Source organism: Ornithodoros turicata, chromosome 1, assembly GCF_037126465.1.
Source record: "Ornithodoros turicata isolate Travis chromosome 1, ASM3712646v1, whole genome shotgun sequence".
Taxonomy (NCBI): domain Eukaryota; kingdom Metazoa; phylum Arthropoda; class Arachnida; order Ixodida; family Argasidae; genus Ornithodoros; species Ornithodoros turicata.
This window is the reverse complement of record NC_088201.1, coordinates 41874211-41927942: the sequence shown is the minus strand read 5'-3', so window position 1 is coordinate 41927942 and position 53732 is coordinate 41874211. Positions and strand designations below refer to the sequence as shown.

The 53732-nt window shown below is 42.8% G+C and overlaps 1 protein-coding gene across 5 annotated transcripts; it reads right to left on the bottom strand.

Moving 5' to 3' along the window:
* Window positions 1–2473: 2473 nt before the first annotated feature.
* LOC135378094 (septin-7-like) lies at window positions 2474–47576 on the bottom strand. Of its 5 annotated transcripts, none has more exons than XM_064610961.1 (13): window positions 33881–34299; window positions 27100–27427; window positions 21482–21689; window positions 21252–21386; window positions 19381–19498; window positions 19213–19305; window positions 17715–17811; window positions 17428–17479; window positions 17228–17344; window positions 16439–16480; window positions 14375–14510; window positions 14144–14307; window positions 2474–3851 (listed from the first exon to the last, which is right to left on the bottom strand). In XM_064610961.1, the coding sequence occupies exons 1-13, from the start codon at window positions 34151–34153 to the stop codon at window positions 3800–3802; spliced, it is 1815 nt and encodes a 604-aa protein (XP_064467031.1). In that variant the 5' UTR covers window positions 34154–34299; the 3' UTR covers window positions 2474–3799. The 5 variants fall into 5 exon arrangements, with proteins under 5 accessions (XP_064467031.1, XP_064467034.1, XP_064467030.1 ...); XM_064610964.1 differs by lacking the exons at window positions 2474–3851; window positions 33881–34299 and adding exons at window positions 7057–9080; window positions 47410–47576; XM_064610960.1 differs by lacking the exon at window positions 2474–3851 and adding an exon at window positions 7057–9080 and having other exon boundaries at window positions 33881–34308.
* Between the last annotated feature and the right edge of the window lie 6156 nt (window positions 47577–53732).

Genomic DNA, 53732 nt, shown 5'->3' with positions numbered 1-53732 from the left:
GACTATACTCGGGACAGGACCGCCGGTCTCTGTACTTGTTTCGCTCGCTCCCGGCTCCTTTTAGTGCTCTTCCCTTTGCGTAAACTGCAGAATGATTGAAGAACGAAGAGCTTTATCGTTTAATTATGTGCAAACTGTGCGTAAGTGTTTTGTTAGGCCCTGACATGGATGACTTGCATGAGAGCAGGTTTGACCCGAGCACCCGGGATGTACGCTAAAATCTCACTCTCAAATTTCTCAATCCGAGAAAGGCGATAAAAGATAAAAACTGCGTCGCGGTTCCTGCAGGTACTGCCCTCATGTCCACTTTCCTGCTGTCACACTGTCCTCGTGCCTCCCTGTACCCACTGTTCACTTTCGAAGACTGAAGTTGTACAAAACAAAAACAATAAAAAGAACATTGTTCACTTTCAGAGGCTTGGAGTTATAGAAAAACAAAAAGAACAACACTGTTCACTTTCGGAGACTTGGAGAAGAAGCAAACAAAAAGAAGAAGCAAACAAAAAGAAGAACACTGTTCACCTTCGGAGACTTATTGTGCAAACGCACACTTAAAAGCTGCTAAGAACTGAGTGACAGAAAGCTCTAGAGTTTCAGTACTTTGCGTGACAGTGGTTTTCTCGCGAACATGTTCGCGATGGAATTTTAACAAACAAATCAGGATAACAACGATGTATCATTATTCGGGTCGAATATAAGCACCATTTCGAATACCAGCACGAGTTGTGGAACCAGTCTACAATGGCTAGAAAAATCTTCTGCGCGTGAGCAACCGAACGCGCCGCACGCGTACTTCCAATTCACGTGCCCCTCCTCCATAGACAGAAGAACGCTGTTGTTTCCGAAACAAATCCGTGACGAAAACAGCAGGCACCCGAAATGGAGCACCATAGGCCATTCCCTGCATTCAGCATGTTCATTTTACTTTTTTTAAATTTTAACTGCCAAAGTGGAGCAAAAAAGAATTCCTATGAAGATCATCACGAAGATCGCAATTCAAAGTGCCGCGCATTCGCACGTTCTAAGGACACGGCAGTCAGCGCCACGCGCGGCGAGCGCACGTGGAAGCGAGAGGGCAACGGCAACGGGGGAGGGCCTGCAGCGGCGAAAGAAGCTCATCTGACAGGCATTGCCTCGTACTTACTGGATACACGTGGCAATGGGTTGGCTTGAAAGGCATGTTGGTGAATGCTCGAGGTCTATAGAAGCAATGGGAGTGGACCGGTATTTCATAGTCACAACGAGCGAGGGCGTCTAAAAACGTTAATAGTACTTCAAAGCAACAGGTGTAGTGTAAGGTGGCTTGCTCGCTCATGGTCATTTCGTGTAGCTCATTCTTCTCCTCTAAGCATACCATCTGGTCTACCTATCCGCGCGACAGACATCATCTTGAGAGATGTCCGCGGGTAAGAGCGAGGAGGGGAGCATGCACCACGAAAATATCGCCCAAAAAACAAGAGTATCCGAACTAGTCCGCGATTTATCTTCACTCTGTTCGTATTTGTTGGAGAGCGAATTTAACGAATTGTAACTTGGTAGCATCTCGAAAGTAACGAGTTACTTCTGTATCTAGTGTTCTACTCGCATACTTTTCGAGGATAGGTATTTCAAGCAGGGGTGGGCAGTAATACACATTTTCTGTATTATAATACTAATACTCCATAGAAATCGGTATTGTAATACTAATGCATAACTTAGGAAGAATGAAAGTAAAAGAAAAGCAGAAATATATACAATATGTGCATTACTTATCGAGACAGTCATTCTTCACCCACGTTTTATTTCAGGTGCTTACATGTTTGGCATGTTCTCAACGGGGTAGCCCTTTATAATGCACGGCCTTTCCGGATTTGACGCAGATATTTGATATGGTGGCAGAGTCTGGATTTCGTTCAGTCTGGACGATAAAATGTGGGCCATTCAAAAGTATGTGACTGTCCATAGTGACTGAGAGGTGACTGGTCTGGACACACCGTTTCATACGACAAAGGCCTTGCAATGGGATGACTCATCCTTACGGATGCTGAACAGGAAGGAATGCGGGGAAGCCTCCAGTGGAGGATGGCCCCAAGTATTTGGTACTCTACTCAGGAACTTTTTTGCCTGCCTCGCTAACTACAAGCCTGCTGTACAGTTGAAACCCTGCTACATTCATCAAGCACCATTCACAATATTTTTGCCTGCAGCGTCTAATCACTGCGCAATTAAACTTACAAAACCGCTCAGAAAAGGCAGCCATGCGACCCAGGAGGCCAACCGGATATCCTGGCGTGACGTCCTGCGACATACTCTAAACGCTATCTCATGTGGAACAATCCAAACCCAGATTGACGTCCTTGCACAATACGCCGCAGCCAAAAATGATAAATTTATGGAAGGGGCTCTCACCGCTCTAGTGGCATACGACTTGCCGCAATTCTAGCACAGAAATCCGACAAAGACAGCCCCCAAACATTTCAAAACTACACACGCATAAAGCTGAGAGAATGTTTATTGGTATTTAATTTGTACAAACACAAAGCAGGTTGGTACACTTAAAATTACTTGTATATTGTAAGGTGGTTCAGATGTGCAGAAACACCACTTATAAATACTTGAAAAACAAGGGACTAATACAAATTTGTGAAGCAAGCAAGGAATCTTTGGCAACAAGGAGCACAGTGGGAGGAAGAAAAACGTAATCCATTCTGCTCAGCTGTCATAGTACACAGCCAGATTGCTGTAATAAGTAACAAAAGGAATGTTCATTCACAATAATAGCAGTGTAACATTACAATCTTGGCAGCTTTCCAATGGTTGCTTTATGGCACACTGTCTGTACAAGCTCAAAATTACTGGATTCCAATTATTACAGCTTCTTCGACTTTTTCTTCATAAGCACAATTACAATTGGGCAATGTGATACACCTTCCTAGTGCTGGCCTGAGCTTGACTAGAACAGAGACCTAACTACAGCAAAGCAGCTCGTAAATCTGTTGTTATTGAATGATGAAACCTCCAAATCCCGTCTAGATGCTAAATGCAGCGCACACATGATTCCTCTCGTATAAAACACTGTACTTCAGACAGCAAATCAGAAGGTCCAGGGCAAGATATTACGAATGCACTCTGTCTTTCACCAAAAGAAAATAGAAGACGAGAAAAAAGAAAAAGGAAGATGGAATGGCACAATAGCTGTACAAGAAAGCGATAAAAACTTTTAAGCACACTGCCTGTTGTGAACCTTCTGATCATGTGCACACCTGTAAGTTCTGTCATGTTATAAAGTTTAGAACAGACCCAAAGTTGACAGCATTGAATTTTATCAAGCATGAGCTGCAGAGCTTTGGAAACGGTGAATTACTGCGCAAGACATTTCTCTATAAATAGCTTTAAAAAGAAATAAAAGGATGTTTGTTCAGCTCCTCACGTTTCCACACTAAAGGGCATTCTGCAAAAGCTGGACCTTGGTGCCATTCTAGACTCCAGTCCTTTTGTTTTAGGTGTAGCATTCATATCCGCTTTAGCAAAAGTGGCCTCATGCTTGCAAGTTCATAATGCTGAACATGACACGAGGCTTTGCACTTTATCCTTCCCTTCAGGAAGGCATTCACAAGATGTTTTTGTTAATGTTTCACGATGACAAATACATCAACACCACTTGAAGACGTGCATGTATACAGGTTTCTTTGCTTGTTAAGGACTGGTGGGGGAGATTTTTTTCATATCTGGAAGACAGGAGACCTGGGGCGAGTACATGAAACAGGAGGGAGAAAGTATGCACCAGTTTGCTCTCCCAGTCTTTTTGTAGGTGTCTCTTTCAGAACAGACCCTTCTTCTTTTCTTTGCGTTTTTCCTTTCCATCAAGTTGTCTGCAAAGAAAGGTTAGAGTTTCTGAGATGTAAAACTATACTGACACAGGTACTCTTTGCCATCAACCACAGTAAGCTCCAGAAGCCTCTATTCCCAATTAACACTTTGCCAATATTTTCGACCAATAGGAGAAGGGGGTGGGATCTTCAACCCCAAATGTCTATGTGTATGCTTCTGTGAACGACAGGGAAGTCCACTGCACTGGAAATGGAGAAGGCTTGTGTAAAAATAATCCACCATCACTGGTAGCATATGAAGTACTAGCAAGCTTTTGTGTAGAGCTTGATAGTTTGCTTTAGTACAGAATAATGTCATTCTTATTAGACCACTGAAAAAATAACCAAAAGGAACAATTCAGTGCACAACAAGCCAAACATCTCCTCTACCATCACAATATGGTCAATGATATTATAGCACACTTCTTGATGGTTCAGAATCATTGCCTTGACATCTCCCTTTCTTTTACAGTACAATTGCTGGTACAAATTTGCATACGTCATGCACCAAGAAAATGGCTAGTACATTTGACGTTTGTCATTGTGATGAATGCATGAAGAGGAACTTGAAACTAAAATTGTTAAATTTAAGAGAGACCTAAGAGTATGCAAGAAGGACCACGTCAATATTTTTAGTACCAAGGAAGGATTCCAAACTGTTTTGATTTCTCCTCCCACGCCCCACTGTCCACGAGGTGTAGAGGTCAGCGAAAGCGAAACGTGAAGGACTGTTCTCCCTTCCTCATGACAGTAATCCCCCAGGATGCAACGCGTGCGCAAGCAGCACTGGGATTTTCTGAAATCGTCTATTGGCATAACATTATAATGAAGTAGTGCCCCACAATAACAATCTCAAATTTACTAGCTATTTTTGGTACATCACATCAGCAAATTAAAAAAGAAAAATGAAAAGATACGAACGTCGATGAACAGTACTGGGCCAGCCAGGTTCGAAGCACAATAATCAAAACACACAGAAAAGAGGATACAGGCACAGAACGCAAGTTTTGTACACCTTTTACTACTGCTGAATAACTACAATAGTTATAGGCTGCTTATTATCATAACTAATTAAACACAGTTAAATTATCAGATAGATTAAATCGACAACAATATACCCTGACAAGATGCTTTTCTACATTTCTGTCTGTCAGAATAAAACTATGGTAACAGGGCTAGTAACTCAACAACAACAATGGCCACAGAAGTAGATCCAACATAAAAAAGAGCAAATATGATAGACTGTTTTTAAATAAGTGTGCAACAAACTATGAAATAAAATACTGGAAGTATGGTAAAGATACAGAAGCAAAGAGCGAGGGAAGGTTCAAGGAGCGCTTCTAGCTTGCCCTTGATAGATGCTACATACAGGCATCAAGTTAGAACATGACAGAAACAACCCTGAAGGATTAGCCATCTGTCATTTACCTAAAATTTGGCAGTATTTTGTGTTGTTGACAGTGACAACAGACACCATAGAACCATACCAAAAGGCTACTACAGGATATCAGAGTTCCAGAACGGCTGAGTTTTTGAGAGTCATTCCTGTTGCCTCCTAGTCCTCATGTACATGTGGTACAAATACCCTGTCCCATGTATAGTATTTGCATTTGGCAAGTTGGTTGGGCATACTGAGTGGAAAGCAACACAGCACATCAGGGAACAGGACACAGTGTGTCTGGTCCCTTTGTCCTGTCCTTGTTCCTGGTATGTTGTATTGCCTTCAAGTGAGCCTGTGTCACAACTTGGGTATAAGTGGCAGCAAGGCAAAGCCCCATAATAGAAAACAGAAGGAAAAATGGAACAGAAGAAAAATAAAGCAGAACAGCCAGTTTGTAAACCAGCTGTAACAAGGGCTCTATAAAAATCACTATCTGACACAAATTAATTGGTGCTATGTACACATGGACATTAGTTCTTATCTTTAAAAAAATCCTCTAATTAACAACACTCAGAATGAGTTTCAGGAAGATGTCAACATTTGAATAATAAATATTCTATTCTAATTCTAATACTGAATATTCTAATTTAAATTTTACTAAATGGAAAAAAAAAAAAATTTCCAGACTTCGAATAGGCCATTGATGCAAGCAACTGTTCAGGACACAAATTTTTGTTGTACGAATTCTCACATCTGTATATTTGTTAGGCAGATATGTAAAAAGAACCACACTAGCCACGTGTAACACTGGGTATGGATTTTTTTACAAGATGTAGAACTTAGTTATTACATATCTTCAAACTAGTTAGATTGAACAAATTAGCCAGTGCATCCACTCCGTACAGTAGTCACTGACATGTTTCACTAACGGAAACCTTCAAGATGCTTCTTGAGTACACAAGGATAATGCAAGCTGAACATTCTACAACCAAGTAAACTCTTATCACTAGCACCAAGCTACAGCTGCAGACAAGACGTCCTTCTTTCCCTCTATAGTATCACATGTTTGTTAACTAAGCAGGCATCTCCTGGATGTGCATAAAGGGAACTGTGTACTTCTAACAGCGAGACCAACACAAAACAGGGGAGAATCATTCTGGGCCTGCTTATACGAACATCGAGGAAACTCCTCAGCGGTGCCCTCAGTAGCTGCAGTATTGCCGCAGGGTAATGCTACTGTCCTCAACGCTCATGCAAGCATGCCCTGGTGTATCAATATTCTAAGTGAAGTTAAGCACATAAATATTATATTTTCATGTGTGTATGTACAGTTCCATGTACTGCCCCATATCTGACTAATGACAATAAAAAACACGATTCCTAATTTCAATTACTTCATGGTTGTGGGCTAGCTGTAGATCACATTCTACCTGAAATACTGCTGGCCATGGTCCAAGGAATGTTAAAACTGATGGACACCACTGTCACAAAATTCTAAAGGAAAAACAGAGTACCCCAACAGATCCTGAATGTCTGCACCATAATATGTAGCTTAGCATGTAAGGTGCATATGGTGTGCGTAACTGCACTTGTGGAATGCAAAATTGGAATCTTTTTTAAAATGATAGATTCATAATCCATTTTAGTGCATGTACATGAGAGAAATGCCCAAAAGCTGCAGGATAGTGTGCCTACATAAAATCTTGAAATTGATTAATACATGCAAATACACATCCATTTATGTCATTCCACAGGGGTAAAAAAAGTGGGTGCTAGAAGTTAAAAGTGAAAGAGGACAGTCATGGGAATAATGGATGACAGCAAAAGTTGACAGGCAAGAACACTTCCTGATCTTTAAATAGTTTTTTAAGTACAGGGTGTCTAGAGAAAAACTTTACAGTATCTTCTGTACTTCCTGTAACCTTTGTGCACACTGTGATGATGAAAGTTCGTAAAAACACGTTTTCTGTTTGGCTTGAGGAGTAAGAAGCTGGTTATGTCATAAGACAACTAGGATGAGTATAATTTTTGAGCTATGTGTATTTCTATGGGCAATACCATTCAAGAACCATCAGCTATTGCTTCAGCTAGACGCATTTCCATTAGGCCGCGCTCAAGGCTCAGTCAAATTCGCTTTACCTCTGCTGTTGTTACAGTTAAAAAATAACCAGAAATTGGTTGCATCTCTACTGGGAGCTAATGAGAGTGTACTCAGCCAACGCCAAGGCCAGTGGCTTTCGAATTATACTGCCAACAGAGATAGACTTAGCCGAAAAATTATACTTTCTATTCCGTTTATGAGATAGCTCCACCCGGATTTGAGTGCATAAATAAAGCAAAAGACAAAACTCTTCACCATTGCAAGATATGGAAACACTGAAGGAGGTGCAGAAACAAATGTAAACGTTAGAATGCCCTGTACTACGTCCTAGAAAAACACGGGATCAAGAACGTAGGAGTAAGGCACGATGTTGATTACACTGATTCTAAACGGGCTACATTTAAGCATATTACAAACATATGACTGGAAAGTATGCTCGACAAAAGATAGTGTTGTTTTTTAAGAAAACAGATTGTAACGACAGTAAACATTTGGAATAGGGTATCATTTACTCCTTCCTATGTTTCCACACTGTGCACTTCCATCTATTTGTGACATTTTTGAAAAATGCACACTGGTACCATATAAAATGAGGACATAGAAATGCAAACAAACTTTTTTGTAAAAAACAAATAAAAAAATAACAATTTACAATACCAAGAAGAAAAAAAATCTGCTTTTTAAATGACAGTGTGGAGCACGGCTATGAACATGTTTGCTGTTAAGACGCTGTGGACTTCTATCTGTAGTATTAACTAGATGTGAAATCTTTTACAAGTGCTTCCTAGTATAGAACTCTAAAATTCTATGTATTTTTTCTTTTTTCAACAAGATTAGGCAACAATCAGTCTGTGGTTATGACTAGGCTTCCACATTATTGGTGTTTATTATGCGTCGATTTTGGTGCATGTTTTTCAGTGCTTAATTTTCTTTGAGAAGACAGTGTTTTTCAGTTAACGCTGCTGTATATAATTTGTTTACCCACTGAGAAAGAGCTCGCAGCTAACAGGAGGGTGGACAGCTTTCACGATACGCAAGTGGTACAAACCAAATTTAGTGGCAACTGAATCAAGTGTGCCAAACTCACGGGATGAGGGAACAAGGTCAATCCTGCACGTTCCCAGCTATTAGGGTACTGAGGATAAAGTAATCTTTGTTTCATATACGTGTACATTAGATGGTCACTTCTGATTCATTGGATAGTCAAAAAATTTATCAGCTCGTATTTATTGACTTTTTTTTGTTTAAATCAAAAAGGTGGAGCCCTACTTATGACATAGCCTCATTACAGCTATGGTTGAAACCCCTATTGATCTTTCTCCTCAAGGCATTCATCCTGTTTCCTCCTTGACTGTGATAATAAACACTTACAATACGCTCATAGTACAAATAAGCAGTGATGTCACAAATAGTTTTCGGCTGGCGATAACACTTCCAGAGCATGTTTTCATGTGAATTGTCCAAATGAGAATAAAATCATAAAAGGAGAGTTTCACTCAAAGAAAGGAAAACTGGCATAAACAAAAACAAGAAAAACAAAGCAAAGAAACTTGCAAAGGCAACAGAAGAGGTTGTAAACAAAATTCTTCAAGGAAGATGCTGACTAGGTAGGTTGGCTCATTTGAAGTGCAAAAGAAGAAGCAGAGACCAAAGGGCATGCTACATCTGTCTGCAGTTCTTTCTGACTGGCATGGTGTACTGCGTGCATTTGTGCCTAGTGAAGCGGTCGTCGGACACGCACCTGCGTAATCTGAAAGGACGCAAGGCGGCCATAGTAGCAGCACTGCAGATGGATTCAAGAAAAGGAGGTAGGGAAAGACAAGGCACCATGCATTAAAGCTAGACTGCACTCAGAGTTAAATCTTCCACAGTACAGCAGTACCCACCAGTAGCCCCTTTGTCCAAATCCAGCAGACATAAAATCCTCCATATTGTTTGAAACTTAGACAAACCCCAAATTGACCATCAAGGCACAGCGTCAACTGTCCATTTAGCATCGCTTTGATGCAACTTGCAGAGGGGAAAAAAAAAGCCTATTAGATCAGGATGTAACAATTTGAACTTAACATTAACTTCTATTTTTCAAAAAGAATGAAGGTAATAGATTTAGTTCTAGTATAACACAAAAGTGAGCTCATATGCCCCAATGTTTTTTGCAGGAGGACCAACAAACCATGAGCTATGTGTATAAATGTGAATTAAAAGTGGTAAGTATTACACAACGCAATCTTCGCGCTGTAACAGCGAGAAGTGCAGCCTAGCTTTTGAGTGTAAGTTAAATATAGCTGCCAAAGTCTAGTCAGTTCCTAGCTTTCATGCTGGTAATGATCACCAGAATCCACAACTTTGAGAAGGTAGAACTGAAAAAATGGTGGTGAGCTGGGTAACATCGATACTAGAATAGGAACTCAGAGCTTAAGGGATACAAAAAGGATGACACAACACCAAGGCTCAAAACCAGCAAACGGCTAGCAGCGATCTGCTGGTTTAAAGCCTTGGTGTCGTGCCGTGCTTTCCGCTTCCCTCAAGGTTCCTATTCCAGTATGAGCTTTCAAAGGGTCAAAATTTAAAAAATACCGACTTGCTTACCCATATCTCTTGAACTTGCCGATAAAAGCCGACAATTTATAGCCTCCTACTTAGTCATAATAAACTTTTTCTATAATTGTCACGCTAAAGCAGGGAGAACTAACATTGCCAGGGGGTCTGCTAGGAGTCAGTATTTGAAATAAAATGCTGCTAGTTGATAAAACATGGCTGCTTTCACATTCCATCGCTAGCTGTCCTAAGCAGTGTTACTTTATTATACGGAAGTGCTGACTGGTAATTCTTTTAACCTTGTTTGTGACAATCAAATCTGTCGCATTACTGCCACAAGCAGATCAAGAAAATTGTGCGCCTAACCATTTTATGCCATTCACCTTGTCCTGAATAATGATAGAACACCAAAGAAACGAGTGCTGTCAGTGTAGATCCACTGAGAAAGGACTAAGTTTTTGAGCACAGCTGTAAAATACTTTACTGAAAACTACAGGACAAGTGGCAAGGCGAGGGAGTCCTGTGGCATTTCTGCATTACAAAGACTCCCTTCATGGACCTTGTTTTGTGTGCTGAAAAATTGGAAGGGACCAACACCCTTCTAGCGCCTATACATTTGTATTCACACTAAAAGCAGAACTGAGGATGGTGCACAAAATATTTTTTGGACAGGAAAAAGAACTAAGCTAATGAGCAGAAAGGACAGAATAAAATAGGAGTTCTGTTGCACACAGCGCGAGATTTATGTACTAGTTTATACCATTATACTTGGTTGCCATTATACTTGGCACATATGGTTGCATAATGAGGTGGGATAGCAGTTAGAAATACAGTAAGCAGTATATACATTTCATGCTTCCATTGAGATTAATTTAAGATTGAGGTAGAGCAGGATAAAATTGTAGTGCATGCAACAACAGCAAGCAATGTCACACACATGCAAGTGATACAGAACAAAAGCTGATAAAACAGTAATTTTGAAAGAGGGGTTGAAAGCATGCAAGCCTACAGTATGTTTTTTTAAATGTATCCAACATTAGACATGAATGTAGATATGGAATCCACCAGCAGGCCCATCAAGAAAGACCATGTGCAAGAAAACCTTACTTTTGAAAGCTCTGTGTGTGTATTTATGCACCAACATGTTTAAAGTAGGCTTGAAGTTGTAGTAGGAATTACATTTGCAAAAAAGGTGAGTGTGGCAGTGTTCCAGAGAGCATGGAGCTTCAACAGAGATCATATCAGCCACAGGAGCTATAGGAACCTATTATCCCTCTGGATTATATTTTCATGGTTACACATCAGATATGACATTTTTGTCACAGCATGTGATTTCTTTTAAAAGCAGAGTCCCATGGCACTACTCAGCTCTCACTTGGTACAAGATTGGCGTTTACATTCCTACTCACATGTGAGGCACAAAAAACAAGCTTGAAATAAAAGCATCAGCACATCCATGCCAATGATGATACCTTGCGACGAAACCATCTTCAAGCCTAGCGTGAGAGGATAATGTCGCCCTCTGAGGGCTAGCCTCCCTAAATATGTGCCTTACAAAAAAAAAAAAAAAAAAAAAAAAAAAAGAATCTCATCAGCTGCTGCTGCTGACAATCAATGCTGAATGCAAAAACCACTGCCCCACATGTTGCTAACATATGGGGTGTTTCATATAACACGTTAAAAAATTGTATTCAGAAACCTACTTGTCAGAAAAATTATGGAGTCAACACAATATATATATATATCTCAGGGGAGTTTTTGCCATGACTTCTGAGTGCTTCTATCAATTTTTAATTCTATTAATGTTATCTATTTTGCAATTCCAAAAACCGTCGCTTCGAGGGTGCAGTTTGTCAGCAGGGCACGGTTCGGCGTCAACTTAATGCAAGATGGGGCGGAAGAATGCGGCGACTCGCCTCTTCCTGTTTCCTTCTCACTGTAATTTCAGATAACTGTGCTGTTATCAACAGAAGCATTGAAAAATAAAAGCGCAAGGGCATTTCCATGGCCTGCTCACAACGCTTCTTTCAGTGATCTGAGAGTGGTCTACAATTTGGTGGCCTTGAAACAACATTTTTTGCATTTTTTAAAATTATGTTTATTTTTATTACCATTGTAGTAGGGACTGTATTTTGCATGAAATGGGGTAAATCCAACATGTGCTTTCTGTTTCTGGCAAAAAAAACATGAAGTTGGCTTTGCAAGTTTTGGAGTTCAATTCAGAAAATTAACTTTCTCACAACTTAAATTTGATAAAAAGGCTCAGAAGCCATGACAAAAGCTCCCCTGAGATACTGTATGAGTAGTAATTTTTGCAAGGACTCAATTTTTGCGATTTTCGTGAATGCTACTTTTCCGTGAAATTAAAGTCCCGCAACGTAAGTGACAACCTTAAAAACGCTGTCATACAGGATCAACGTACCGCAAAATTAAGGTGCCGCGAAATATTACCCAAACTTGCCTCCATCCAAATTATTAAGACCGCGAAATTAACCACTTACACAGTAAATAGTGTTGACCCCATAATTTTTGTGACAAGTAGATTTATTAATACAATATTTTAACAGGTTAGGTGAAGTACCCTGTATAAGTCAAACTTCAACACATATAACCTATCAGAAATACCTGGCAGAATGCCGGGTAGTTCTACTCTGGAAACATGCCCACTGTGATGAACTCCATAACAATATTGACTGTAGGATAGTGTGTATGTGCACAACATCAAAGTTACATTTCTTCTTCAAAACTGTGCCATAGTCAGCAACACTTCAGAATTAAACTATGTTGTGTGTTTCTTTAATGAAGGCAGCATTGTTTTGTGTAGGCATCATATTGCACAGAGAAAAGTTGGCTTGCCTTTGGGAAAAGCTAGTCTGTCACCACTATTTAAGCTCCCCCATGCTTGGACGGCAAACAGCTTTTAGCAGCACAGCATTGTATTCTTGTTCTGACTGCATGATTTTGTTTTTAGGAGTGTATTTAATAAAACATCGAATGAGATGGTTTTTCACAGTGAAAACAGAAAGGGTGGCAGACACCTGAAAACCCAATGCTATGCAAGGTGCAGTATTGACACTGACTCACCTTAGGTGTTAAACTACTCCATATTATATTATATTAATATTATTCTGACAAACACTTGACTGGGTTGTTATGTTACATCATTGAGCTTTCAGAAAAACAATTTTTGTTGCAATACTTTGTATTAAAAGCAAACTGACTTCTTGTCACCTAGTCTGAACTAGAGGGAGGGGATCACTGTAGAAAAATAAGAATTACACCCTCATAGCAAATGAAATGTCATTTCCAATATATTGTACTATGCCTTGCTGTACATGCATGAAGAAATAGAGGATGGAAGCAAAGTGTCAGCTTCATCATAAAAGGGAACCAAAATAATGTCACTTTACAAAAGTAATACTAGCTCAATTCAATATTAACGCCTAGCAAATAACATAATAATAATAATAAACAACATAATTCCTCATCCACCACTTCGCCATGTCCAACAAGCCGAGCAGTTCACAGCAAGCGGCTGCTACTTCAATTCCTCCACTTTCCAGAGCTGTACATCACAAAAGTGCTCCAACAATGTGGTGCTTAAGCGTAAGCTGCATTTCATTCCGGCTTCAACCCCACTGCCACACATTCATCTCACGCACTATTTCAGCTAGAGATTTTGGTACATAAAGCTGTTGTCAACCCCAACTGCAATAGCTTACTTGGATTATGGGGTCTTGTTCGCAAATTTTTCATTGGTCGACACAAAATTCTACTGCTGACTGTATTCTTTATAACTTTTACTCCACTATAAGTGCATCCACTGAGAAGAGCCACACAATTAACAGATCTCGCACCACATTTAAAAATCGAGTCCATCTCTGCCTTTCCAAGATTTGCTATCAATATGCCAATATTAAAGCAGTCTTTCTCAGTATTACGACTTACACCCCCTCCTTGAGTAGATTACTACAAGAAATAAGAGCAACCAAAATGCTTCAGGACTTCTCACCTGTATCAACTCTTATTTTGGAAAAGCTACCATTGGTACATCACTGGTTAGCAGTGAATGGTCTGAGAATGCTGTTCACAAAATCTTAAGAAAAAGGCACTGATGTTATAAGACATCATATTATTCATACGAAAGCTTCTGTCAAATGTAATGAGTACAAATGCCCCTTTCTTCTTCCTTGCACATCACAAATGTCACTTTACCTGTGATGAGGTGTTTTGTAGCCAACCTACTCATTTACTGAATGCAAAATGTAAACTTACTCTTTGGAGTTGGTATCTGCAGACATTTTGCGCAAGACATCATCAAAGTCCTTGTGTGTGAGCTCAAAGGATGCCTTTTCTTTGTCAAAATTGCGCCTCTTTTCCTCCAATTCCTGTCTTTGCTGTTCTAGACTTTTTTTCATCTGTTCATGTCTCCTTTGTAGCTGCATTGTGCAAAACCCATCAGTGTGCCACACAGAAATATCCACATGGGGGCATGAGGATGCTTACGTCTGCCTCAGACTCCTTGAGCTTCTGCATTTTCTCCCTCACTTTCATTTCGAATACTTGCTCCATCTCCTTCTCCATCCGCTGCATCTTGGCATCATGGTCCTTCTTCTCTTCTTCCATTTGGGCCAAGGGGTTCCTTTATAAAGTGCACAAATTAATAAGATACAAAGCATGTGCCCACAAGCATGCATAGTGACATGAAACAACGTACAACACAATGGTCTTCACTAGGTAACACTTAAGACTCCATTATTCTCCAAATAAGCATAGTATGTTTCAGGAAACACACTATCGTGTATGAGACAATGTGAAAACATGTTTATGAATGTAGCAAAGACAGAGAACAATAATGTCCATACTTGCATCATATTTATTACCTTTTGTTCAGGGTAGCAAGCTAAAAACTGTTATCAGCATCAACAGAAAAGCAAAAAAGAGCTAGGATATTTACTAAAAAGTTTGTGCACCACAGCAAAATAATAGATTGGATCCACCAAATACGTGACAGTGCTTTTAAAGATGATCCACAAGCAAATATGCCACTTATATTAATTATGCACTTGATACCAGAGATTTTTTTTTTTTTTTCAAAATAGACAAAGGTATATGTGAGAAGTCAAGGCAACCATTTTTATCACTGAAGTCTAAGCTGTGTTCAAAGCAATTGCTAACTCAAGCATCATGTCCAACAGGCAAGATGAGAATCACATCAGAGAAATGCAATTTAGTGCGTGCCTGTTGAGGCTGGATAGATGAAAGCTTTGGCAGGGATACGTGAAAATCTTGGAGCTTTTTGGAAGAGATGGACAAGTGCAATACTTCACCGAGCTACAAAATTTTTCAAATAAAAAGAGTCAAGACTGCAGATAGATGAATTGGTGATGCTGAGACAGGACAACACAGGACAACCGCAAATATGTCCTGAGGTTTGTAGAGAGGCCATTGGTGAGAAATGATGTTGAAATGCATGGATGTCGACAATAAATCTCTGTTTGGGGCAGAAGTGGACATGAAAAAAAAAAGTCTTATGATCCAGCAACAACAGGTGGAGGAAAAAGCCTCAGGTTAGGAGCCATTTATATTGTGCACAGAAGGCTGCTCTTTCACTATACCCATGTCCAACCTGTGAATGGCATGAAATATGTCAACACTAATTGAGTTACTCCGCCCAAGAAATTTTACTGCACTGCCTCCAGGTGCCACCTACAGGGCTCCATATCATCAGCATCCGGGCACTACTTGCCGCGATGCCACTAGCTATTGCAGCCAACAGGAATAAGCATAGGTATACAAGGTGCTTTTTTTTTTATGCTATGCTACACTGCCAAAGGTGAACATTTTCTAAAAATTATTGGAGGAAGAAAGTACATATTGCCTCCAAACAGAATATCCTCATTTTATTACTGGTACAGCTCCGGTCAACCTTAATAATAACACTGGAAAAAATTCGGTCTCATTTCCCAGCGCGATAACAGCCACCCTTGGGCACTGGGGGAATGTTACAAAATCCTTGCGTTAAACTAACAGAATAATTTCGTTCAATTAAGATTTCCTCATGGCCACAAGGGTTGCTGTAATCGCGCTCGGGAACAAGACCACATTTTTTCCAGTGTTATTATTAAGGTTGACCGGAGCTGTACCATCATACTAGACATCTTTACACTATATTTTCTTGTCACGAAACAAAAATATACACAATAGTGAACAGAGTTTCATGTGACGATATACACTGCGTGCAAACAAGAATTGAACAGCATATTGATGTTGTTCTGCCTTATTATAGTATCCAGAAAAGAAAGTGATACTATACTCTGTCTTGTACTGTGACACTTTTTTTTTTTTGCCGAGTCTCACAACTATGCAAACTGGAACACAAGGCTCATAATTTTTGTCAGGTGTTTTATGTTATAAAAATTATGAATATGAAAATGACTCAATCTCACATGCAAATAAGTACTGCAACAAAGTTATGACCACAACCGGATAATCCCTTTGATACCTATATCTGGGGGTGAGCAAACAGACGTTTGCAAGGAAACGTGAAAGTCAAAAGATGAAACTTACCAGAACACCATTTGGGTGTTCAGTATCCTTTGAGAGCAAGAACTAGCAAATAACCAGTGCCTCAATTAAAACCACACATTACATGTCAACAGCACAGTGTTACTATTGACTAAAAATAGAACCGAGAAAGTACAGTAAAATTTTGTAGCGAATGCACAAAAATGCACTTGCTCACTGTAAGGAAACAAGTGCAACCTGAAGATGGATTGAAAAGTAAAATGTAAAATAAATATTTGAACATGCCAAAACTGATTAGCAGCTATTAAGCAGGCAGGATGTTCCCGCAGTGTAGTTGTAAAGACACATCATATCGAAGCTTTCCTCCTTTTTAAATACAGCATGTGCAATGCTGCGTCTGATGTATCCATGGTATCCAGCAAACAGATTTTCTTACGGTGTGACCGTAATGACTTCAGTCATAAGATCATGAGCAAACCGAATCTTTTTGTGCCAATGAAGCACACAACACAAGAGGAAATAGAAGTAACAGGCCCACGATCCAAATAAACCAATCGGCCACAGCATGGCACACCGATAACAGTAATAAAAAAAAAACGAAAACTCATTGTGTGCTTCAGGTTTACAAATGCACATTAAGCACATATAGGCCACCCTTTTAAATGGGAACACTAGACTACACCTAGCTTATTCCCAAACCTAGGGGAGCCCCGATAAAAAGGTACCACCCACCCCAAAATCGAGACCCGTAAGCAAGTCATAATTCTTATCGTAATTTCATGAAAACAATTCAAATGGCGCAAGGATAATCGACAGCAACAATGTACTTACTTATTAGATCGTGCAGAACCTCCATCCCCACCTCCACCAACACCTGCCAACTTTCTGCAGCGGAAATTCTCATAATGGACATTGTTGGTAATATCTTTGAGGTCTTGCATGTGTGTCCTTTGAAGTTCATAAAAAGCATAATTTACTATGTTGCCCGCTACTACTCTCGGCATTACGATGCAACGAGTACACTGACTCACCTTATGAGCATATTTCGCAAGGCAATGAAGTCACAATGTTCCATGTTTTCCACTGAAATGAAATTGTCAACTGATGAGTAAAGGTGATACTTGCTGAGTGGTAGTATTAGGTATTCATACTAACAAAAGAATGGTGACCTGATGGAAGTTAATGCAAAGATCAGTACAGTGACTGGCATTCACAAAATAATGTGTCGATCATCTAGTGGTAGCTTGTCCTATGCAGGTTCAAGGTATGTCCGATAATTCTTATCACCCTATCGAATAGTCATCCTTATGTGGCATACCTTCTGCAACGCCCCAAGGGTACTTCCGACCCCTGACTCGTTTCCCATTGACCTCCACAATTGTGTTGCTGCCCACAACAGCAAATGGCACCCGTTCCTAAACCAGAGAGAAAAACACAACCTTATAAATGATACAGAAACGCTAAATTTTGAAGGCACTTAAAGAGACGGCTGCATCCGTTCCAGTCGATTTCAAAACTATAGTGCCTTTTTGTTCCTCATAGATCACAGCATCGAAAATCCCACGCGAAATAAATGTATTGGCGTAGTTCGACTGTTATTCGATGGAATACATGATAAGATCAGATGACGGATGTCGAGAGCATGCCAGAATTCCCTTTGGAAAAACCAGAAAACGTCACTCCCTAAGAACAAATCAGAACACTGCCTTGAGAAAAGGAATGCCACGACAGTGCGAGCGTGTGGACGACGCCTTTTCCCTGAGCACCGCCCTCACGTCAGCGGAGCCCCTGCAGCTCTTTAAAATTCGTTTATTTAATATCTAAGCACTTTTCAGACGAAAAAATTACCCAAGTAGATTGTCTGCCAATACCATAGCCATACCAAACATAGCGGTACTGGATTCATAGATGGGTTTCCGGATGCGACCGCCCCTTTAAGGAAGGCAAAGCGATATCCGTTGTTCCAATAATTGGCCACCAGACTTAAGTGAAATACCACACCTAGAACACTTTCACGACCAGTCCCTCCTGCTGAAAATTAAATGTGAGCACAAGGGGGTGCGATGGGGACAGCTAGATAAAGAATACGCTTAAAAGAGTACACCAGCTCCAGTTGTTGTGTGTGTTTTTCATACCGAAATGTAGTATTAGTCTCGCGCTGCCACGCTTGGGTGAACTTCGACGTTCTCTGTGCATGCAAGCCTAAAATTAAACCCAAAGTACCACATATAGCAAACACAGAAGCCTTAAGAAGAGAGGAAGCAATATAACGGGGTTATTTTTATTTCACTTGTGCTCCCATATCTAAATACAACTCACACAACAAAGGAGCACTACTATGGAGCTATACCGTGAAGGTTTCAAGAGTAGTCGATATAGTACTATAACAAATTTTGATATGAATGCTTCCATGTCCAAAGGGCTTAGCTCAATCCTCTTGGATGCTCATGAAAAAACGGAATTCACTTACAGCATGAAAGTATACAGTAAACACATTTTCTTTCGCACAACTTTTCATGAAAGTGGCTTGCGAAAAACTTAATTGTGTGACAGAAGACTAAGAAGTAGCGCTCCTCGTAAGTACTGGCCAGAAATGCGTAAATAGCTGATTTTCTTTGTGTCATGGCAAAAATTGCAGCACAGCACTAGCATGCATTAAAATTCTAGCACTTTAAAGCTACATACGGTATAAAAATCCATTTACCGTATATCATGCATATGCATACATATTTTACCACATCCGATAACACTCTGACACACTCGCTTTCTTTTGCAGCCTGTCAATGATTGAAGTTATAAAGTTACACAGCACTTACCTTGAGCCCCTTAAGATGCTTGTTTTCATCATCATCATCACATTCAGGAAATTCATAAAGACGTATCTTGTTTTGAGCAATTTCATTCAAAATCTAGCGGAAAGCATGGGAAAGTGAGATCATTTGTACAGCTCCTAATGCATGGCAAAATATAGGGACAGAGCTTACTGTTCTTTTAAAAAGGCTACACTCTTCGGGGGTCATGGTGTCTGCTTTGGCAATGATAGGAATGATGTTAACCTTGTCATGAAGCCGTTTCATAAATTCAATATTAAGTGGCTTCAAGCTGTAGAAGAAAAAGTGTAAGATTGCCATTAGCCCACTGACACAAGACAAATATGGGGGCACAGATGCATGCAAAGCAAAGATGCAACAACATGATAGCTAAGTAGTCAATTAAGTGTACTCTTCTTTTCAAAACCCTTTTTAGCAAATTTGAAAAGTAATACCCTTGTCAGACGGACTAATTTAGTGTCACTTTCAGCGAGTGACACTTGCACTTAGTGTCATTCGTGTGATGTTACACGCCACCTTTTAGTGACACTAGGCAGAAAGTGCACTAACGACTTAGTGAGCTCCTCAAACTCACTTCACCTCCCTTCGACGGCCAAAGTGTGTAGCCTCGACGGTGGGCTTTGTGGCGCAGGCAAAAATATTGAGAAAAAGCCAGGGGTCCCGACACCACAACATTTTTAAACAAGTATTTTCAGCAGCATGTCTATTTTATTTAAGTACAGTGTGAGATTGTGCCAAAAACCATGTCATTACTCTCGTTAACAGCCTGTGACAACTTCGTGGTCTCAGCGATCCGGCGGCGGCCATTTTGGTTGTGGCACATGTTTGAGGCCAATTTGTTAATGTTGGAAGAAGGTTAAGAGGAAGCGTTTCTAAAGCAAAGAAAAACATTCTGAGGAAGGTATTGTGGCACACGCCTTAAAATTTTGCCGCCGTTTATTCCTATCTATCGTAACTGCCATCACTACATAAGTGAGACTTCTTTAAGCCGTGTAGCAAGCATGTAGTGTAAGTGACATTTGCTGGTTGTAGTGCACTGCACGAAAATGACACTATATCAACCCATGTGACAGGGGTATAAGTTGCCTCACTGCCTGGGTTCTTGTGGAAAATGAGAGAAAAGCAACAAAAATAATTTCATTTCCATTGACCACAGAAGCTGATGCTGTGCAGCATCAGCTTCTGTGGTCAGTAGACAATTTTTAAAATTCAAATTTTAATTTGTTCCTTTGTCTATAGGCTGGAGTTCACCAGCACTACTGTACAACTGCTCTGAAAGAAGAAACATAAGCACAAACACAAGTGGAAATGACATGGTGAATGGGTGGAATGTGCCAAGCAAGATGCGTAAAATGCAGTGGAGGAACTGGCATGTGCTAAATTTCTTGCATGATGCTCTGTCACAGGTACTATTGTACTCTGTTACTATTGTGCAGTGATTCTGAGAACTCTCAATGTCCCGCTGAAAGAACACGCCCCCTTCAGGGATGTCCTTTGTTCTCCGAGAAGAGGTTAATTTTGGCAGAGTAATGGATCTTAGAGTGGCCAGCTGCTATGCAAATGGGTAAACTAACAAGCTGGACAACATTGTGGCAGTGACTAGGTGGAACATCGTTTAGTGTAGGACAGTGCACAACACATGCCTTTCTACTGTCATACAGACTAACGTATCAGCACATAACTTTGTACTACTTAAGAGAAGAGCCTGTAACCTTCAAGTTTAACCAAAGTAGTAGTAACCTAAGTAAAAATGCAATGTGTGAAGTGCACCTCTAACAACACACACATTAAATTTTATAATGCTGAGAGCTCCACTTTCCCAACAACTGTTTTTCAGAAGTGAAGGGGTATTCTTAGAATTGGGGAACTAGCCATCAAGGCAAATGCATCCCTACTCAAACAGAAACAATGCCCTCAACATCACCTCACACAGCCATCCAAACATGGTGGAGTCTGCACATTCACATGCTAGCTTTTCCTTAGAGACATGCTCTCGAATGGAGAAAGAATGCCATTAGGCTCACCCGTGTCCTGATGGCATGATGAAATAGAGGCAACAGTGAACCCTATTATCAGGAACTGTAGACCGGTGAACTCGTGACTCTGCATCGAGGTACTCAGCATACTTGGCCTCCACATAGTCAATTATAGGCTGCCAGCTGCAATAAAGTAATCAGAAGATACATTACTGCTATGCTATACTAACTTCAAGCTTACACTGACGCCGGAAGTCTCAGACATTTTAGTCACTTACCACTGTGTGTTGTCTACAGCATCCCCAAAACCAGGCGTGTCTACAATGGTGAGCGTGAGATTAACACCGCCTTCCCTGAGCACTACACGAGTCGTTTCAACTTCAACGGTCTTTTTCACCCGATGAGATGGTCCAGGGTACTCATTTGAGTAAATGTCCGTGAGAAACATGGAATTGATGAGGGTTGATTTACCGAGGCCCGATTCACCTGCAGAGGGATTAGAGGAACTAGGTGTTTACGTAATGGCTTGCTACTTGGCTGGTAGAAATAACGATAAAATTTTCCTTTCTATTGTTTAATGAATATTAGTAGAGAAATGCACATTGTTCATGACTTATCACAATCCCTGCCATGATAGATCTTTTATTACTACTGCTAGGAATTACGTGACATTTCACGACTATAGTCATGATTCCAGCTATGACTGGGCTTTTTATGGCTATACTACTGCTACAAACACCATAATGGGGCAATTTATGACTACTTCTGGGAATTCGACATTTGCTCCTCCGAGCACTACAACAATCATTTATAGTTTGTCATGAATGGACTTATGACTATTGCAGAACAACATGATATGGTAACATTTATGACTTCAGTGGGGAATGACATTCATAGGCGTCGACAGCGGGGGGCGCAGGGCCCTTGCCCCCCGGAACATGAACTGGGGGGGGGGCCTCCTCCCCCGGGAAGTCCCGCTAAGAGACTGACACCAACCTTTGGGGCTCGGCACGACCGAGTCAAAAGAGCGAAGAGGCACCAACCCCAAAAATGCATCTTGCAATTTGTAAAATATGTATCCGCCCACCATACTCATTACCACAGTAGAAGGTGAGGCGAAGAAACACAGAGGATGACACAACACATAGCCTGAATTTCGCCCAAAGCAATCAGATCAATGAAACGAAGCAGTCGAAAAGGTACCAGCAGCTGCCAGTGAGGCGTAACGGTAGGATCTTCGGAACACATGTCCGTTGGGAGCGGGTTCAACTCCCCGTGCTCCATTTCATTGACCATATTCATTATATTGCGCGCGTTTCGGGTCAAACACTGAGGATTCAATGCATTTTGTTCCTTTTGCACTCAGTTTTCAAAGGCGTAATGCCTTCAGTTGTGCACATGTTCACTGTTTACGTTCTCTCGTTTTTTTTTTTTTTGCTTTCTTCCTTCCTCTTATTTCTATATCAGTTCTGCATACATCATAGGATCCCGCCAGGGTGTGTAATTCTTCAGCTTTAGTTTTGTGTTCTTCATTTCTCTTTTCCTTTTCTTTCCTTCTTTTGCGTTCTTTTCTTTGCCTTTTTTGTCTTCCCCCTTTCACTTTTTTTTTTTTTTTTAATAGCAAGCAGACATCCATCTGGCTTACCTTTCCTTTCTTTTTTGTTTCTTAATAAACATATCAGCAGCCTTTGAATTGCTGGGGAAATCTGCTTATTACTTAGCATAAACATTAGAATATTAAAGAATACTAATATACAGGGTATTTATTTTTATTCCTTACAGAATTTATTAAAAAACTGGCCATTAACCCTTTAATTAGGGGATTTCGGGCAAAAGCGGGAGATAAGAATGAGAGACCACCCCAGTTGAAAGCCATTCCACGTTTAAAAAATCCTGAAACATACACGTGAGTGAAGATATCCACCCCCGAATTTTGACATGCAAATGAGCCGGAGCCGAAACTGCGGCGACCTGGAACGCAAGGGGTACAGTCCCCATTTGACGTCAGAGGGCCACATGATTTGGAGCGATGGAGATGATTGGAGATAAAGCGCTTTCCTGCCAAGATAAGCCTCCAGTGACCAGCGGCATGGCCGAGCGGGTTAAGGTGTCCCGCTTGTTGGTGGTAGCCAAGGTCGTGCTGAAGACTGGGAGGTGATGGGTTCGAATCCTAGCACCGGCTGTGCTGTCTGAGGTTTTCCCTGGGTTTTCCGAAGACTTTCCAGACGAATGTCGGCACAGTTCCTCCTGAAGTTGGCCCAGGACGCATACTAACCCCTCTGTCCCCCACTTCTTCCTGCTGTCCTCTCTCCATCTGCCCACATCTGTACGCCACTAATAGCCACAGTTGCTTCGTGGCGCTAACACAGAATTAAAAAAAAAAAAAGCCTCCAGCAAAGGTGACGCACTTCTCAGGCGCCCTTTTTCAGTTTCGGCTCATTTGCATGTCAAAATTCGGGGGTGGACATCTTCACGTGAGTGATTTTTGAATTTGGTGACTTTTTTTACGTGAATTTTTTAAACCTGGAATGGCTTTCAACTAGGATGGTCTCCCATTCTGATCTCCCGCTTTTGCCCAAAATTCCCTAATTAAAGTGTTAATTATTGAATTTTAGGTAATTAGTCATCTTGTAGTTGCAGACTTTCTTTGAGAGGATGTCAGCCTGGCCGTAGAACTCAACTGGAAAAACGGCATCTATTTTGCTCTGCTAGTTTTTAATAAGAATTATGTAACAAATAAAAATAAGCACCCTGTATAATTAATAATAAAGAATACAAAAGAATATTAAATAAAGATACTTGGGACATTGGCCACGAACTGAGTAGTGAGCGGCTCATTTGCATACGCTCACTAAGTAAATAAACATCCTAACTTTTAAATTTTACTTCGCACGCTTTCGGAACCACTGTTTTACATATCGGGGCCTTCAGCAAAAAATATTCCATAAAAACAAAAAAGTGTCGACACTTCGTGATTTTTTCGTAATGGTATTGCCAACTGTAGGATGGGACAAGCGAAAGCTTCAGTTTCGGCTTACGTATTTCTTGCACGGAGCAGTGCACCCAGTGGTTTATCCAGAATCCCTAGCATGGAAGGGTGTTGGAAAAAATTGGGGGGGGAGGGGTCATTATTATAGTTATGTCATTACAGCTTAAAATATCATTACCGACATGTGCTAAAGCTGAAATCGCAAGGGCACCCCCTGTACGGGGTACACAGGTGAAAAAGTTAGGGAGGTGTCACTAAACATTTGGCGGGGGGGGGGGGGGGGGGTCTGAGTGCACCAATGCGCTCGTTGGATCAGCTATCCCGCTGTCAATTTCGTCTTCACCCGCCTGTATGGCACACAAGGGTGTTGGTGACGGGAGATAAGGAACACTCGCAAGACACGCTTTGGTGTTCCTCCTCCTCTACCCGACTAGTACACAGCGCTCGCTGTGCATTCGTCATCATCCATGATAAGAGCACGCTATCTCACGGAGCGACAGAACCGGCAGCGCTGTTTACCAGACGCGTTGAGAAGGAATACGTTAGGAATTAGGAAGGAATACGTTTAAGGAATACAAAGCGTCTCCTGCGGCTGTTTTTAATCTTCCGTCGCCCCCGTGCGTGAACCATGCGGATGAACACGAAATTGACAGCTGATCCAAAGAGCGCATTGGTGCACTGCTCCGCGCAAGAAATAAGTGAACAGAAACAGATCAATTACTCGAAAAAATCACTTAAGTGTCGACATGGTTTTTTTTTTCCTTTTAATATTTTTCGCTGAATGTCCAGATACATAAAACAGAGGTTCCGTAAGCGTGCGAAGTAAAATTTAAAACTTAGGATGTTTAATTAGCGAGCTTATACAAATGAGCCGCTCACTACTCACTTCATGACCGATGTCCCAAGAATCTTTACCAAAGAGAAAGTTCTTGGATGGCGCCACCTGTTTACGAATTATTGAGACCTGCAGCTGCAGCTCTCATTGCATTTTTAAAATATGTAATTGCAGATCGTTTAACTTGTCACATGGATACGGTCTGTCTTGAACCTGGGGCGTGCGATAGAACCTGTGGCGAGATCCTTGTGCAACATTTGCTCACTACCTTCTTTGTTGGTAGCGACTTCAACCAACCATACGCTGATGATGAATGTCAACAAACACGCCTAAGGATTATTCCGGCTTTGACTGTTGTGTACTCGCGTTGCAGGCGCAGCCACGATAATCTTGTCTTCCGAATCTTTTGTGTAAGAGTAAAAATCGCGAACATTGTGAACAGATTCAACATTTGAAATTAGGTTGTATCTTAAATCCGATCCCAATGGTGATCCCGATGTATCTCAAATGTAATTGTGTGCGTACTACAAATTACTGGCAAAAGTAATTCAATCAGTGATTAATTACAGTACTTGAATTACTTTTAATTAATTAGTTTACAGGTCTGGACCATCGCATATGACATGTCGTGTGCCATATATTGTTTTACAAAGCAGTAATCGTGAAAAATGCAGCTGTGGCTGTAAATGTGAAAACAATCATGAAATGTCACGATTCCCTGAAGTTGTTACATATCATGGTGGCATTATAGTACCCAGAACAGCAGTATTTGCAAGACACCTGGAATCCTAGAAACTGAATTTCGGTCACGACACATTACATTATGAATATCAGAGTTTGGATAAAACTGGGCGGTGCTTGCATTCGATGGAGCAACCGATCTATAAAAAAGAGCGAGAAATCCAGTAGTTGCAGCTGAAGGAATTTTCGTGGGAAGTAACTAGTTACTTTCCAAGGATCGGCCTTGAGCACGTACGGCTCTGCTGGTACTCACGGCGTCATGCATCCTCTCCAATTTCCTCCTCTCATCATGGTTGTCAAGTGGCCGAAGTCCCATCGACAACCGACCCGACAGCTGCCAGCTTTGGGCCCCCGCGGTTGATCGAAATCTCGTTTCAATGCTCGACTCAACCCGAGTTTACCTCTGCGCTCTGTAAAACAGACGTCAACGATGCGAGCAACGAGACACGGGCCACGCGTGCGTGGGCGGATGTCAGACCGCGTAACAACACATGGGCCCCGCTATTCTGCCAAATATAGCAATTATTCCGGGAGAGACCCAAGGGACCGTCTACTATTTCGAGGACTCCATTATCTAAGGGCAGAGCCGACGCAATAACGCCCTTCCGTCTACCCTGCTTCAAAAGCAACAGCTGGGCGCCTTTTCCTCTCTCTCTCTTCTTTGTTTTTTTTTTTTTTTATATGTTTTTTCGTACATTATACGCTCGCTCGTGCACATATGGGATCGACAATACGGATACAGCCAATGCTCACGCGTCGCAGAAGGTTGCAAGACTCGGTGAAATGCAGCTGCGGAAACGCGTCTGTGCGCAAGATACGTGCAGGCTTGTAGACAGCTGTACTCGGGCGAACCCTTCCTTTCAGCCCCCAAATTCAACTGTTTGCGAAAAAGAAAGTTGGAGATCTAAACAGAGTGAACCGACACTTCAAATGTACTACGTAAAAACTACTGGGATCCTACATGGTATAGTTTGCTGCTAGAGGATCACCAGAGATGATTTGCCCCACGGTGCCAAAATAGTTTGTCAAAACTTTCAGGCGACATAAGCCCACTGAGGGTGCAGGAAGGAGATATTACGTCATCGTCTGGTTTACGACGCACGATTATCTCTCGTTAAGGTCGACTGATAACGGCTTGCTGGCTGAACGTCTGTTGGGAACCACGTTACCAATCCACGCCGATACCAGTGAACAAAACCTGAGGCCATTTAAGAACCATCGAAAGCTAAATTTAAATCAGAAAAGTTTCCTCCTCCCATGCGAAGTGGATTTCAGCAGGAACACAAGTACATACGGCTATAAGGGCACGCATTTACGTGCGCAATACTCACCCACAACCATGAGAGTAAACTCGAAGCCCTTTTTGACGGCCTTTCGATACACCTGGTCAGGTAGACTGGCAAATCCCACGTAGCTTCCTTCCACGTCCTTGCTTCCCACGGAAGAGGAACCCGTAGTGGTAAGACTTCCCGTATCCCCATAGCCGCCCGAGGAGGTCAGCTCCTTCTGGCTCTTGGAAGTGTTGGTGTTACTGAGAGAGGCCACGTTGGTGGACGTGAGAGCAGCCCCAGAACCCAGGAGGCTGGCCGCCCCCGTCGTGCCACCAGTAGACACTGCTGAGGGCCCGTCGCGGAAAAACAACTCCCTCTTCGACGACAGCTGAAAACAAGAAACATACACTCACTATAGCCGCTTTATATTCCGTCTCGCGAACGGCGTAACCACTGCCGAACAGTGTCATAAAGTCGATCCAGACTTATAACTTGCGAAACTTGCTCGCAGTGAAGAACTCATCCAGAACGCAAGTCCACGAAATCGTATCATACTAGCATTGCCATGCGATTTGCTGGCACAGCACATACCAAGAATGTGCATACAGGCTACCGTTTGAACTGCACTCAGGGCCGGCGAGAAGGGGGGATCAGCCGGGGATGGAGCCCCGGTGCCCGGATCTCTTCAGGGGCCTGCCCGACCCAAGGCCCCAGGGTTGCTAGCACCAGAGACTAAGCCGATACGCGCGGCTTACTCTGACTCGATGGAGCAGCGTTCGCCGCCAGCCTTACCTCTACCACTTCATTTGCACTATGCACGAGGTCATATAAACAAAAACATACTTAGACTACGTTACCGAGACGTGAGGAGGGCCCCCCGTCATTTCTCTCGCCGGCTCTGACTGTGCTGTACGGAGCGCACGGCTGTCCAACGCCTTCAACAACGCTCGGAGTTTTCACTGTCTTATCGCATATTAGCCTGCAGCTTCCGCACCACCAGTCGTAACCAACATCAGTCACGAACTTCCAGTAAATGTCTCATGTCAACCAACAGGCCCGTCTGACGTCTTCAATTTTCATACCAGCGCTCTCTCCCATGCGTTTTCTATGGGTCATAATTATGTTTTTTCAAGCGGAAACCAAAGATTAAAGTTCATTCCGAATGTGTGTGTCTTTTTCCTCTTTTTGCAAAGCGGGCACACTGCTCCCTCTCAAAACACTTTTGAAACACCGTAAAACCCTTAACGCTCGCGAGGTCCTAATTTTTGCAATTTTAAGGGCACACGAAAATTTCCAGCAAGAACTCAGACAAGATGGCAAAGTAGCTGGCGAGCTCATGACTTGGAAAACTATGCAGCAATCGCAAACATCTTTTTGCAGTTGGTTGTACAGGTTACTCGTAAGCATGCGAACTACTATGCAGTACCATGTATGTGCAATACCGCTCTTATTGAAAAGCGGTATCATGAATTAAGCCAGTCAAAATACGAATTTTAGCACCCAGAGTTCGCGAAACGCGCCACCGAAGATTGATCTGGGGAGCCAGAATTCGTAAGGCAGCGTTCACACGGGGCAACTTTTTGCAGCAACTATGAGCAACTTTGGAGTTGCTGTCAGCCGGCAACCTCCAGCAACTCGAGTTGCTCCGAGTTGCTGCGAATCGCTCCCGGACCGAAAACTTGAGAAGTTGCTCGTGCATCGGCCAATCAGAGAGGGAAGCATTGCCACGTGACTCCCGATGGCGTTGTGGATTTCGTTCGTGGGTTCATAGGTTCAAATCCTGGAGGTGCAGCTAAAAAATAACTTTTTCTTTTTTACGAACTTCACGGAAACATATCAGTTGCCACTTCTGGACGGCAATAATGATCTATTGGAGCAATAAAACTGACTGAAATTTGATAAACAGCAGCTAAAGAAAAGATTCCACCAGTTCGATTGGAACCCACATTGTCCGGTCGCCATAAGGTTGCTTGTGGGTGGAGCTACAGAGTTGCTGCGTGTGAACGCGGACTCGAAATTGCTCAAAAGACGTTGGTTTGAGTTGCTTCGAGTTGCTGGGAAAAGTTGCCCCGTGTGAACGCCGGCTAAGAGCTCGCCGCAACCCAGTTTCTGAAACGTATGGGAGTCGCAGACCTGACACTTACTAAAAAGGAAACGACATTGAAGAAAGCAGAGACAACGTGTGACTGTTCATCGCGTCAGGTATTTATCGCAGATTGAAAGGAGAGCGATTTGCGCATAATGCTAGGATACGTATATATACATATATACAGGGTGTTTGCTCTAACGTGTCCAGAGATTTTATTAAAGCGAGCGATAAGAGAGAAACGATCGCTACTTTTCAGCTACTTAACTAAGAAACAGGTGCTACTAGTGAAGCAGTCTCTGTTTCTTACTCAAGTAGCAGAAAAGTGCCCCTTGCTTTTCTTTAATCGCTCGCTTTAAATATAATTTCTGGACACGTTAGAGCAAACACCCTGTATATATAAGCTCCACCTTCCCTGCGTGCCTCAGTGCAAGTCTCGATTCCTACCAGGTGAAAGACATCTGTGGAAAGTATGAAACGCGACATTCAGGCGAAGAAAATGAGAGCTTACATCTGGCAGAACATCTGATGAGACAGTCGAGTGAATTGACGCACTGTCGCTTTCACGTTCCATTGCCGTCCGCGCTTACTGATCGCTGCTTACTCGGCTCGCTCGCGAACGCTGGTGACGCCTCGATCGCTACGAGGCTTCCACAAAATGGAAAGTAGAGACAGCACCAGTCGAAAAACGAGTGGCAAACGCATAATGACGTTAGGTGCGCACACCTTACGAGCTAAAAAAAAATAAAAAAAAATAGACACACAAACTAGAAAGCTCAAGTGGGCGGCCACCGGAAATGCGCCTGAATAAAAAGGCACCGACAGATAGAACTTGCATGTCACACAGCATAGCGAGGACTGTTCGAAAAGTTATCGGCCTCTTTTTTTTTATTACATTTTAGGTTGTTACATAATTCCCACGAAGGCACACTGTCCAACTATGCTTCCACGTTTTACTCGCGTTTGTCGCCTCGTAAAGGTTGCCGAAAAATGCTTCCTACCACCGGCTCTGCTGTCTGAGGTTTTCCCTGGGTTTTCCGGCAGACTTTCCAGACGAATGTCGGCACACTACCCCCTGAAGTCGGCACAGGACGCATACTAACCCCCCTGTCCCCCACTCCTTCCTGCTGTCCTCTCTCCATCTGTCCCCGTGTGTACGCCGCTCATAGTCACAGTTGCTTCGTGGCGCTAACACGAAGTCATAAGAATAAGGACCGCTCTGGGTTCCCGTTGCTTTGATTGTGACTTCGGCTCTAGGTGGTGCGTTCACGAGAAATATATTTTTTTGTAAATCTGCGTTAGCGCCGCGAAGCAACTGTGACTATGAGCGGCGTACTGACGTGGACAGATGGAGAGAGGACAGCAGGTAGGAGTTGGGGACAAAGGGGGGGGGTAGTATGCGTCCTGGGCCGACATTCGTCTGAAAAGTCTAACGGAAAGACCAGGGAAAACAGCACAGTCGGGATTCGAACGCGCATCACCTCCGAATCTCGGCGTGGAAAGCGATCGCCCTAACCGCTACGCCACGTAAACTGGCTTAAATAATGAAACGCGCCCCTCACGCTGTGCTCATGATGCGCTTTGAAGGGTCTGGACACAGGCACACTATGGGGTTTTATATGGATGACATTTTCCAAAACTTTCTCTCGTAACCAAGCCTACCAGAGGCGGATATCCTCACGAGGGCAGACGAGGGTGAGAACATCCTCACCTTCACCTCACAAACGTTGAGGTGAGCCTGGTGAGGTGAGAAATTTTCACACAAAAGATCGAGGTGGGGAAAATTGCCAGAAAGAGGATAGAGGTGAATAAAACTTCCACATAAAAACATGAGGCGAGGTGAGGTGTGGTAAACTCTTCGAAACGAACTGTCTACCAAACTGTCGCCTTCAAAATTCCCCGACTCTTCCAGGATTTCACTGACTATTTCGAGCAAATTCCCTGGCCAAAACAAAAGGGAACAATTGGTGTCTACTCTAACGTTTTGATAGAGATCACTCGTGAAACAGATCATTTACTGAATTCAAACAAACAGAATACAAATACATGTTTCTCCTTACAGTTTAAGAGAACTATTTTCTTTTCTGCCGTAGGGACAGCTTATACTGTGTCTCATTCATTACCCTTGCCTTTTTTTTTAATATCACTTATTAGTGAGGCTGCCCTACTTTTCTGCCTTTAAACTTGTATTGGCGAACTGTTAGTCGTTGCTTCGGCTTCGTTGTTTCGGCGTAGCCTCTCAACTGCACTGATCGGCGCTCGCGATTCGCTGCATATCGTCATGGCACTGTCTGCGGCTTTCGCTCACTTCAGCGGCTTTTTGGCAACTAGCGTGGCCTCACCAATGCCCTGGAGCAATAATCTGACAGACCGACGCTGCCAAAGTCGTCAACTGCTGTCTTTCAGATATAGACGTAAAAGAAGAACTCTCGACAGGAGATGCTACATGCACTTAATACTATTACTAAATACACGTCGATCGGCAGATGGTGTACCAATGTGTCTAGAATATACGGCGTGGTATATGAAACCACTTTCAGGACGAAACAATAGGTGCCTACTAGAAGCACGCACAACGGTCACGATTGGTGCTTCCTCCACTCTCGTGTAATTCTCAAAACGTCCATGGGAGATATGCCTCACATCCACAAGGGTCGTAAGACGTTCCAGATGGCGCCCCAGCCCTGGCTTACTTGGTCTATTTTTCTCTCGCCCGTTTTTTTTTTCTTTTTCTTTTTTTACGTGAAAGACGCGATCCCGTTGCGACAAAACAGCCGACTGTGAGCAGATGTGGCTCGACAGACTGAGTTTTGTAGTAGGAAAGCTCCGCTCAGTGTCGTATCTTCCACATGCTCCTAGAATATTGCTCCTTTTTATCCGGACCGTTAGTGCAATTCCTGGGACGACTCGACTGGAATGCGGAAGGACCAATATTAACCTCTACCTTTTGCTCGCGTACACGCACGACATTCGAACATAAGTTTTCGACTGTCAAATTAATGATAAGGCAAAGACTACCGCAAGGAAGGACACGTAAGGATTGATTGACTTAAATTAGTTTGCGTTACCAAACTTGGTTACATGATCCCCCGGAATACGACCTGCCGTACACAAACGCCGCCATTTGAGTTTCGTAACTTTGTCTGTAGTCCCGCGAGGGTCCAGATTAGTTGAAAAGCGCGCATATATTGTCGATAAAATCGAAACACTGACCGCAAAATGTTTCACGGCGACGTAGTTGCGCTGACAACGCCACACGGCTGATTCGTCCTGCATCACTGAGGCAATGAGAAACGGAACTGAATCAGATTCTCCACATGGCGTTGCCAATCGTATGGAAAGAGAAGGAAACTTTTCTTTGGACGCGTGTGGGAGCTTGAACGGGGGTATCCCGAAATGCCACCGTTTAGAATCCCATATGTTCAAAATCCCAAACGGCGCTAGCGTAGCGTTGCGTGCGTTCCCAACTGTGGGGAGCCCCCCAACAGCGTGGTGAACTGTCAAAAAACACCTGAACTAACCTAACCAAATTCTAACAATTTTTGCTGCTCTGATGTGGCCGCCATGCTAAGCCTAACGGTCGCCAAAAACCTGGTTTTTATTCACGACAATGACTTCTACTGACGTCAAAATCACGCAATACTGCGAGGTTTATCAGTAATATGTATTATTCAACACTATCATTCCGCCATTCTTCATATTAAAGCTTTAATTTAGAAATCTGGGATTTTGAACATCTTGGATTTTAAACGGTGGATTCTTAACGGTGGAATATCGAGGCATCCCCGCTTGGACGGGGGGTTATTCCACTCGCTATCATGCCCGGCACAAAGATGCGGTCGCCAGAAATGCTGAAACACGAGACGGTGTTCATAGCCTCGCCCCAAATGCGTGCAGTCTAGCGAAATGACTTGCCATAAAGATACGACACCGCATCCGATACCAGACTTTCTTCTTTTTTTTTTTTTTTGACGACGGCATTGGACTGGATATTGGATAACTTAGGATACAGTGAAAAAGAGACGCGAATGTGGTAATGAATGAATGGCATTGGCTGGCTGTTTATTCAGCTCATTCACCGAACTCGTAAGAACTTTGTTTTTCTATTACAGTAGCATCACCAAAGCTGCACGTAACAAATTATGAGCCCATTTCCCGCTCTATGAACTTCTAGTGCGATCGGAGAGTGGGTCGTTTTGACACCGCAGGACTTCAACCCGGTGTCATGAAGTCACCTAGAGGATTCTGTAGCGTTCAGAAATTTCATTTGCACAAAACTATTTTCTTCGAATTGCCAGCCTCACGTAAAATGCTGTCACATTTAGTGCTTGATATAGTACAGCAAAAAAATACTTGTTTTAGATTTACACGCTCTATTCATGATTTCTCGCGACCGATTTTTCACGCTTTTGCCGAGTGGCTCGCCAATTTGGGATTTCAAGCTTTTATTTTTATGAGGCGTCTACTAACACTTGAATACTTGAGCGATTAAAAATCTTACGTTTGCGAACTTCGTGCAGAGCCAGAGATTAACTTAAAGGCAGACAGGGGCAAAATTTCCTTGAGTCTGAAAAACACAACAGGAAATGATGCTCCTGTCTACAGCACAGCAGTTCGTTTGCGCGCATTTAATTTGCTCTTGGAAATTAAAGGCCATCGTATATGATCTATGATCATCAAACAACAAACCTTCGCAGTGCAGAGATTGGCATTGTACAACAAAAGGATCGAGCATGTTCCACAGTGATTACTCACAGTCGGCTGTGGCGATACGTCATTCTGAACCACATCCGTCAATGATTCATAGACGCGAGGTCTGTTGACAAATCTATCCAAACCGGCATAACGGTAACCCAGGCCACTGGACGAAAGCAAGGGGCGACGAACAGCAGACTCTGTTGATCCCGAACCCAAAGCACACATGGTTGCGCGGGCATCTTCCGTTGGAGGGGTCACTGAAGACGCGCTCCTCTTGAGAAGCGACCCGCTTCTCACCGAGTACAAAGCGCCGTTCGAGTCCATCTCCATTCACGAAATGACCACTCCTTATCATCACACGTTAAGATGATTGAAAATCCATAGCCGTACTATCTGAACGATTATTTTCGTCGCAAAGATCTCACGACAAGCAGACGATACGATGTCGCTCAAAGCTGATGATTAATGCTAACGAAACCTAATTCCTCCCACGCATGGCAGGAAAAAGCGTGGTATATGTTATGGGGGGGTCACGCGGTGTGACGTGCCGGAGCGCGTACAGACCCTTTGTGCGTGGGCGCTGCCATCTTACGGTAGGAGCGCCATCTAGTATTGGCGAGAGGAATGCATCAAGAAGCGGCGCGCAGTTTAAATTCATCAACAGTGGTCAGTTCTTTTCTTTTGCCTTCCGACAACGTAGATTGCTACAAAGACACGGGGGACTCGGCAAGCTTCTCCGATGAGACCGATGCCTCCAGCGTGCGGTTTTTGCGAGAGAATCCAGTGTAGGAAAAGAAAGCACCAACAAACGGAAGCCTGGCAACAGAAGCCTGCTGCTGTTGTTCTCAGGATGGCATTCAACAACCTTCCCACCGATAACTTTGTTCGACCAGATAAGCACAACGAGTATATCCATTGGTGATTCAATGCGACAGTAGAGGCTGCACTTGTCGAAAAGCGTCTCACGGTGGATTATCCTCGCTCCCAATGGATTATCAGGTGCAAAAGTGATCGACATATAATTAGAGAGTGACTTTTTCGGGTTAAATGCCTTTCTCAGAATCGGGGGGTAAAAATCGGGCGCCATTTTTAAATCTGTAATTCGGGGAGAAATCGGGCAATAATTGTGCCTTCGGGTGTTATCGGGTGTTTTTGTTTCTCCTCTTGTCTATTAAGTCCTTTCCTAATCTCTCTTTTTTGTTCCCTTTTTTTTCTTTTTTTGTTGCGGGATCGTGATCTTCCAGGTGTAATCCCCGAAGGCATAGGCAGTGTTGATACACATTGGTGTATTGCTGGGAACGCAAGTGACCCATTCTTACATACATGCACGTGGCGACCTTTGTTCGTCCTCTGTGGAAACGTCACTTGAGGATTTCATAGTGACTGGAATTCGGGGAGAAATCGGGTTTAACCCGAAAAAGTCACTCCCTACATATAATTGACGAAATCAAAAGAAAAAGAAAAAAGAAACTCATCCAAAGAAAGTAGACGGGTAGAAAAGAACAGAAGAAAGAAAAGAAGAACAGACTCTGTTCGAAATATCGGCGGCTCTCGTCTTGAGGCACTTCCCTTCATTATTCCAAGGAAAGTCTTTCGGGCACGCACGCACGCACGCACAAAGGAAAAATAACCTTGCCAGGAAATACAACAACGCACCTGATATGTAAATGTCCAACTGAAGACAGCATGTCACGGCCCTTCTCAATAGCCTTTGCAGCGCTCCGTGCTCAATGCACTGCTAAGACCACTGATAGGGCCCCTTGAAGAGCACTAGGCTCTATAGGGATAACTGAGTGAGTCCGAGGTTCGGCAGACATCCACTTTGTGCCGCAGACACAGTACCCCGGCCCCCAACTCACGCATAGCATAACTGTTTTTAAAGCGATGTAACCGAGCGGAGAAACGATAGTCACGCGCGACATCATGAACGACCACAACGCGACCCTTCTACGGGTTGCGTTGGTTGGGTTCTCATCCACTGAACTGGTAGCGGTACTGCAGTCCCCACTACCACCACCTGACCAGTCCGACCAGCCGTAAAGCAGTATCCCACTAACAAGAAAGGTGAACGAGCGAGCGAGAATCAGCCGAGGCAGGCGACAAATATGGACGAATGAAGTGCGAACTGGGGCAACCTGCACACGGTTGCTTAGAACGGGGCCCCAGTGAACCGGAGCCACCAGTAAATTCATAATAAGAAGTGCGAACAGGGAGAAAAGGGACGAGCACTCCTCATTATGAATTCGAAAGACCAACGCGCCGAGTTACTATACTTTACGTTTTCACACTGTTTCGAGCGACTCGAATCGTTTCGAACAAGACGGACGCTAGTCGGCACGTGCTGGTTTGTCAAAGCCAAAACGACGATGCATCTAAGCTCCTCTGGATCTCAAGCGTCGACCATCTTCTAAAGGACATTAAAGTGCAAAAATTGTCTCCTCGCCGAGAGAAATGCAAAAGGAACGGGGTTCATCCGCGGTTTATGAGCGACGGAAATAGCAATTTACACTTTTCTCTCCCTCTCCTTCTGAAGAAGGCCGACAATACGGAGCGGGCTCTGATTGGTCTCCTGAAACGATTTTGTCCAATCATCGCGGGAGATCGTTTGAGGAGACCGATGAGAGACCGCTCCGCATTGTCGCGCTTCTTGAGAAGCAGAGGGAGAGGAAAAGCGGAAATGGTGGATTCTTTCGCTCATAAACCACGGATGAACCCCGTTCCGTTTGCGGACATGCACCAAACAACCAAAAGAGACCGGTATCGAAGGAAAACGCCATGCAAAATTTGTCGAAGGCCTCGAGGCCGAATTACCCGGCACACTGTGCCTGGATTCAACCAAATTCGTCTAAAGACTCGAAAAGCGCTACACGACGAGGTCGACGTTCAGTAAATTAGGAAGTTTACATGACGGTGAAACCCCCGAGACTAGGGAAGACGGAGAACAGACACATAGACAAAGTACCACTCCCAACGCTGGAACCTCTTCTCTCCAAATAAAATTCTACATTAACAATGTCGTTTTATAGAATACTTAGTACGTTCTCGCGGAAATTCTGAGTACAGGAGTGCGCAACACTGTCGCGCAGCGTAGCGGTGAGTGTCTCCTGGCACTGACGCAAGTAGCGGGTCATGATGCTCGCCCACGTTTGAAACACGAAGGAGAACACAAGAAGCGAGAACAACAGTAATAAAATGAAGGAAATCGTTACGTCTACTCCGCTTGATATTAACATTCACAGGCAGGTATCTTCATGCACCATCGGGGCTGTCTGATAAACCCACTCGCAAACGGCCTTCCCCGACAACAATAGGGGCCACTCGCGCGCCTCCTACACGTGTTGCCACGAAAGCAAATGCCCGTGGAACGACTACGTGCTAGCGATTTTAAATCACCGGAAGCTTTCTTTACGTCGGCGACAACGCGTAATTTCTAAGGTAAAATAAACGGGAGTGGCCACTTTCTTGGTTATCGCATCGACATCCGCAAGGCTAAGGAATGAAATAGATTTCGCCCAACGTTCGAAAGGAAGAATGAAACTGTCCCAGAAATACGCGCATAATAAGCGAGGCCAACAGTGTTTAATATGTGGGATCATATGCAATAGCATTTTCATGGAAAGACCAGAGGCTACGTAAGATTAACGAAGAAATAGTATCTCCCAGATAGGAAACTAAAATAGAGATACACGCAGCTGAGAATGTGGAGCAATGATGGTGGTGACGATATACTGTAAACGTATTTTCATTCGCGATGTATTAATTTTCGCGAATCGCGCATTCAGTCATTTGCGAAATTATTTCGCGAGTACTTAATTTCGCGATTCCAGGGCTGTTTCCTTTAGCGGGCTAAACATCAAGCTGTGTTCGCGAGTACATTTTTTCGCGATTTTGTAGCGGTCGCGAAAATTGATACATCGCGAATAAAAATACGTTTACAGTATCCATATCCGCGCATGCAAGATCCACGACCACAACCGCGTTAAAAGAAATAGGTGTATAGAGGCACGCGGTTTCAAAACATATTTCTATCCGCAAACCAGAATGTCGTGCTGATAACCGCAGATATAACCGCCCGCACACACCTCTAGTTATAGCAACTGGGAGTCCTGGCGAAATGAGAGCTAAGATGCAGGCAAGCTATAGTAATGAAGCATAGTAAAAAGCGAGAGGCACGGACACACTATTGAGGATTTAGTGCGTGTCTTCCTGCGTCCCGGTTCTTACCAAACTGCAAGCACCTGTTCCTGAACTTCATCACGGGCTGACCATTATTCCTGGTTCACACTGAAACTTCTCTTCATTGCAGATCGAGTGCGGATGCGGGATTACGTCAAACCTGACGACCACTAAGTTCATCGTGACTTTCCACCGTTTCATATCGCGTAGAGGGTCAGCGGAGGTCATCCACGGCGGCAACGCCCCGACCTTCAGAGGAGCAGCAAAGCATATCTGTGGTTCGTGGGAGCATCTAGCAGCCCAGCAGTGCGCGACTTCCGCTCCTTCCATTGCATCAGGTGGAAGTTTATTGTTGAAAGAGCAACTCGGTGGGCTTCGTAGTGGGAGTGTATATGGTTTTGAAGTATGAAAACATGTCCACACAAGACGCTACGTAAGATCACGAGCAAGCTATTAAGATTTCGAAACTATTCTTCAGAAGGGACTCCGACGCCTGCAGATTGCTGCAGATGACTCACAATACTTCCTTCAGCATCATACCGGACGTTATGGGACGGTGTCTCACTCATCCGCGAAAGATCGTCGATCAAAGAGGTGGCAGCGAGGATATCTTCTCGCGTTTCGACTGTCCCATTTCAGCAAACGCAAATAACATCACAACTTGCAAGAAGGAGATTTCGTAATTATTAGCGAGAACAATACACTAAAATGAGCTGGAAAGTTGGAAGTATTGGTGACCTGCGTACGATGAACAAGACAAACAAGGTGATAGCACAAGTCCCAGTCTCAAGAGAACAGTGCAACAGCTCTGTTCTTTCGAAACAGGTTCATTCAACGAAGAGATAAGAAGAAACGAAGTACACAGCGACACTGGAAATCACCCACCGGTGGCCGCACGGCGAACCATGTTACTTGAGACTTATATACGAAGAAAAAAAAAAAATCAGAATGCGTGAAGCGGACAGAGCCACAGACCACACACGATGCTCTGGCGCACTCGAGAGACGAGCTTTTATTCCTCTGCAAGAGGCACGGCACAGCACAAAGGACGCATTCCTCAACTTATAAAATAGCATAAATGCAGACGAGCTGGTGGAGCAACTCCATACTAAAAGAGCCCGGGCAAAGAAGAACGGAGTCCCTCCGTGTCGTCCGTTCTTCTTTGCCCAAAATCGGGTTTTTAGTGTGATGGATTTGTTCTTCCTGCGAGGTTAGTGGTCCGAGGCTTTTAATGTCTCTATTCTCTGACAACGCGTTTGCATGAAATGATCGCGGCCTCTTCTACGACCACACTGGAGAACGTCACACTATGCGCCACGTGCCCAAAAGGCGACTCACGAGGCTCACTAGATGCACCGCACGCAGCCGCGGCGCATTGCGCGCGGGTGCGGTTTCATCCGCGCGACACCCTCGTTTGCGGGTAGAAATATGAAATCCGGGCGGATAAAACTGCCGACGTGCCCTAGGGGGAGCCATCATTCAGAGCTCAGAGTGAATTTAAAACTGTGTCGAAGTGTGCCATCGCTCGCACTGCTAGGCCTTTAACTATACTATTATTTGCTGATTAACTACTTTACTATTGGACTACTTCCCCACAAATTTGGCAGACGTTTGTACGGACTGTGTTTTCGTGTGTGGACCGCTCAACAATGCTTGACTTGGAATAACAATGAAAATCTGAATTCTGAAACTGTGGATGACATAGCGTTCCTGAGAAAGTTTGAATGCTGAAAAGCAAAAACGTTCGCAACAGAAAATTTTCGTCATGCCGATATGTTCTTCCAAATGCATATATGACAGCGGATGCGCGGTATACTCAATATCCGCGCGGATGCCGTAGCATCAATTTTATCCGGGCTCACTTCTAACGATAACCAACTTGTACGGGCATTTGCGCACGTACTGGTCGAATGTCAACAAGTACCTGTGGCGAAGATGTTCTCGCGTTTCATAACCATGCCACTGAACGAGCACGGTTGAGATACCCGAGCCCACGTTGTTTATGTGAAGCCGTGGCTGGGATACTTGAGTCCAAGTTCATATCGCGGGATGGACCTGCATCCACATCCCTCCCCGTCTGGTCGGTTGGTTTTGCGAGAGCTGAGGGAGGGAAAAGGAGAGGGGAGGGGGCTTCTCCGTTCCTTGCTAAGTTCGGACGGCTTCTTGAGAACGAAATCATATGTCCAGAGGATTTGTACACGTGGGCGGATAAAAATACGAAAACTGCAACAGTGGCATGAAGTCGAAACGGAAAGTGAGCTCCTCTTCCAGCCATAGAAATCTCAAGAACGGGGAGCACGTCCGCTCTTTCATTGCGAACTTCAATTTTACAAAAAAAAAAGTACTTTTCTGATTTTTTTTAATGCATTCTGAAGGCGTTCTTCTTTAGTTCGATGCGAAGCGCGCCTTTCTAGTTCAATATTGCCCTAAAAAAATTACACGCTGTTGTTCCTGCCTCAAAAGGAACCGGGAGGTACGAAAATGCGGTGATAGCGAAATGTGGTACAAGGAAAAGAAAGTTGAGCATGAAACTAATGTTTTCTACAGAAATTATGATGCTAATTTCTGTTTTACTCCTTCAAGGAACTCAGTCACTCAGTGGCATGTACGGCATGACTGTCGACCTTATTTTCCACAACTCACAAACTTCTTGACCTATAGTGCTGATATTTGCAGATATTACTTCAGACAAAATTTGCCACATTTTGCAAATTTTGGAATTTCTTGGTTGATATTTTTCTTTGAGATAAAAACGTAGCTTCATGAACATTGTTGTTTGCACAGATTTTTTTTTGTGTGTGTGTTCCGAAATTAATTTTGGAAATACATGGATAGCCTATTTTCAAAAACCTATATCATTCGATAGGGCTCTCAATTAGGTACAGTTTCCTCTATAGCAACCTATGCTAATGTGATACTGGCAGCCGCAAACACTATATTTGTCAGACCACCCAAAATGGTCGTTTTTGCAGCGGCAAGGAAAGATTTAATTGTTGATGAGAGGGATGGTCTTTTCTCACTAGAATGTACTCTTCGTGAGCCCTTCAACTAGCTGGAAGATTGTTTTAAAAAATGTCAAAGTTTGGCAGTTTTATCATTATTTCCGAGAGCTCCCCGAAATGATGCCCCCGGCAATAGATCGACGATAATCATGGAATCAACGAGACGAATAATCTTCTTTTAATTTGGAACTTTTTCAGTGCAGCAGAACAGACATGACATGCTGGCCGGTTTCACGTCAGTTCAGACAGGGAGGTCCCATCGACCTCCTGGATTTTCATTATTCTTTTATAGCTCATCGTACATCACGACCAACAGCGGTAAAATGAATAATTTCTACGGAATAGTTTTCGCACAAAAAAAAAAAAAAAAATCGAGAAAATCCGGCCCTGAATTCGAGGGTTTCAGTTTTGCCGTGTTTGCACGCGTATATCTCCCGAGTCTTAGAAGTTACTGCAGTGAAATTTTTTTATGCTCTGGTATGCCTACAGGCCAGCAGTCCGAGCTCAAATTTTGGCGCGCAGGAGCAACGCTCTCCGATATAAAAAATGGCCAACATGCTCTCTCGCGCAGTTTTGTTCCAACTTCGACGCGTGATTTCTCTGGCTGTAGATATTCCTCACTAACATATTTGGTATCACTTCACTCAGCCTTTAATGCTCTTTCATCTGATATATATATCGCGCGATAATCCCATACAGGTATCTGCTGAAACAGGGAAATGTTAAGGTATATTTCGAAAAAACAAGGATTTTGAGCGTCCTTTTCTCGAAAACGCCCCTTTTTATTTCATTTATATTTTGCCAGGACATGGCCCGATGTTAGACTTTCCATCTTATGTAAAAAAAAAAATTCTGCTTCAAAAGGCGTACATTGGCTATTACAGCGTTAAAACGCGGCCCTAGTCTGCGTGTGTACGTGTCGGAGCCCGGCTGCCGGTACCGCGGGCCTCCTGTCGATGTCGTACAAGAAAGGGACAACTTTGTGTAATCAAAAGTGGTAGTTTATGTCGATATATTTACAAGACTGCGAAAAAGCAGTATTTTGCAATGACAGCGACAAATGATTTCACTCATTTTCTATGAAAACGTCACTCTTCTGCATTCACTGTCCACGGTACTAGCTATGAATGTTTCTCGGCCTTGACTTTCCGATGTCTTGCTTTGCCACGCATGCGAACCTCGTATGTCACGTTGATGCGGTATACGTTTACCCATTCCTTTTTCTTTTGCATTCTAAAAGAAGCGAAGTCCTCAGCCCGTACATGGAGTAAATGGACGCGCGTTAGGTGTTTTGGCAAGCACGTTATCATATCTTGTGACTCTAAGATGAAGTCTTGCTCGAGTGAACGCAGTTAGGTGTCGTGGCATGGTGCTTGATTATTCCACCGATCCTGTCACACGCACTTTTGTCGTGGCCTGTTCCTGAACAGCCATGTCGCGCTCGCAAAAGTAGATTTGGAGAGCTCATAGAGCATATGCCGATTTTTAAAATGGCTCGCCGCCCCATCTGACACGTAAATCATTAGCTGCAAGAGGAACATTCTCGTCAAGCCATTCTTCAATAGCTATGGAAGCTAACAGTGACTGTGCTGAATCGTGACACAAGTCTTCGCTCACCACACCAAAACTGTGCGTTTCCGTGCCAGCTGTTACCGCACATGTGAATATGGAAATCTGTTTTCCCCAGTGGCACGCTCGTATTTCGCTAGGCATGGCTACTGTCCAGTTTTGAGCGAAATCGAAGTGCATTAGGTGCGTCTCCCATATGGCTCTGCTCTGAACGTCTCTAATGCAACTATGACAAATGCGAGAACCCGCCCACTTCCCTAGCTCTGAGAAGAAATGTACTGCTGCAAGTTCAGCACAGAACACGCGTTTTGTGCTAAAAGCCCTCTGCATAACTTAAAAATATCGTAAAATGAAGTAGAGCAAGCTTCGCAGGAACTTGCGGGAACCCTGGAAAAAGCAATTCCAAACTCGATATTTATTTGTACAGTATTGATATCGCCGTGTACGGAGCTGGCAAGAGTGAGGTTTTACCTTCGCTGATCATTGAGTTTGACCTAGCCGTTGAAATACGGCTTTACGGCAACGTAGGATTTCATTCAGATGTTTTGTTGGCAGTAACTAACTCCCAGGCGTGAATTATTTCTTCAGCAGGACGTCAAAAGTTTGCCGACGAATAGCTCAGGTAAGGCTAAGGCCAGACAACCTTTCCCAAACACAGGGAGCATCGACACGAGGCCCGCCATCCCGCGGTACCGGCAGCCGGGCTCCGACACGTAGACTAGGGTCGCGTTTTAACGCGCTAATCGCCAGTGTACGCCTTTTGAAGCTGAATTTTTTTACGTAAGATGAAAAGTCTAACATCGGGCCATGTCCTGGCAAAATATAAATGAAATAAAAAGGGGCCTTTTCGAGAAACGGACGCTCAAAATCCTTGTTTTTTCGAAATATACCTTAACATTTGCCTGTTTCAGCAGATACCTGTAGGGGAGATACGCGCGCGATATATATATATATATATATATATATCAGATGAAAGAGCATTAAAAGCGGAGTTAAGTGATACCAAATATGGTAGTGAGGAATATCTACAGCTAGAGAAATCACGCGTCGAAGTTGGAACAAAACTGCGCGAGAGAGCATGTTCGCCATTTATTATATCAGACAGCGTTGCTCCTGCGCGCCAAAATTTAAGCTCGGACTGCTGGCCTGTAGGCACACTAAAGCATAAAAAAATTCACTGCAGTAACTTTTAAGACTCGGGAGATATACGCGTGCTAACACGGCAAAACTGAAACCCTCGAATTTAGGGCCGGATTTTCTCGATTTTTTTTTGTGCGAAAACTATTCCGTAGAAATTATTCATTTTACTGCTGTTGGTCATCATGTACGATGAGCTTATAAATATAAAAAAAAAATAATGAAAATCCAGGAGGTCGATGGGACCTCCCTGCCTGAACTGAAGTGAAACCGGCCTGCTACCAAAGTGAACACGTTTTTTATTCTTCTCCGGGCACTAACTTTAGAGCCCTTTAGCGGCAGAATGCTTCAATATTACCACAACTACCAATGTACAAATGGCAATCCATCCCTGTGGCTTTCATCGACTACTGAGGACAGTAAGAAATATGTAGGAGACGCTACGAGAGGAGAATGAAAAACCACACAGAAGGAAACCACATGCAATGTTAGACAATTATCCTCTTGGTAAATCACACATGATGCTGTTCATGAAGGACTCACAATAAGTTAATGAGCAATGAACAATGTCATATACTGCAGTCTGGATACCCCACATACTGCATCCAGCATACATTCCAGGTGATGCAATTTTTCTGATGTCCCCAGTCATCCTCGTACAAGACTTATCAAGACTTGCTATAATTTGCTGCTGTCTCAACTTCGTCATCTGCCTTTCACAAACTAAAATGCATGCATAAAGAGTAATGAGACTGAATGCTCCAGGACTAGTCCAGATACACCGGACGCTGGCTCCAAGATTGGCAGCATTGTAGCCACACTTCTGTCCCCATCAAAGTTGTACATCTGTAGTTGATGTGCAACGAAAGTTTCGACCTGACAGCGGTAACACGGCTGACTAGGCAGCGAGTTGCATAGATGTGCGTAATAGTGTGGCGTTACAAATATGAATATGCAACACCTCAAGAATAGCCGTTGTTAGACTAGGTTTCGTAAGAAGAATTTCTAGACCTGAGGCCTGGGTTCCCAATCATCCTATGTCGGTCGTCACTATGAATTACGAATCCTACACCCTCACTTTCGAGATTCGTTCAATGGAACATACCAAATATCCATGTAATAAAAACCCAGTGACCTGTGCTGTCTGGCCTATCTGTTTATTGCTACGTAGTTGTATGTGGCTATCGCATTTCCTTTGGTGCACAGAACATAAGAGGTGTAGCTGTGAGAGGACATCATACAAGAATGCTGCAAAAATGAAACTCTCATGACAGTGAGGGTGATGTTTGAGGTCAGTCCTTACACCCTTACTTTCATGAAACAGATGCTGACATGAATATGTCAAGATTTCTCCTGAAATCAGACAAAAACCCCAATACGTACTTTAACGTTTTGATTTGACAGCCACTATCTTCCGTACTATGCACTACAATGCTTTCGCTCCAAAAGATGACTTCTTAAAATCCCAAAGCGCCGCTTTGAACTGTGGGAACGTGTGTCATTGGAAAGAAGGAGAAGATCTCCAAACTGTTTTCATTTCTCCTCCCTGCCCATTGTCCACGCGGTGTCAAGGTCAGCGAAAACGAAACGTGAAGGACTCCATGACAGTAATCTCCCAGGATGCAACGCGTGTGCAAGGAGCACTGGGATTTCCTCAAATTGTCTATTGAATGTATTAACTCAATCATCGTCAAAATGATATCAATGGTTTCTACAGCTTGAGGACTGAACAGCACGTGACAGATTACCAGATGCTAACATACATCATACAGAAATGGAAATTTTAACTCTTTCCTTGCCGCTGCAAAAATGACCATCTTTGGATAGTTCGACAAATATAGTTTTTGTGGCTGACAGTATCACTTGAGAATAGATAGCTAGCTATACAGCAAAATGTACCTAAATTGATGTCCTATCACAGGATATAGGATTTAGAAAAGAAGCTATCCATGTATTTGAAAATTTAATTTCAGAACACCAAAAAGTCGGTGCAAACAGAAAACTCGTGAAGATACACCTGCATTTGATACAAGAATATCAATCTAGAAGTTCCAAAATATTCAAAATGTGGCAAATTTGTCAGAAATAGTATCTGCAAATATCAACACCTGGGTCAAGCAGTTTGTGAGCGGTGGAAAATAACGCCGACACTCATCCCATTGAGTGATGGAGTTCCTTGAAGGAGTAACAGAAATGAACAGCACAATTTCCGCAGAAAAACATTAGTGTCATCCTCAGCTTTCTTGTCCTCGTATTACATTTTGCTATTTCACAGCTTTTCCGTCCCTCCTGGTTGGCCTTGAGGCAGGAAGAACAGCAACAGTGCAAATTTTTAATATCCTTATATTCAGGACAAAAATCTGATTATCCAACATCTTCAGAGTCATCATTTGTGTTCTAATACACTAAATCGACCTGAAATAGGCTTCAAATGTGAGTACTGCGCACTTGCAAAAGAGGTGCGTCACGGGAACACGACGCCCCAGCCAAGATAAAATCTCCACACTTGGTGCACAATCAGTTGCACTGTACCAATTAGCTAACCGCATGCATAGGCGCCTTTTTTTATGTTCCCCTGCACTGGGTTTTTATCGCTTTTATTAGCATGCATAGTTCTGTATGGCACCACATATTGGAGGATTCATTTTTGGAAACATTCGCAGTTCCACTTAACTGGTTACATCAATACTGTTTTGCTATCCATCACCTACAAACACATTATCTCTACTCTATAGCAGCTAGCTCCGTCGTCATGCAGTCACAACTTGCGGCTGTTCCAGATTGTTCACATGATGTTTAGTTGAGGAGAACACTGCCCTACATGCACAGTCTCCAGTATGTAATACAGAAACTAACCGCTCACCTAATGCAACAAAAAGCTTTTCACTAATACATCCTGTCAGTGATTATTGTCTGCACCTATAAAATCCCCCTTTCATGCTGAAATTGAACACACTGCCTACACAGTCACAGCCTGTTAACCACAATATCTTTACATCACATTTTGATGATGATTTTTTATTCTGCAGTTCACACAAATAACTTACACGTAGATTTAAATGAGAATGGCTTTAGTACTGTTGCGCTGCAGTTGCATACTTTTGTTGAAATCCTGCAAGTGCTTGTTATTTAAAAGTACAGTACAATTTTTACTACATTAATTTTACAAATATTTCTCTATTTGCCCAGCCCTAACACTTGTTTACTGATTATAGTAATGTACGATTTCCATTGGAGGCCATCTTGTACTACAAGGCACCTTCCAACTCACACAATTTTAGAGAGAAACTGCGCATACCATTCCCCTGAAATGAGCAAACACGTTTGGTGGTCTTTTTTGAATGTACCTTGCAAGATCTCCTGCTCTCATGGTACAAAAGTACTAATTTCTTGCATCAGACTCCTCATAGACTTTAGATAAATGACTACCCATACCCACCATCAAAAATCTGGACCAAGTGCAGTACAGGGTTCCCAGGGCACAAAAAAGGGGCCTTTCTGAAGCATGGAACCCTAGGCTGCCACACCGCACATTCTAGTCCCAAGTGTTGCACAACATGTATTCGTGAAAGTTTAAGCTCATAATTCACAGAACAATCCTGGATTCTTTTGTTTTTTTTCTTTTGTGCACATTATTTAGTCACATATTGCGTAAACAGCGTGAAAGTGACCTTTGAGAGATGAAATAAAAAAGGTACTTACAACTGATGTGCGAAGCATCGTGTATATCGGAGAGAGCGTTGATTGTTCGAAAAAGGATAATAGCGGCACGCCATTCCCAGGAAAGGAGGTCACCCAAAGAGGGAGAGAGAAAGTGAAACATAATTAAGATGCACAAACAGACTCACGACTGTTGCAACACTAACTGGTTCTCTTCCCTCCAAGAAGCATTAAGGACAGCCTTGTTTCCTTCCAAACAACACAGATCAACAGGGAGCTCTGTTGCATGTGGATGCGAGTGAAAGTAACTTGGTACACAAACAGAGGTTGGTACTCATATGGATTAAGGTTTCAAGTCATCCTACTATCCATTCATATATAATGGGGAGGCTTATGTTCACAGAGTATTTTGTTAAGACCACTATTACCATGTGCTCAGTTCTAACAATAGCGCATATCATCACTCTAACATCATGCCTTGTTCGAAAGATGCTCTCACACTCCTGCTTCACTTAGGCAAATGTGAAGAGATGCCAGCAGCTTAGCGATGCCTGGAAGGGAATGACTAATACTAATCTACAGAGCTTGTTTCCCCTGATCACCATGTACAACAGAAATCACAACATTTAGGCATCTATGTTGCTAGCAATGTAATCTGTGGTACGAGCATAAAAAGCCCAGTGTGTGTCAATCAAGAAGTACTGGTTCACATCCTAACATATCTACTATCTGTCGAAAGATGAAATATCTTGTATGTTATGAAGAACAAGCATCCACACTGATGTGTTCAATATGCTGTCGGTGGTGCAGGAACGGCACAAAAAGAAGTAATAACAACTGCCCACACAACGGTTCTTGAATACATGCCACAATCTTCTGTTTACGGTACATGCATTCTGATGTCCTTTGTCGATGATCACATGTCCAGGGAACTTGCATCCCATCACCAAATTACTGATTTCATAGGCTGGGTTCAAAACCCCCAACGTTGGGGTTGATAAGACAAACACATTCACAAGTGTGCCACTGAGGTTGTGTGTACAAAAGACATCTCTAGTGAGAACAACCCAATTTGTAACATACTGTCTGTAGCAAAATGTTACGAAGTATTCCTAGGTAGCTGCAGTTCACTCAGATGTGGAAATTATCGTTGCCCCCAAAACTACTCGATGATGACTAGTTTATTAACAATCTGTCTGGAGATTCATTCTCAAACATTGCACTTAATTAGGTAGCTTTCTAGAATTCAGTTGACTAGGAAACGGCAGTGAACCACACTACAGACTCTAGCTGTACGGGGTCATGCATACAGTTATAGCCCACAGTGCAGCCTTTTAGTTTTCTCACTGGAAGAGCACTACAAAGCTGCCTATTTAACCATATGTGCAAATTCACGGACAAGTGGTTTGATGCTTGCCACAGCTGGTGGACAGAGGTTTCAGACAAACACCCAAGCAATGTGCATAGCACCTGGCTTCACACAATGCTTATATATCTGTTTTATTTTTTTCCACAACAACAGGTGACAAGAAAAGGCAACTCATTGAAAAGTGTGAAGGTTGCTGTCTCCATAGCAAAATTTTTGAAATGATTTTCTCAGTAGCCTTCTTTTTTGCGAAAGTTATGCCCACACTCCTCCTTAATAATTCGCCTTCGGCAAAGCATAAGGCTAATTCACATTACTGCGTTTACGGCTGCGTACAGCGTCTTACGTTTACCTTCGTTCCATCCGGAAGGAAGTTCCATTTGCAATGATTCACTGTCAGTGGACGTAACACACAAGCGCAACCGTAAACGCAGCAGTGTGAATCAGCCTTAAAAGGGCTGACACACACACACACAGGAAAGAAAATAAAACATGCAAGACACGAAATGAAATTAAATACCAATTATATTGGACATGAAAGATAAAGTGCCTTTAAAACAATTAACAAGCAAATCTTGCATGAAAACCTGTTGCACATCTGTGTTCTCGTATGTGCCCACACATTTGTCCAGCATCAGCATAACATTGTTTCTTCCTCAATCGTTCACCACAAAACACGTAATTAGAAAAGAAAAAAAAACATTAACCACTGTTGAAATCTACTTGCCCAAATGGTACCAAAATGTTCGCAATTAAACACTGAGAAATAGAAATACTTGCAGATTTCAGAACTTGGAATACATCTCACCACTAAGGCACGGGTATACATCTTAGGGTCTACACAACCAGTGCTTTCACAAATTGAAACAAAAGCATCAGGTCAGGAGTCGCTTATTTTCGGAACAGAGGCTGTTATCCTTGTGGGCCCAGCAGAAGAACAGTCTCTGTTCAACGTACCAGTGGCTCTCAACATGATTATTTTGTTTCTATCTGCCTTAACTGAATTGCTGAATTTCCTACTTTCCGACAGTACTTTTGCAATTACTACAAATACAGCAGAGCAACGCTGAAAAGTGCAACAGATGACGACTGAATACAGAGCCCAACCTCATGCAGTCATGCACCCGATTTGCCACCACCATTTCCCCACGAGTGACGTGCATGAACATACTCACCGTGTCTTCGACTGGAACTATAACTGGGGTAATCTACATGGGCGTGGTGGTGTTGGGAAGGGTCCAGAGGTGGGCAACATACATGGAAGGGAGGCAGGATTTAAAAAAATTTGAAGCAAGGAACTACACTTCTTGGCAGCCACACTGGGTGCACACAGTTCAAGAACAGCAATGTGAGCAGGCTGCACAGAATTGCCAACCAAGCCACGATCATTGCCAGGAACAAACAATACAATAGGCTGCAAGGTCATGGGCAGGGAGGCCGTTGCAGATAACTAGCTACGCAATTTGTAAACTACTAGGAGAGTCACTCGAGACCCCAGAGGGATTATGAACAGATGTCCCAAATGTTTCACTTCATTACGAATTGTGGCTACTGGGAACCCGCTGTTTTAAATGCTTTGGTAACACTAGATGGCACGTCCTGCAATTTACCAAACACTAGTCTGTGGTAATAAACATGCCGACAGTGACGGTAGTTAAGGCAAAAGCAATTTTTGGTCAGAGACTGAGTGTTATGCTGCTACAATACCGCCACACATTTACAATCTAAGCTAACTCTGACCCTAACGTCGTCTGCTTAACTATTCTGACGTAGAGTAGGAGCTGGCACAATTTGTAAAGGTAGTACTCTTCTGGTACTAACAACCTTGGTGCACAGGAAACCTGAAGCAAAATCTGCCATTATATCATCTAAAATTAAGATGATATATTGCACATAACGAGTTTCTGGTTTTTGGCATTTACCAAAAACCATTGACAACCATCCTCTGGCAAGTATTTCATGCATTCAATGCATCACCTACAATTCAGATGCGCTGGTCTAGTTCTAGATGCGCTTATCCTAACTCACGATAAAAGCGCTTAGATACGAAGAAAGGGACGGACAGAGAGCAGACAGACGTAGCGCCTGTATCCTACCTGTCGTACTACAAGCATGTAAAGCAATTCAAACTTCCATTACTGTACTGCTGCTTCTCGCACACTTTAACCACATCAGACATAATCAAACACGTTTTTAACACCACCGTTTCCAGCTTTGGAAAAATGGGCATTGCCTCGCGCCGAAATTAGGAAAATATAGTCGCCAAAAACCAGCAACCCTGTACATAAAAAAAAACTTGGTAACTGCTTGCCCCTCACTGTCCATGTATACAGGGTGTTTACAATTAATGAGGATAGATTTTGTAATAAGAAAGTGTGATAAACACAGCACAAATGCACTACGAGATGACTAATTTCCTAACAATCATTAATCCACTTTCAATTTGAGGATTTCAGGCAAATGCGAGATATCAGAGTTGGAAACATCCCATCTTTTAAAAATCCTGAAATGAGCATGTGCTTTGAGGTATCCCTCACTTGGGCTAGCTGTAGAATCCACCTGCAAAAACAGCATCTCTGCTCCTCTAGTAGCTTTCCTATGAAAAATCTCTATACTCATTAAACACCCTGTATGTTGAAAATAAAAGGAACATGGCAAAGAAAATTCATGTTCAAAACAGCACATTTGAACAGCCATTTAAAAATAAGTTGTGTGTGCATAAGTTCTCGTTTCGTTAGTGTTCCCCACAATGGTCCAGCACTGACACTCATGTACATCAGTAACTCCACATGTCGTTGAGTGAGTTCACTCAGTGGGCTCAAATGTAGAGGTGCTATAATACATGCCATGGCGTGCTTATTGACTGCACTCTTCAAGGAAGCACAGCTATCACACAAGGTCTCAGCCATTTTCGGGCAATATCTACGTTATGTTGATATCTGTTTCGCATGGGGCACAGAAATAGCAGCATGAAAACACAAACCAGCACTTTTAATGCTCTACACAAGCCCAGTTCGTAATCATTTAAAGTGTTGAAGCACAGTGCATAATGATGCTCTGCTCATTCGCAATTGCAGAATAAATCTTTTTGTTGCGCATCTCGTTTGTCTCTGTGTCATGCATGTAAAACTGCACTTTCTTGTCGTGAAGGGAACCACATTGCAAGCAAACCAAGCATTTAACGCATCTACTGCACAAACACAAGTGTCCCTTGCAAGCGAGCTTCATTAATTTAAACTAGGAATCTATATACGCTGAAGTGAATAAATAACGTTGGTATGAGACTTCAGCAGAAGATTTAAGACTTCTGGAATTCGAAAAAGTACCACAAACCACATGTCAGAACAAATTATGGCTGAAGGATCTGCCTACAGAATAAGTTCCGTGGTTTTGAATGACGTATAGGGACGGCCACAAACTTTCCCAAAGCAGTACGAGACATATTTGATGCAGTATGATTTGTGACTGACTTTTCAAATTAACATTCATACTTGTGTAGTTGTTTCAAAAAGTGTTCAATAAATGTTGTATATACAAGGGTGTCATTTTTTATCCTTTACATACAAAAAAGAAAAAGCTGTTAGAGGAGCTCTGATGCCATTTTTGCAGGTGGGTGATGCGGCCAGGCGGACATCCTGTGGATCTTTTAGGGAAAATGAGAGACAGCAGAATTGGAAGAAACTATTTGAATAGATCCTTTTTTTTTAAACCGTGAAACAAGCTTGTGCTTTAAGATATCAATCGTCAAATTTTGGTATGTAAATAGGCTGAAACTAGAACTACGCATTTCTCGAGCACAGAAACGACATGACTTCGGCTTATCTGGGTGGGAAAGCAGACTCTCTGGTCAACAGATCAGCACAGGTTCCAATCAGATCCATGTCTACAAAACATGTGGCCCCAGGCACAAATGCCTATTGATCTTTCTGCGCTCAAGTGCATGGTTTTAGTTTTTGCTCATTTGCATAGCGAAATTTAGTGATTTATATCCCAAAGTATGTGCTCATTTCAGGATATTGAAAAAAGAGGACGGATTTAAATACATAATGGCTGGCTCCAATTCTGCCATCTCCCATTTCCCCAAAAACATCAAATTAATAAGTCAATTAATGAATTGTAGGTAATTAGTTGTCCAGTAGTTACATACACTTTCCGAAAGGATGTACACCTGGTCGCATAACGTGTCTGAGAAAACCGTATTAGGTAGCTCTCAGTTTTATTATTAAAAATTTTGTAAATGTTTTATAAAAAAAGCACCTATATAATCATTAAATATGTGTACTCCTTGCACATTTGTAGCAATGATGGTGCAGATTGAGCAGGTTTTTTTGAAATTGTCAAAGATGCTGGCTTATGATGTTTAAACAAGTATTACATCATCATTACACTTTTAGTGAAGTGCCTCTAGCTCAAATCAATGTGGCATTGGTTTATTTCCCTGTTCGGAACATGCATGAAATTATTAAATAGTGGCTATGTGCATCATATGTGGACAGTGACAATAGCATAGATTCTTGCCATCATGATATAAGTTGTAGGCTTGCATATATCGGCCTCACTTATTTTGTAAGTTACTGAGCTTTAAAAATTTTATTGAGTAAAAACTGCAAGCTTCACACGTTCATGTTTCTTGGTAAGCAGGTCGACTACAACAGAGATGGAAGCAACCCGTCCGGTATTATTACAACTGTTTTGGGTCAATAGAGAATTTTATTACTTCTCACATCATATGTGTAAATTCAAAGTTCCGCAGCACCGACTTGTAAATTCCGTGATTTTCCGTGGCAAGGAGTCAACAGCTGCTTGAAACGGGAAACACTCTATTTTCTTGGATAATGTGGGAACAAAAAAATATTTTATAAACTTCACAATTCAAAGCCCTGTTACATGATATCTCGTGTTCTTCTCAGACAGCGAATGTCGTCTGTCGCCTACAGTCATTTTATACCTGCTGAAAGATCTTTCAGCATCTACAGAGTTTATAGGAATTGACAAATAC

Excerpts from the sequence above, each read along its gene's own strand:
- LOC135378094 (XM_064610960.1), bottom strand. The coding sequence starts at position 34,153 with ATGGAGATGGACTCGAACGGCGCTTTGTACTCGGTGAGAAGCGGGTCG. Across the intron at positions 19,499-21,251 it reads ATCATGCCATCAGGACACGG|CTTGAAGCCACTTAATATTG; the intron begins GTGAGCCTAATG and ends TTTCTTCTACAG. Across the intron at positions 16,481-17,227 it reads GGTTCTGCACGATCTAATAA|TTCTTGCTCTCAAAGGATAC; the intron begins GTAAGTACATTG and ends GTTATTTGCTAG.